The following is a 72089-nucleotide window of genomic DNA, read 5'->3' as shown; positions in this document are numbered from 1 at the left end:
CATTCACATGACCTTCATCTTTAAGCTCTCTAAGCTGTCTCTGAAAGTCACTCATCTCTGATGTTGCGACAATAGGATCACCACCACCACCACAACAAGGCGTCGGGATTCCATCATCAGCTACTCTCGGCTCCGGAGGTGAGTACTTAAACGGCTCTGCCGCATTGTAGCTACTCTCGCCTTCATCCGCGTACATTGCAGCTTCTGCTTCAAGCAGGGAAGTTATGTCGAACTCGTCAGATGAAGACGGCTGGCTGTACGAATAATCTTGTCCCATGCTTGGTTAACCTGAACAAACAAGAACAAAACGAGAACAAATGAGAAAATGAGAAAATGAGAACAAAACATCAACGAGAACAAATGAGAAAATGAGAACAAAACATCAACGAGAACAAACGATCGAGTTACCAAAGATTAAGAAGAAACCACAAGCTCCCCAAATCGTTTCAGTCGATTGTAACAAAGTTCTATAAACCCTAACTACACACGAAAAGATCCCCAAATAAATTCGAAACCCAAAACTTTTGATACCCTAACTTCATCCGAAAAATCCCCAAATCGATTGAAAACACAAATGTTTTGAAACCCTAACCGAGAACCCAACCCTAAATCGAGAGAAAAATAACATCAAACCTAATCTATATCCCAAAAACTCGAAGAGAGGGCTTCGATTTACCTTCGTTCTGAAACCGATCGAATCGCCTGGAGGAGAGAGCTCTATTTTTTCTTGCGCTTCTTCCGTCGAAAATGTTTTTTTTTTTTGACAAAACCAAACACAAAAACTCGAGCAACGAATCACAGCACGCCACGTCTCTAAGGATCAACCACGATAAATCCTTATTTACGTATTGATCCTTAGCTTATTTACCCTAAATAATATTATTCTACTCTAATTCCTCTAGGTTTCACCGCTAAGGACTTGCAACGTTTTCCCGTTGCAGATGCTCTTAGAAACAAGATAAACTCTCAAGAAATAAGATTAGAGACAGAACAGAGTGAGCAGAGTGAGCACAACCAAGAAATTTGAAGAAAATACTCAAGAACACTCAAGAACTCACATTTATTATCCACTGGATAAAAGAAATTTGTGAAATAAAACCAGAGAATCAAGAGACAGAGAGAAATAGAGTAAGCTTGCGGAAGTAATTGAGGTAACGATACCATGAAAGTTAATGAAGAACAAAGTGAAGAACAAGAGAGAGAGTGAGAAGAGAAATCAAGAGTAAGAGAGATAGAGTAAAGAAGAATTTATTTCCTTAACCATGATGTGCAACATGTTACAGAGATTTAAAGGCAAGATGGCTTGGTACAACAATGAATAAAATATGAAACTCATAAACTAAGAAAAGAATAAAGAATGAAAATCTGATCGATGGATAGTGACAGGTCCTCAACGGTCTTGGAGCCTTCCTTGTCTTCTTCCATCCTTAAGTAGATCATGTGACTAATACTATAAATAATTCACCCAACTTATCTCCTTGCTCTCCAACTGTTAGGTGCTTCTTGTGAGTTTAAATTCGACCAGCTCCACTATGTTCCTGAAAGTCCAGCTCCTTAGCCTTGTTTCTCAAGTCCAGCCTTGTTTCTCAAGTCCAACCTTGTTTCTCAAGTCTAGCTTCTTATCTCTTTCATATCTTTTGTCAATAATGCAGCTGCAGCGTGGTTCTAACAATTATAAAAACGTATAGATATATGGTATATGTAAAAAAAATTATACTGTTAACTGCGGTGCAATGCATGATGGATTAAAACATTCGAAACCTATATATAGAGAACGATACTTATCTATATCTCACTCAAACATCCATTGATACGAAAGCGGTTTAAATTCTCCCGTCGAATATGTCGTCAAGCCATAAAAAAAATCTTGGGTTAGTAGAAAACTACAACAAAAGTGGACTAATCGGAATTGCTATCCAAAGATACCAAACTATCATATACTGACGAACATTGTGGTCTACCAAGTTGTCCAGATTATGGTTTGTATGTAAGCTCTTTCTTGTTCAATAAATAAACGTATTCTATAGAAGTGGCGGTCTCTGGACCGTCTTTCGTTTTTTTCTTTATAATAATAACAGATAAAAGACACGACAGGATATGTGAATCTATATATATAACATAAGCATAGGCTACGTATATAATATTAGTTTATAATGTGTATATAATATACTTTTGCCCACCTCAACGGGTTAGTTAGTAGTCGAACACTTCAAGTGGAATCATAGTCATGGAAAAGGATATTACTTGGCCCATTCTACCCGGCGGCAGTGACTCTGGCGATAGCAAGCGGGTAAGAATGGCTGATCCGGGATCTACCGTTAGAGGCGAGAGCAGACCTGTGAAACTACCAAAAATCGAAGAGAACGGTATTGAGTACTCCACAATAGAAGTCACTCTAATTATGCTCTTTTCTTTCTCTTTTTAATTTCATTTTTTTTCGAATTTTCATGAGTGTATTTGAATTTCATTTTTAGTACAAAACTACCAGATTTTATATCAAAAGTTTTGAGATACGAATTAAATTAACTCTTTTAGAAGGGAACGCACTTATATTAAGAGGAGGGGGTGTCATTTTTAAACCCTCCTAAGAGTTACTCTAGAGCAGTTGGTTATCAATCAAGGTCAATCTTAAGCACTGCCCATGCGTCTGAAACTAAAGCATTCCTGGTGAATATGTAAAGGTGGTACGTGTTAGTTTCCATGGTTACCATTGACATAAAATTTTAAATGTCTTTCATTCAATTCTTATCAAAACCTGTTTTCAAAGAAAATATATTTAATGATTATTTGTTAAAGTTCTTTTATTATACAAAACATACAAAAATTATACCAAAAGTTTTTTTTCCGCTGGCTACTAATACTTTTGTTCCTCTATATAATCAGGAGATGTAGGGTCGACATCGGACGCAACAAAGGTCCCTGTCGATTCACAAATGGCTGACGTGACAATTAACGATCTAGACAGAAAAACAAACGCCTGCCACGGAGTAGTGTCGGTCATGGGACGGCTGAGAGCTATGACAACCGCCGTTTCTACCGTCGTTAACGAGATCCCGTCTTATGATATTTTCGGAATTTTCGACGGTCTTAGACTAGCTAAATTCTTTGAGGAGAGGCTGCGTCGGCTTGTGAAGGAAGAGGTAGCGTCATGCCATAGTCGTGGAGTGGCGGCTGACTGGAATAAGGTGATGAGCTCATGCTTTTCTGAAGCGGTGGGGACGGTGAGGTCTGCGGCTGCCAAAGCTGTGGTTACGATTATAGGAAAAGAGGAGGTGGTTTCGCTTTGTCGTGGCGGCGCAAGGGCGGTTCTTTACTCTAACGGCGGAATCGCTTTGCCTCTTTGCCATATCCATATTCACCAGGTAATAGCTTTGCCGCATGCATTATATTACTAAGGATCCGAATATTGGCTCCGACACAAGTCTCGCAACCCATGTTACAGGAGTTCCGCCACTAATCGGTGATGATTGGTTCGACTGTGGCTTTAAAAATTTAGCTGTAGATGATTAGCTGTAGACTTAGACTTTTTCTGCAGAGACTTTTGCTGTAGTTAAATTTGTTGTAGCTGTAAGCTGTAGATATTTTAAAATAAAATATATGAAATATGTGTTGTATATATAAAATTATTATTTTATATCAGTTAAAATAATTTATATTAATATTTTTTAATAAATTATCAAAATTTATTGCAATTTAAAATGTGATATGTAAATAATATTTATATTATTTAAATATCTTAATAATTTAAAAACACTCAAATTCAAAATTAAAATATTTATAAAAGTTTTGATTATGATTATATAATTTATTTGATATTATAGATATTTTTTTTTCATTTACAGATTTTACAGCCTATAAAAAGAAGATGTAGAGTTTTTGCCTAAAATACATAAGAAAAAGTTTTGCTTTATTTTTTTTGCTGTAACTTTAAAAATAAAGTTAAAGCATGAGTGGTAAAACTAAATAAAAACTTGATGTATACTTTAATTTTTAAAAGTAAAGCTACAACATGATTGATAAAATTTGGTGATTTAAAAATAAACAAAGTTAAAGTAGAGAGATAAAGCCCAACCAATCAACCCTTTATTAGTTTTTTTTTCTGTACTATCAAAGGAAAAATATCTCAGTCAAACAAAGTATGTTTGTTTTTAAAAAGAAGAAGTATAATGTTCAATATACTATTAATTGCATAATAAAATTAAAAAAAAAATTCTAAATACTAGCGTTAAGAAGTCACTAGTTGTCATAAACGTTTTTAATTAACCTTTTTTTATTCTACAATTATTGATTTTATATCCACAAATCTTTTAATTTTATTAAAGAAAATAATCTTTTTTATTTTTATCTGAATTAAGATGAAATACAAAAGGATATATTCCATATATAAAGCTATTTTCTAATTTGGATCTAACCGATTTTTTTTTTTTTGCAGAGTGGTGTGGATCAGAAACTGAAGATCCATAAGCGAACAATGATAGATGGTTTCATAGTACTTGCATGTGAAGGTCTATGGAATGTCGTCTCCGACGACGACACATATCAGCTTGTCAAACGTTGTCTCTACGATAAATTTCCAGCCGGGTTAGAATTCTTTACTATATTAATTAAATTTTTTCACAATATTTTTATTCCTTAATACGCAAAAAATATTAAGTTCGTTTTTCTTGTAAACTAGTGTTGGCGACTTACGGAGTTTTAAGATTAAATTGAATTTTGTGTTAACTTTAAGTGTCAAAATACGTAGATTATATAAATTTTACGATGAGACTAATTAATGAACTCAAAATAATTTGACAGAGGTACGAGGGAATCGAGTTCCACAAAGGCTGCCGTAATTTTAGCAGAGCTTGCAATTGCTAGAGGAAGCAAAGAAAATATAAATGTCATCGTTATTGATCTCAGGAGTTCTACTGTTTCTTAGCCTTGTGATGATTCTCAATTATTATTCGTTTTATTTCCCTTTTTATATAGTAAGCATTTTTTTTTCCTTCTCATCTGTTTTTTGGGATATAATTTTCCATCTTACGTCCTTTTTTAGATTTTCCTTTTCTTTGTGTTTGTTTCCTTTGGTTTTTAGATCTTCGTGTTTGTTAGAGTAGTTTGTTCTTTGATTTTCATTTATATTTGATATATATATAATTTATTTGGGAGTTTGCTTTTCTCAACACCCCTGATTTTTATCAAAACAAGTCGGTAAATTGATGTATCTCATACAAAGCCGTAATTGTTATAAACCAAGTGGTGATCGATCCATATCAGGTCCAAACCGTTCGGTCCATCAGCTATTCATCCGGTCCATTCGCTAATGATTTAGGCGAATGAGAGTTTACATTTATCTATACTTAATGTTTATCATTTTCCATATGTATTTAGGATAAATACTATTTCTTATTCCTATTATGAATAGGATTTCTTTTTCTCTTATGCCGGTATAAATAAGACGGTCTAATACTTGTACAAATATAGACCTCTGGTCATGAGTAATAAGAAGCTTTCACTGCATCTCTTTTATAACACGTTATCAGAACGATAGCCTCCAACCTTAAGCCCCCACGAAATTCCTTAAACTCAGCCGAATATCACAAAACCCTAATTCCGGCGGAACTTCAAAGAGATCGTTCTCCCAAACCGTGAGGACCCAGACGACGAGCAATATATCAAATTGAAGCTCTCGTCGAGACGAATCAGACACTGCAAACCGCTTGTCGATCCGATCACTGACGCGCCGTCACGCTCTGCTACAGTACGCGTCGCCGATTTGCTTTGGAACCCTAATCGTTTTCCTAACCCAAATCCGAGCTCTCTCTCTCTCTTGAAGTTAGCTCTTTCTAGACGTGATCAAGTAAACCAGACGTTCTCCTTCTTCCCTGTTCGTGATCCGACCAAGCAAGCAGCCCGTCCGCGACCCGACTCGAAGAACGATCAGCTCGTGGCCTCCTTCTCTCTTTGGTGGTCCAAATCTACACTCCATAAGTTTCTAAAGGTAAAACTCGAAACTTAAAAGAACCTACACTGAATTTGGTTGATTGATAAAGATCTGAACCATTAAAATTTGAAGAACCCTAATCTAGGATAATAGAAACCCTAACATATAAACCCTAACATATGGAACTAAGTTTTGGTTAGATTGTTTTCCTGTTAAGTTGATAGATCAATGGCTGTTAGGGTTGTTAGAACATTGATTGATCAGTAAGGGCATTGAAACCCTACATCTAAATTATATGATCCGTTTCCTTTATGATGTTTTGAAAATCTGAAATATCAAAAACCTAAATTGATCCGACTGTTTTGATTGATTGATTTTGATGTATCTGAGGTTTAGGTTGCTAGATTAAAACCTTGAATTATCTTTGATGATTGTTTGAGTAAATAGAACTGTTTAGAATCGAATTTGATCTTAAAATTGTTAAATTGCTGAAAACCCTAATTTTCCTTTTTGCATAAATCGATTGATAAACAAGTTTCCATATTGTGATTAATTGTCTGAATATCGAATGAACTGATTAGGAAAATTGCTAGTTTTGATTAAAACCATAATCTGTCCAGAATTGTGAATTTTTTTTTTGCTAAAAGTAGAAAAATTTCTTTTTCCTGAAATTTCTTTTTCTACTTGCTGGAAAATTTCCTTTTACTGTTAGGATTGCTAGAGAATTGCTAAAATTTACTGATTGATCTGATTTAATTCTTTTGTAAAACTTGATATTGATAAAATCAAACCGAAAAAATGGGCCTTGAAACCCTAATATGATCTGATGATACTTGCATTATTATTCTGATTGCTTGATCATACTAAATGTTTTAAGAAAAGTAAAACATAAGAATTATTGACCTGGTCTCACATTGATTAAAAATCGGTCTGAATATGATTGTTGTTATGATTGATGCTTTGATTGCATTCAGATATAAAAACCGACCTCTAGGGTTGTTGCATCACAATTTTATAAGGCTGTGTGGCCTAGAGCATCATATAGACCTCGCATACTTGTTTTTCTCGCACCATGGTCGAGTAGTTAATTGTTTGGTTGAGAGACTTGTGAAACCGTATGCATTGATTTTATTGACTCGGTTGCATCTTGAACTGATTAATAATATGTTTCAGATGTCGAAATTTGAGCCTTCGGATTATGCTGCCCTAAATCTCACTGGAGATAATTATCTAGAATGGGTAATGAACACTTTAGTTGCCCTGAAGTCTAGAAGACTCGGGAAATGTATCATTGATGGCAATAATGCAATTGAAAGTGAAAAGCATAGAGCCATAACAATTATGCGCTATCATCTCACTGAGGATCTGAGAGATCAGTACTTAAATATTGAGGATCCTTGTGACCTTTGGACAAAACTAAATTCCAGATACTCAATGGCATTATGGCGAAAAGCCATGAATGAATGGAAGATTCTCAGGTTCCAGGATTTTGAATTCGTGGACGAAGATAATTCTGCTCTGATGAAAATCGCCTATAGTCTTGAACTATGTGGTGAAGTGGTAACAAATGAGGATTTACTATATAAAACCTATTCCACATTCCATCCAAAGGAACTGTTTACCACATAAGGCTAAGGGTTTCACCACCTATAATGACCTATTTTCATGCCTATTGGCAACTGAGAAAAGAGAGCAGAAAGTTATATATACCATTAGCAGATTTGAAAAACTTCAGAAAAGATACATTGAGCAACGAAACAGTGAGATGAGACCTCCTGAAGCCAATGAGGCTAAAATTGATAAGGAGGAATCCAAGGAAGTCGTGTGGAAATATATGGATTGTGAGGCCGGCTTATACATTGACTAAAGAAACGAGATTTCGACATTCTGATTTTATGTTTTTATGTTTTTCTTTGATTTGCTTGTCATTTACAATTTTATAGCAATAATAAGAGTTGTTTTTAGTTATCATGTCTGCTTTGCTTGATGATTTCTTGATTGATAAATGACAATGAAAACTTAATAAAAGGATAGTCAGTCTATTATAGACCACGGCATTGCCTAAAGGGGCACAAATTTATTCACCCAATAAAAGACCCATTGAGTTATAAAGACTTGAGCATGAATGGTTTCCAATTGAACCAATGGGCAAAGGAAAAAAAAGTTCCTTTCAGATTATAAGAAAATCGCCTAAGGCCTTATAAGAAAGTGGTCAAGACTATACCTACATACTCTACTGATCTAGACTATGCCAAAGATCAGTATGATAAAGGCAAAAGTCATGGTAACCTGTATACCCACAAAATTTTATACACTTTATGGCATGACTGGATTAGCCATCCAGGTCTTTAAAAATTGATGCACATATTGCAAAAGGCACAAAGAGTTATCCCATAAAATCTTACATTTTGTAACATGTACACAAGGGAAACTCATTAGGCTCTATTGTCCCAAGTACCACGTGATTATAGTATGTCCATGAGGGGGAGTGAGGACAAACTGTGATCCATGAACATACTACAAATCCGTGTGACATGGTCTATGACCATAGTAAGACTTGGCCGAATTCTTTATACTACAAAGGCCACTACCTAATGCTTGGGGACACAAGGATTTACATGTGTAAGGTTAATATGCATCAGGCCATATAAGTGAGCATAGATAATCCCATCTCAGAATGAATACGGGTCATAAACCAGACATATACCATCCTAAGAGATTTTGAATAAACCACCACATACATATGTTCCGTCTAGGATGAAACCTCAGAAGAGGATGAGAAAAATATTGGGAATATATGTTGGATAGGAACATGTCTTTCTCCCACGTTTTTTTTTAAGAGACCTTGTGCCAAATATGGGTGATCAAATAATGGCCAGGTACACGGATCGCATGACTGATGAATCCGACTATCCAACATCAGGGGGAGAAAGAAATAAGCTGGTAAAAGAGAATAAGAGAAATATAATGGTATTTACCATCATTGTCTTGGCAAGATCCTCGGACTAGAAAATATGATTTAAGACGTCCAAAGAATGTGATCAAATGATACAAAAGCTAGCAGAACTAGATGCCAGACACATTAACCCGAAAAGAAAAGAATGACTAAGTCATACCAGCTTAGCACCACGAATTTGATGTCCTAAGAGACACAATCAAGTTGCTACAATGTCTATACAAGATAGACCAATAAGTTCCAAAAGATAAGAAACCTCGGAAAGAAATGAAAGGTGCATAGAATGATACAAATCCGAGTTCAAAGGAAACCAGTCCAGATAGAGAGATAAGGCTGGCCAGCTAAACATCTAAGGTACCAAACCATGTAGTTTGGGACGCCAAACTGCAAGGTAGTAAAGGTCCTGGATAATAAGATCTCAAATCTATTAGATCATGTCTGGAACACTATGGAACTACATAAGAGTGTTAACACCAATGATGTATTTACATATAAGAGAGCTCATAAAAGAAAGCAGCACTTGAGTTTAAAGATATAAAGCGAGGATCATGAACCCACGTAAGAGTACTCATAAAGAATAAAGATCAGATTAAAAGAAAACGTGAGGTTTAAAGAGTTTAAAGAAGAGATGGACGTATTGGCCAAATATATAGAAACGCCATCTGATGATATAGACCAGTGGATAAATGGGTCTTGTGAGGAAAAAAAAATCGTGAGATGTGGAACGTGACCAAGTAGTCAAGAGGTCGTTCACATTACTACTTACAGCATTCAAAGAATGGCTTGTTACACAAGGATACTCATAGAGACCAAAGGAACAGATTATAAGGAAATATGCTCCTATGTGGTGGATGCTACTACACAAACTCGAAATTGATGAAGTCTGGAAACAAAAGAAATAATGATGTAGTAAGCAGTATATTGATCACTGGATAAAGAAAATAAAGGTACCAGAAAGATGAGAAAAGAAGTTCTCAAAGAACAGCATTGTTCCTAAGCTGTTCATGGACTGAAGCAAAAGCAGCTGCATTGAATATGATAAGACTAAGTAAAACTTAGTGAAGGAGTTCGATAAAGAACAATCCAAATCAGTCTATATATTCTTATAAAAGAAATCCCTTGTGTTTATAATAAATCAGCACTGCAAGTAGGTCATGAGATGCCATCAAAGAAAGTGTGAACTGTGATGTTTTTCAAGTAATAAGATTATAGTATGGGACTGCAATGTAAGCACAAGCCATTATGTTTATATCAGTGGATAAAAGGAAACCATAATGGTCCAAGAGAGTGACCAGAAGTATGTCTGGTCGAGGTCAAATGGATATGGCATTGCTGAAGGCAAGAAAGATCGATAACCATGTATAAAGGTCCTTGAGTGTATTTGACTGCAGATCAATAGTTTGATGAGATTATAAAACTCATTGCAGCAATGATTATTAATGATATGACCTTAGACACTCATGGGGTATGAACGAGTATAGACAAGGTCTATAACTCAACATGGATCGACCAATGAAGAAAGATCGGCTATAATGGATAAGCCATTAGCATATACGGGTGATGTATGTCTGAATGGACGAAGGCATGTCTGTGAGAAGCCAAGTGATTCGTATGTGTTTGGGTCGATGACTCAATATATATTAAAGTGTCCACGGTGTGAAAAAGCCATGTGACTAGAGGATCCGTGGGACATGAGAGGACTTGCGAGTAAAGTTTGATCGCAGATTAGAGGTCCATCCGAGTACTGGTCGAGTGCCATCCTTCCGACCAGGACATAGAGTGGTCAGCTGCAAAGATGCACGTCTTGACCATGTCTTAATGAAGTTCCAGAAGATATGAGAGTTACAAGATAACTCAAGTTACAATTCGGCAAGAGCTATTCCTATATCAACGTTCAAGAAGCTCAAAGGACTACAAGTTCAGTCATATGATATGTCAGCCGACTTCTTCACCATGTCTACACCAACCACACGTCCATGAAATTTATCTATCAGTTTGGGACGTGCCAATTAAAGGACCAGTTCAATACTTGGCGCCCATGAAGCTAAACTATCAAATTGTCCATGCGCCAACTTGAAGAACATACACGGGGGTACAAGTCAGGGGGAGTTCATGTGTTGTACTCTTTTTCCTTATTCATGGCTTTGTCCCACTGGGTTTTTCTGGAAAGGTTTTAATGAGGCAACATTAAGCATGTTACAAGCCCTGAACCGGATGTGTCGATCAAGATGGAGTGTTATAAACCAAGTGGTGATCGACCCATATCAGGCCCAAACCGTCCAACCCATCAGCTATCCATCCGGCCCATTCGCTAATGACTTAGGCGAATGAGAGTTTACATTTATCTATACTTGATGTTTATCCTTTTCCATATGTATTTAGGATAAGTATTATTTCCTATTCCTATTAGGAATATGATTTTCTTTTCTCTTATGACGGTCTAAATAAGACGGTCTAATACTTGTATAAATATAGACCTCTGGTCATGAGTAATTAGAAACTTTCACAGCATCTCTTTTATAACAGTAATGAATATTGAATACAGCATATAGTTGATGTTAGTGGAAGTACTGTGGTGGCTCTGGTGGGCAAAAAACTTTGGTCCATCGAATTTTTAACTTTACCGTGAAACTGGACCGGAGCAACTTGATTCAACGTGCTTTGCAATGCTTTGCAAAGACCACAAACAAAATCAACCGGCAACATAGGACCGGATAAACAAATGCATGGTTGGAGGAACGAACAGTCTGAAAGTAAAGCTCACAAAATGGTGTCAAAACAACAAATTGTTGTATTGGTTTAGAGAACATAAACGAGCCGACGGACCAAACAACAAATTAAATTCTTAAGAAAAACATGAAAAATGGGATTCCATATCCGATCAATAATATAATGTGATAGTAAATGTAAGGGGATTGGAGAATTTCGTATTAATAGAAATTACAAAAACTTAAAGAGGTCGTCTAAACGAAATCGTCTGATGCGCCCCAGTACATGGATCAGTACATGGAACCAGACCAGGATGGAGCTCAGGACGATCAGATCATTCCAACTGAGGTTCAATCAGCCGACCGTTCCAGACAGATAGACCGAGCCGTGTACCGGATCAACCCGCAAGCATCCGGAAAGGAGCTACGGCTGGAACCACGTCCAGATGACCGAACCGACCGTACCGGAGCTCGTCTTCCCCGACCAACTCGCCAAGCCAAGACTGATGGTCAAGCCAGAAATCAGTTTGATCGAGTGGAAACCGAGACAGACCATAGTCTTTCCCTTTTGGTCCGTCTTATCCGAGCCGAGTGTTCCGACGAACGTACTGATGGATCAGCCGGCCAGTATGATCAGTTCTTGAACTTTGATGATCAAAATTTCTCTAAGGCAAGGATTCTACAACTATCCAAGGACTTGGGACGTGCTGGAACCAGAATGATGCATGAGCCTTACCCGGCCGACTGTCCAGAATGCGCCCCGTCCATCCTGCTCCTTATCGCGAAGGAACCACTTGGTTCAGACGAACCTGGACGTTAGCCGAAGAGTCATTTATGATCAGATCTGGAACTCAAGAGTTTTCTACTTTGTTTTTAATTTCAGCCAGATCCGATCTCTAGATCTATCATTAATACTTTCTTATGTCTCTTTCTAGTATAAATATGAAAACACTTCTCATAATAAAATGATTCCATTTTTCTTTCAACTTTTTGAGTCTTTACTCTTTGTTCTTCGATTAAAACTTCTCTTGTTTTCTTGGTGTGGTTAGCTCCAAGAAAACTCTTCTTGTCTGTTGGTCTTGTGAGTCATATCAAGCAATTGTTCGAGATCGCCACTTTGTTGGACCGGTGCGTCACATCCGGCAATGATCTGGTTCGGGAATATCAAAGGCCAATCCGCAACCTTTGTGCGACCCATCGATCCATCAGATCTCCTTCGGAGTTCATATCTTTTCCAATCCGGTTGAGTGATCCTTTCTAAGGCGTATCAAAGTGGTATCAGAGCCACTCTTCCGGTATCTCTTTTCATTCCATCTTTCTCATCTACCATTTTCTTCATAAAAAAAAAATTCTTCTATCTTTCTCGAATCCGGTCCCCTCTTTACCATCCATATAAATAAAAAAAAGAGAGAAAGATCCATATATAAAAAAAATTCAAAAGTTTTCGATTGTGGATTGGTGGTGGAAGAGTAAGCCTGCTGGCTGAGGAGAAATCCAGCCTTAGAGATGGTTAAAGCAGATTCCAAAAGCTAAATCTCTTATCTTCCTCTCTTTACAAAAAAAAAAAAAAAAAAAAACCATTTGTTTGCTTGGATCTACCCCATTGGGATTCCTTGATCTGTTCTCTTAGAACATTGAGAAGAAGCTTGTGTGATTACCATAAAATTTGAGAGAAACACTTGAGTGGGTGAAATTAAACACTTGAGAGTGTGATGTTTTATTTCCTAACTTTTGTGTTGAGATTTTCAGGTTATGATGTTTGGTCTTCAAAGGAAAAGTAGCAAGGAGAAGCCCCCACGACAAACTGTCTCTCAATTTCCATTTAAATATTCTTTGAATAATTTTGATGAGTTTGTTAGTGTGCAGGAACGGCTAGACCTAAGGTGCAAGGATCATATCAAAACGACCAGATATGTTTCTGATCCAAAAAGGCGATTACTTTAGATTGATGTCCAAGAAATATGTGACAACTTTGAGAAGGGAATGATGAAAGCCCTCAAAGACATCAGCAAGAGCCATAATAAGAGCACATCCACACGTGCACCTGTAGCTGAGCCATCATTGTTCATCAGTGAAAAACCTAAAGGTAAATCTGAAACCCATGTTGAAGAGTTTAAAGATTTTTCAGATTCTTTACCAATCTTTGATGAATCTGATGAAGAGCCAATTGAAAGCCTGTTTTCTTGTGAGAAAAATTGTGATCTTCCTTTTCTTGAATCTGAGTTTATGAATGATAATGAACATACTATTGTAGAACTAACCGTTTTTCAACCGGAGCATCCGAGTAATCTTGTTTTGTCTCAACAGGTTTTTGAGGAAGAGCCACTGGACTATCCACATCAAGGACCACGTCTTGACGCTAGGAACCCCTTAGATGAGGATCTAGGTCCTATCTTTGATGAGGAGGACGAACCTGACCCAGTCTTTGATGAAGAAGCAACAAGCATCACCTCCATCGTCATGGATTGCCATCTATGCTTTGATCCCGACACAACTTCTGCCTCTTTGTCTCCTGATCTTGAAGAGTACTGTGAGAAATCTGATTTGATTAATTTTCTGCCTAATATGTTTGTAAAGATCAGTTCTCATGATGTGATTCGTTTTGGTCTTGACAAGATGAAAGATTTTTGTGTTTTAAAATCTGTTTTTGAAAACATGATTAATTCTTTTAAATTGTTTAAACCTGAGAAACTTCTTGATCAAAAATGATTTCAAAAAGGCAATGGCATCAGTTCTGAATTTATTTTGAGTTTTGATCAGTTCTTAAAGCATAGCAAAGGCTTTGATCATTTTGAAAAATCTCTTGAGCTTGATTTGAAACAAACTGATTTTTGTGATCTTGATTTTTGCGATTCTGTTTTGCAGCCTGATCTCGTATGTTCTGAAACTAATAGAACTTGGCATCTTCTGAGATCATTTCATGATAATTGTGTTGTTTTGAGTTTTAATGACATCTTGGTCTACAACACCTTCTTTGAAAATCGTCTAGATCATTTGATAGATGTTGTTCAAACTGAACTTACTCTTTTGTGTTCAGATGTTGAGAAGGATAGGCATGTTCTGAAAATGAGTAATATTGTAGCATGCCTTGACATCATTCTAGTCTACAATGTTTACTTTGATATGCATCTTGAAAGGCTGAAATGTGTGCTACTTGTTTTTGGAAAAGAGATCTTGATTTTTGAATTGAACAAGTACTTGTCTTGCACATATGATCCTGGTCTTTTAGTGTTTGTTTTGAGTATCCAAGAAAGACAGGTTCAGCCTCTGAGAAATGAAAGCATTGACCGTGGCCAACAGCCTGAGATTTGGAGAAGCTTTGTTGTCCAAACCGGCTACCTTAGAGATGCCAGCGATTTTTGCTGAGCGGAGAGGTCGTCCTGGACTTTTGCAGTCATCCGGAGTGGAGAGGTCGTCTTGGACTTTTGCAGTCATCAATTTGTTTAATGGACCGAGCCTAATTTTGGACCTAGCATTTAATGTGCTCTTGTGGTCCATCTCCAACAACAACAAAAAACAAGCATGCAAAGATGTTTCCAGCAATTTGGAAGCTTAACACCCATCTAAGTTGAAAACATTTTGGCCGAGAGTAGCTCATAACAGTCTTTTCAACAGCATATGCATCTAGTAGAAGATTTTGTAAGGACCCGACGTTGTCATATATATTCATATCATCGAAACCAATTACGAATTCATGTTTAATACGTCACTTGGAAAGAAATACGACTCCTTTACCCTTTCAATGGTTATAATTATGGAAAATGCGGAATAGTCTTTTTGTATGAGAACAAAAAAAGAGTCTTCATCAAATTTGTAATTTAGCAGGCTAAATTACTGATCGGCAGTAGTACAGCTATGATAAAAACCATCCCGACAAAATGTGTTTGGTGACGAGCAGCTTATACTAAGGAACAGACGCAGAACTAGCTTAGTTTTGATCGACAATTACATAAATGGCCTTAATATTCATAAGAAAAAACTCAGTGCTCTCTCACAATGGACAACCAAAACGTTGAATCAGTGTGTCCTCCGGCCACAGGGATATTCTTGCTCCGACTAAATCAATCCTTCTTCTGCCAAATGGAGTAGGGATATTTAACAAGAAGAACACATGTTTCTTTCATTTTTAATTGGAATATTTTAGCAGAACAAAATATGATAAACTTACTTAGCTCATCGAAAGAGATCTTGCTAACGCTTTCCCCGTATTTGATCAGCCGAATCTTGCCTACAAAAGAAATCGCAAGTCAGTCAGCGAGAAACCGATAAAAGAATCGATAATGATCAGGATCAACAACATGAACATGAACATGAACATGAACATGAACATAAACATACATACCATCACGACGAATGCAAATCTCAGGGATACTCTTCACTTCACTGCTGATGCTGTCATTATACACTCTAGTCTCAATATCACCTTCGACATAAACCGACGAGCTGTAACAAAGCACACCAGCAAGCAAGTTTCAGTTTGCAGTTCATAAACTGATAACATAATATAAATGGAGGGAATAGAGAAGACAGAGAAAGAGATTGTGAATGTGAAACATGTTATTAACTGGCCTTGTACCTAGCTAGCAAACTTATCAATTAGAAGTGGTAATTGTTGTTGTTAATACAAATCCTAGTTTGAACAAACATAGCTTACTTTTTAGCGAGCTTTTGGACAGCGTAAGAGCCAAGCACTTCGTTGTGGACAGCGATTCTATGCCACTGAGCAGGTTTAGGCTGGTTAGTTGCTCCCATAAGCCTCTGATCAAACATGCCGCCTGTTCCAACAGTGAAGATGGTCACTGTCCGCCCGTTCCTCAAGATCTTCTGTAATGGTGCTTGCCCTACCTTCCCACAAATGATGGCCTGTGCGAGCAAATCAAAAGACATCAACAACAAGATAACTCAGGTCATGAATGAATGAAGATTTGATAGAACACAGTTGGATTCTTCAAGACTCTTTCCTTTTCAATAGGGTTGAAGACTAAGGTTTGATTGTAACAACAATCTTCAGCAAAGAAAACAATAATAGATTAAAGATCAAGTTTACCCTGTGGACACCGCGAAAGCCCCAACCTTTACGGGGATCAACACCATGAGGCTGAAGCTCGGCGGGTCTTTCTGAGATGGTTTCTTCAAAATCTTCTTCCAACCCTTCCTCGTCGATGGGACCAGTCGAGAACCAAGACCTCCAAGCAGTGACTGCTACACTCCCAGATGATTTAGGTGAAAGAAGAGGGGATTGATTGCCTAGAGGAGGAGATATCGGAGAGGATCTCAGAAGCTTGGAAACTCGGATAGCGAGTGAGTTCATCTTCTGAGAAATAACGACAAAATGGTCCCTTCCTTTAAACCCGCTTTTTAGGGTTTGGATGAATCACACAAATATTGGTATCCATTTCGGAGGTAGGCTAGACGACGACGACAACCTAATTTTCTGTGACGTTACCAAAATACCCTCAATATCTAATTGTTTCCGCCCGTCGGTAATTCCATTTTTTCTTTTAATCCAGCCTCGGTTTAACTTATTCAGTAATTCCAATTTCTGGTTTAAAGTAAAAAGTAAATTGGGATTTTGGTACAGGTGAGAGAGTTAATGAGGTCAAACACAATTGAGAGAGAATGAAAATTTTAAATATATGAGAGAAGAATCAACCGATAAAGAAAATCTTGACAATATAAGCAAACTTGAACATTTTTCCCATTTCTCTACTACTGAGTTAGTACTAGTATTCATCTACTACGCAGCAGCCTTGGTCTTGTTGTACTCTTCCACTTCTTTCTTGTACGCTTCCATTAACTCTGCAGCTTTTCCGTTATACATTTGCCTTTCTTCTTCACCCAGTTCCTAAGTCACAATTAACAATTAATTATCATAAAAATTACTCTAGACTCATCAGGTTTAGTATTATATACCTTCCATTTCAATGAAATGTGGGCAGTAAGAGTTGAATTGTTAATCCCAGGATGCTCCTCTGCCAAACTCTTTCTTGCATCTTTGCTGTATAACACATTGTTTTAAAAACAGTTAGAAAATAACATCTTGGGTTCTGACTGTTTGTGGTGTTGTAGTACCAGAAGAGAAAGAATGAAGAAGCAGGCTTCTTTGGTTTGTTAGGATTAACATCCTCGTTCTTCTTCTTCTTCTTCGTTGTTTCTTTCTTCTTCTGCAATCGACATGGGTTAGTGACTGACTTAATACATAATCTCTTTTCTTACTTACAGCTAAAGGGTAGGGCATGCGAGTTGAAGTTAGTAGTCACCTTTATGATGTGGTCAGCTTTCTCCTTCTTCTTGAGAAGTTGGAGAGCTTCTTGTTTGTGGAGTTTCATGAGTTCCTCTTCTTCTTTCTTCTGGCTCATCGCTTCTTCTTCCTTTGTCCTCTTATATCCTTCCATCTCTTCCAGGTATATCTCCTTGTTCTTCTTTGCCATCTGTTACAGAATCCGTTAGAATCTTTTACTTCTTGACACAACAATGGCTACTGATGTGGTTCCAGACCTTGTCGTAGGGAGCCTTTTGTTCCTCAGACAAGTTCTTCCACTCCTCTCCCGTTAACTTTGCAACCTATCCATTCACAGTTACACACAACTAAGCTCAACAGTGTCAAATGACAAAGAGGATTGTGAATTTATTTACTTACCTCTATAACGCTCTTGTTATCTTCTCGTAAAGCAGGCCTCCTCTCATTTGCATAGATCAAGTAAGCAGAGATGGGTTGCTTAGGCTTCAGAGGATCCTTTATCTTCCTACAAAAACGAGAAAAAAAAATCATTCAATTTTGCTTGCCTTCATTATCATCAAATCAGTTAAATTTCTTACTTTGTCTTCTTATTGTTATCCTCCTGTTCAGCTTCTTGAACAAAGTGGAGATACTGATCAAGCAGCTCCAAAGCAGTCTTCTGCTTTTGCTCATCTTCCAGAAGCTTCATGGCTTCTCTCTCTCGCTTCTCCTTTGTGATAACCTGGAGATAAGCTTCCTTTTCAGCCTTATACTTCTCCTCGTAAGGCTTCTTCTCTTCTGCACTCAGAGTCTTCCACTTAGCACCGAGAATGTTGGAAGTCTCCTTGAAGTACGAATCTGGGTTCTCCTTCTTGACTTCGTTCCAATTATCCTTGCACCACAAGATGTATGGCGTGGAAGGTCTCTTTGTTTCAGCACCATCCTTCTTCTTCTTCTTCCCCTTCTTGTCGTCTTCAGTTTGTGCCAAAGATTGACAGAAAGCTAAAGTCTGTAACAGAGACAGAGTCGCAAAGTCATTAAACAGAATTAAGCATATGATTTAAGTAACCAAATATCAATCTAGACTTGCTAAATCGTTACCATGTTAGGCTTGAACTCCTTCATCTTTTGAAGCTTCTTCAGCTCCACCTTCAGCTTCTCTTGCTCCACGTCTCTCGTTTCGAGTTCTTCCTCCTTCTTCCTCAGGATCTCGTCCTTCTCCTTCAGCAGATCCTCTGTTTTCTCCTTCTCGATCTTCATCTTCTCCAACATCGCCTGCATCTCCATCAGGTCTTTCTCGTATGACTTCGTTTCTTTCCCCTTCGCTGGGGATAACAACGGTGACTCCACGATCTCATTCTTCTGCTTCAACGCTTTTCTGCTGTTTCTCGATTTCTTAGCCGGAGCAGGATTTGCGACTGTAGCCATTGAGAAAAGTGATTAAGAAAGAGCGAGTAAGAGAGAAATGGAGGCTTTGAGATTTAGGGTTTAGCGAGTCAAGAGTAGTCTATGTTGGGCGTTATATAGGAGGATAAGCAACGGTCAAATTTTCGAAATTCAAATTGATTTTTACTTTCCTCGATTTAAATATACTCTCGTGGTTGATGCAGATTTTATTTCTTACCTTTATGACTTTTGACCGTTTTGACTTTCCCTCTAAACCAACTTACTTAACCGGTTTAAAACACTTTTTGTTTTGTTTGAACTTTGAACAACGGTTTTAAACACACCCAAGATTGTATTAATTTTCATATTCACTCGAAATCTCTTACTTTTGCATATATAACAGAAAACCCACGAAAAAATATCACTTTACAAAAATCGATCCATAATAATAGCTATCATGAACCAAACTGGGTTTTATAATTCTTCAATGAGCTCTATCCAACTTCTTCAACTTTATCAATTTACACGAAAGACCAAACCGGTGTTTTTGATTCAGCTATTCACTATGATCTCCAATATAACATCGTTCAAGTAATCAATCGGACCAGGCAAGCACCAATGCAGACAATCGTTCTGTACCTTTGCGTTCTTGTCCTTATCAAACGGCCTGAACTCTCGATACGGACCCGGGTGCCCATCGGGTCGGGTCAGCAACATTCCAGCAAAGTCCAGAAGCTTAAAATGCCCAGCCTCCTGACCCATCTCTGTAACCACCCTCTGAAACTGACTAATCTCTACATCTCTCAATATCTTGTTCAAAACTTTCATCTCGACCTCATCCTCGTTCACAGGTTCTGTTTTCTTACAGGTCCCTCCGTTATGCCATTCACCGTTTTCAAAGTGATCAGGTATCGACGTCCGGAAAAAGAACGTGCCTTTAGTGTTGGATCTTGCGATGAAGTCCATCACATGGCGCAGAGATGTGTTGTAAGCATAGTCGAATCCTAAGTCCGTTATGTTGGAACTTTGCGGGCAGCCATGGCAGCCAACAATATTAGCATTCTCGTGGTAGATTGCGGTTTTCAAGAACCATTCCCCGGAAGAGATGATGGCATAGTCAATGCTGGGAAACAGATCAGTCCATGTGTTGTCGAGTATATCAAGGTGAAGCTGGACTGCAGCTGATGAGACACCTCTTGAGTCTTCAAAAATGGCGGCTTGAACAAGAAACGGTGACCAAATGTTGGAGATTGTCAGATTGTGAGAAGGAAAAAGCCAACGCTTTGATCTGTACTCGTCGTCGTGGTACACTTCAACCGGTTTTTCAACCTGAAAAAACAAAAACACTTATCACTTCAAAAGTCTACAAAGAGAAAGGATTTAAAAGCTGCAGTGCTTACAGTGGAGAGCATGCAAAGCAAAGACTCGACATGGTTACGCGAAATGGAGTCACCAATGAAAGCCCAAGACTTGTTCCTCATAAGCTGCAGAAACCTAAGAGGGTCAAAGCGGGGCAGGGAGCAGTCGTTAGGCTTCCATTTCCAGTAGAGAAAACCGGAGTCAGGACGGCCATTGGTGATGCAATTCTGGTGACTATCAACGACGACACCACATGAGCCATTGGTATAGATTGGTCCCAAGGGGTCTCTGATCCATTTCCCGGTGAAGAGATCACACTTCTCCACCTCAATATCTAATACAAACAAAAACAGATTCTTATCATCACCGCAAGTATTCAAACACTTTTACATAACCCTTAACTATGTTAGCTGCAGAAACAACCATAAACACACACCTGAGGAGATGAAATTCTGGGAATAGATTCAAACAAACGAATTAAGAACCATAACAACTGAACAAGCTTGAGCTAAATGATCGAATACTAATGGAACTAATCTCTCTAAATCCCTAGATCTCAGAAACAAAGAAGCTTAACGAATGTGACTGCTACGAGATTGTAGTGTGGTTGACAAATGAAGATGATCATACCGATGGGGAGGAGATCCTCATTCTCCGAGATGATAACCGAAGGAGGCGAGATCTGAGGATCGGAGATTTCGTTCACCGACACTTGGCCGAAGCGGACGGCGTAGAAGCGGAAGGCGAGACCGGTTATAAAAACGGCAGCGAGGACCTTGACGAGGAAGACGTTTTGGTGAAGAGTAGAGATTGATTCCCATTTTAGCTTCATCTTCTTCCTCCTTTCGTTTGGAAGGTAAAAGAAGCTGTGATATATGGTAAATGTTGTTGACTCCGTGGATAAATAATAAAATCCAAAATAAAGAATAATGAGAATTTAATGCCTGTGGGGTAGTGCAATTAATTTTTGAATATGATAATTAAGGAAAAATAATACTTATATGGAATAGTATCATTAGCTGATTGTCGAAGTGTCGGCTCGACGTTACAAACTCCATGATCGGGGAACACTACCAGGGCCGGCTCAATATAATTAGGGGGTCCTTGGGCAATTTTTTTTTTTTAAGCTACAATTATCAATTTTATTTTTTCTATAAATATTATTTTGAAAACAAACATTTAAAATTATGATTAAACTAACCAACTGTGTTGTTTCAAAAATATTTTATATCACTATGTTTTATAATACGTCTAAATTTAAACATATATTATTATTATTTTTTTTTTTTGTACTTAGCTTAACATATATTATTTAGTTGGACAAATATCTTAAATAGCTTTTTTTTTTAGTTTTTATTCTCCAAAATAGTCTCCGAAAATCAAAGTGTTCATATTAGATTTTATTAAAGAAATAAATGATAATTATATTTTATTTGTAATTTACTTAATTAATTAATAAATATAAAAAGGAATAATTATTAAAAATTTGGGAAAAAAACGAAAAAAATTCAATTTTTTTTCCAAAAAACATTTCCTTTTCAAAAAACTGAGAAGCAAATTTTTTTTTGAAAAATAAGAATACCGTGAATGTATCTGATATAGTCCTAAATTTGTAATTTTTTTGTAGCGACCATAACCAAAGCCCATTATTTTCATGTTTAATAAAACCCAAATTTTTAAAAAAAAAATTTTTATCTCACATTGGAATTTTTGAATTTTACTTTCCTCCACTTCCCCTATATAAGAAACTTTTGTTAACTTAAGCTCGAAGATAACTTAATTATCCTAATGAATTTAGGATTAAGAATAATTGTTTTAGAGTTATCAAGTTATGTGTTTCTTAATGAGTTCAGGAATTATGATTTATATACAAAGATATATCATGATGTGGTATAACTTACGAGATTTGTGAGAAAGCTATAGTTTTGAATTAGTTTCTAAAGCAATAAGAAAAAGTGTTTTTGATATTGAGATTAAGAGTTTGGTTTTAATAATTGGTGTCAGAGCTTTATGGAAACCGAAACAAAAATACCTATGATATTAGAGAAGACAACGGCATTGGAGATCTAGCTGTAGTTGCTAATAGAACGAACGAGAGTGGCCCCTCAATTCAGTGTCCAATGCTCAATACCAACTATACGGTATGGAGCATGCGCATGAAAGTGATGCTCAAGGTGCATAAGGTTTGGGAGACTATAGAATCTGGAGCAGCCGATGGAGATAGAAGTGATATGGCTCATGCGCTCTTGTTCCAGTCGATACTAGAAGCCATGATTCAACTATTGTTATACTGAATGACGTTAAAGTTTTACTATAAATATAATATGTGTATATATAAATGTAAGTCGAGAATGAGATTTCGAGGCACACATGTTTGTACTTATCACCCATTTGTGGAGATTGCAAGGTACAAGGACGTTTGTACTGGTTGTCTGTTTGTAGAGATTGTGAAGTACATAAGCGTTATACTGGTTGTCTTTTTGTGGAGATTGTGTTGGGGGGGGGGGGGGGGGGGGTGTACAAAGGCATTTGTACTTGTCCCTCAATTGTAGAGTTTGTAGGGTACATGGATGGACTCATGTACTAACGGCGCCTATTAAGTATATATCCATATCCTTATGAGAAGAATGTGGGGTGGATATACTAGCTATGTACTATCAACACATTTGTTTTTTGTATGGTTTTATTAGACATCGTGTTTGTTTCATGCTAAAGCTAAACTCCCATTGTTGGAGTTCTATATCTGAGCTAGAGGTTTGTGTATCTAGAGCATCACGTACTTCACTGAGTGATTCCCCTTTTACTTATTCATTTTTCTTTCTCTTGCAGATGAGCATGACGAGTAGTTGAATATCTGGACGGTTTGGTGTCTTGTGATGATCAATTTTCTTTTGGTTGAATTTTGATGTGGTTTATTTCGTTTAGTAATTTTTAAAAGTTTTTTCTTCAGATTTTTTTTTATTAAACATATCAATAATTTATTCGGATTTTAGTATTTGATTTAATTCAATACAAAATTTAGGAATCATACAATCTATACTATATAAAAGTTGAGGCTATAAGCCATCGAGAGCGTCCACATAGGATTTAAACGACCAATCGTAGTATGACAAATTATTATTTAAGTTTACTATTTTTAAAAATGTTAATATTACCAAAAAAAATGTTTATTTCAAACTAAAATATAAATTAATATCGAATAAGGTAAATTTACAAAAATATAAATACTATATTAAGTTAACATAATGTTTAATATTTTTCGAAAATTAAAAAATAAATAACGAAATGAATAATTAATTTAAAAATACAAGACTTTCAAACAAGTATAACTATATAAATCTAAATTTAAACTCATGATTTTCAAAGTTTAGGTTATATATACTATTGAAAATATTCAAACTAACATATACTATATATAAGTTGATATTATAAATCATTGAGAATATTCACATATTATTTTAAAGCACCAAAAATATACCAAATCGTTTTTCAATTTGGTATTTCTAAAATATAAATAATTATCAAATAAGTTAAACTTACAAAGTTAAAAACATCATGTACAAATCTATACTATATAAAATAAAGTTTCGAAAATTAACATAAAAATAACAAACAAATATAATAGTTAATTTAAAAATGCAATACTTTCAAACAATTATAACTATATAAATCTAAAACACATGATTTACAAAAGTTAGGTTATATACTGCTGAAAATATTCAACAAAAATATGTATTATATGTAATTTTATGCAATAAATCATTGAAAATATCCACATATTATTTAAAAGCACTAAAATATGTCAAATTACCATTTTAATTATTATTTTAAAAATTTCAAGATTTTCAAAAAATGTTTATTTCAAAATAAAAAGGAAACTACTATTCAATTTAGTGAAAATGCAAAATTATTAAAGGAATCAATTTGATATATAAAGTAAACCTTTGAAAGACCAACATAAAATCAACTAACAAAAAAAATCTTAAAGAATACAAGATTTTAAAATAATAAAAACAATATGAATCTAAAGCACTTTTCATTATATATGAATCTAACAAAATATGATTTCAAAATGGAAGCTATTTCTTTCAAAAAAATATCAATAATAAATTTTGTAAGCAAAATTGCCAAATAACTAAAAGAATCAGTTTATTATAAGAAATAAATGTTTGGAAGATCAACATAAAATTAAGTAACAAAAATAATCATAAAAATATAATGATTTCAAATAATAAAGACAATGTAAATCTAAATCACTTTTTCATTACATATGAATCTAAATAACATATGATTTCAAAATTGAGGATATATATTATTTAACTGTTCACATAGAATTTAAAAATATCATTATAATAATATAAAAGTCAGCATCTTAATTTGATAAAGTAAATAAAAATATTATGAAAGATAATTAACTTGATATATAAAATAATTATATATTTGAAATTAAACAAAAAATTAACAAAAATAAAAATATTCAAAAAGAAACAAAGTTTAAAAAAACATATTATAAATAATCACGTATGTAAAAATAAATAAAAATCAGCACAAAACTATAAAAAGATAAATTAAAATTTGTAAAACTTATCTTTAAAGTTAGATTGATATTTGTAGCTAATTATTGAAAACTTAATATAATAAGAGATTGTTCACGTACCTTATAGGAATTGGTATTGATCGCATATTATTACTAAAAATATAATTATGTATGTAACCTTTAATATGATATGGACTATATGCTTTAAAAAACAGAAATAACTGAAAATATTCATAAATAACATATACTATATATAATTTGATGCCGTAAATTATTGAGAATATCCATATATTATCTTGAAGCACCAAGAAAAATATGTCAATCACCATTTTATATATTACTTATAGAACTTTCAAAAATTGTTTCTTTCATAATCAATGTAAAATTTAGAAAAAGCCAAAATCATTAAAGGAATCATATTGATATATAAACTAAATATTTGGAAGAATAACATAAATTTTACGTACAAAATATAATATTAAAAAATAAAAGAATTTGAAATAATAAAGAAAATATGAATCTAAAGCACATATAATTTTAAAATTGAGGCTATATGTTATTTAAAGTGGTCACATAGAAGCTAAAATTATTATTAATAATATGTATTCTCAAAATGTTAATTTGATATTTTTAAATATAAAATTTCAGATATTTTATTTCTCTCAAAATAAAATTAAATAAGTTTAAATTTTTTTGCCAGAAATAATTAACTTTATTTTTAAACTAAATATTTGAAAATTAAAAATAAAATTTTATCGAACAAAAATAACATTTTAAAAAAGAAATCAACATAAAAAAATGTTCTAATAATCATGTATGTGAAAGTAAAATAAAAATAAATACAAAATTACAAAAATGATAAATTAACTAATGTATTAATTATCTTAAAAATTAGATTGGTATTTATACTAAATTCTTGAAAACTTAACATAAAAAGAGTTTAACAAGAAAAAAACAAATTATGTCCACAACCAATATTACGATAAGGGCTATATACTATTAAAAAATATTCATATATAAATAAAAATACGAAAAATATTCCAAATCAGTATCATTGTTTAATATTTTTATAAATCTTAATATTTCTAAAGTAAATCTATAAATTAATTTCAAAATATGAACTAAAATTAACTAATTTGATATATATGCTAACTATCTTAAACCATAACACTAAAATTTATTTAAAAAATTCATAAAGTATGTCAAAACATAAAATAGCATATACATAAAAATAAAATATATAATTAATATTAAAATAATTAACCTAATCAAATAAGTAAAATATGAAATTTTAGTATTTTTATATTGGTGTTGGCTACAAAATCATCTAATTTTATAATAGATTATAAAAAGTTCTTAAAAACATTGGTCAATTTTCATTTCTTTCTTACCGGGCCAATTCAGTTTTGGTTTATAATAAGCTTACAAAGTTCTATTAAAAATAAAATGTGGTAAGAATAATCCACAATTAATACACATATTGTTGATTAAACAGTTTGTTTATATGCTTTTGAATTGCCTTTTATCAATTAAATAAATTAACATAGTTATTTACTCATCAACAATTAGATTTTAATAAACTTTGAGACAATTGTTTTTAAGAAGTCATAATCCAAATATTCATTTAACTAACCAAACATGTGTTTACGAAACATATCTAAATTTTTTTATTATCTAAAATATTTTTTTTTAAAATTAGGTCACTAATAATAATAAATCGAAGTACATGGTAACCCTTTTCCGAGAAAAGTAACTTCTCAATCGGGAAAAACATTTTGTGAACCGCTAAAACATCATAATCCCACCACTAATTTATATTGTAACTAATCAAGTAGGAGATATATTTAATTTTTTAGATTTTTATTTTTTATTTTAATAAATAAAATATTACTTAATATTAGCATAAATTTTATATATATATATATATATATATTTTTTTTCTTCTTTTCTTATATCTAACAAACAGATAGTTACGATTATTTAAATTTCATCAAAATATTTATTATGATTTAGACCTAAATATACATATAAAACTATTAGATATGCATTTAAAAGAATTAAATAAAAGTATTTTAAATACAAATATGCATAAAATAAGTATATAATAATACATTCATTCTAAAAATTTGGTAAATACAAAAAAGTTAGATGTATTGCATAAGGATTAATCTTTTATGTCATTCAAATAGAAATACATATAAAATTATAATAAAATATTTATAACAGTGTTGTATTAGTTAATAAGCATGAAACAATCTATATGACGCTTTTAATTTTTTTATTAAGAAACAATATACACATGTTTATAAATACATTTATACATTTACGTATACAAACAAACTGATATCTAAATATTAGTTATTTAAATGGTAAAATTGTATAAAAACTTAACTATGAAAAATAATAAAGCACACTTTAAATAAATTTCATAGAAAAATGTATATAAAACAATTTTCTATTATATTATCTTAATATTATTAAAAAATAAAACTAATTATTAATAAAGTATTCATAGTAGTATATAGCATAGTATAGTAGTGTATATGTACTGAGAAATCTATGTGATATTAAAATTATGTATTTATAAAAAACTATAAATACTTTAGTAACAGTAATTTTACTTTTATAATACAAACAAATAAATAGCTAAGTTCAAAAATAACAAATTTATAAAAACAATGTAAATAGGAAATCAAATAATATTTTAATAATATTAATAAAAATATTTTTTACGAAATTCATTTTTTTCTTAAAAAATATTACAAAATTAAATTAAATTATTAAAGTAGACTTACGCGCGAGTAAAAAATCTAGTACAATAAGTAAAAGGGAATATACTCATTGGGGTGTCCACATCGGCAATTAAAATGGTTGGTTCTTTCCTCCACGTCAACACTAGCTTGGGCTGATCTTGGGCTGTTACTTTTTTTGAACCTAAAAAGGAAAAAAACATATGGGTCATTAGCCCAAGTCTGGCAAAATCGGATAGTAATATAGTGAGTGTTTAGCCTAACAAAATTACACGGATTTCTCATGTGGCCTGTTAATATTTCGTATTAACGCATTCAGCCCAACTCTATTTTCTCCATCGTCGTTGTCGAATGACGATTGATATTTATGGCTTACTCGGCAAACTCTTGCCCTTCCTCTTCCAAACCAGACAATTACAGGCTTTAAAACTAATGCTTCTTCGTCTCTTTCCATATTCTTCCGTTTAGTTTGCCCTCTCTCTCCATAAATTTCGTGTTTCCAATTATCGAACTCCTAAAAACGCGATGACGACGACTTTTACAAGGCCAGAGCAATTATCTCGCAAGCGAGGTAGGAGGAGTATTGTCTGATCTATTCACTTAATTTTCTATTTAATATATATATCTCTGTTTGTGGCTGATTCTGTGACTTGATTTATCGTCTACAGTCAGCTTCATCTATCAATCTACTTCGTCAGCGTAGGGGATGATGAAGAAAATTTCTTCTGTAGTGGATTCTTGCTGTGTTTTAAATCTTGAATCTTAATTTCATGTCTAACCTATGTTGTTCGTCGTTGTAGGAAGAGCATGATTGTTGCAATGCATGTGAAGATGTTTGTAAAGCATATATAAAGACAGTTTGAGGAGTAATGAATCCATATTTCATTGACCAGGTGAATTGCTGATAAAAAGGTTTCATTGTTGTTGTAGTATCACTGATTGCTTCATTTTTTTTTTTTATATATATTATGACACTTGCCTGTTTGAGGTTTTTTTGCAACGAGTAGAGGATGAAGTAGGTGAAGGGTGTAAAATATATGTGTTCTTGGAGGTGAAAAAAGTTGCGTAAAAGTTCCACTGGTGTAGTTAACCCTCTTGAGAGACAGGTAATTACAATTCTGGTATTAACCACTCACACTCCCGTTTATTTTATCATGCTCTCTAAGGGACTTACATTTTTCAGAGTCCAGTGGAGTGTGAGAAGACTCCCTTGGCGAAGAAGTCGTTAAAGATTCCTTTGGTGTTGGCTTATGGACACCATTCTTACAAGGAAGGTCCAGTTCCAAGAAGTTGAGCTGGAAAGAGCAACCAGGCAGCTCAAAGAGGCGTTTCCAATCGCTAGCCAACAAACGACAAGATGCGCGGCAGCCCAACGAGTGATCCAATCACTCACCACTCAAGTAATTTCATAGCTAAATAAATAGTAATATGGTTTATGTGATTACAAGTTTTTCTTATGTTATAAACATCAACAAAATTATGGAGCTGGAAGACATGGCTGAAAGATTACCATTTGGATCATCTCGAAATATAAAGTCTCCTCCGCCTCTTACTATTTTCTTCCTGCCCTGGTCGTGTTGACCCTTTTAATATCTTACACCGACCAAATGTTCAAGCACCCGAGCAAAATTGTGCAAATTCCTGATGTTTTCTAATGGGACCATTACACATGTATTTGGAAATGGTAAAGCATCGGTTAAAGCACAGAACGACAAGGGATGGTTGAACAGGATGAGCTTGGTGTCTACATCAGTCAAACGTGTCCGTTTCAGGTACAATCATATTTTATTTTCACTACAAAGAACAATTAGTAGTAATTGGCTAATTTCTGCTTTATAACAGCCGCAAAAATTTAAGAGCGAAACGGGAGGAACATGGTGGCCAGACAACACAGGAAGAGTACACGACCAATACAATTTATGAATTGTTGACAAAGCCAATGTGGAAATGCCTCTCTGAAACTCTTTTAACACCAACCACTTCTCTTATTCTTCCACGCAGGTTCAGGTGAGTGCAGAATCTTGGGGTATAAGAAATATGTATAGAGGAAATTAGATGTTATAAAATATTATACGTGCTTCTTTCATTGCAGTTTGGGGGCTGAGAATGGTGTTTGTTGTGAAAAAAGGTTGTAAATTCTTTGTGATGTTCACACTGTAAATTCTATAAGCCAATTCTTTTTATCTCTGGAAACAATACCGAGTAATGGGTCTTACAACTTCGGGAAGCAAAGAATCACTTAGATTACCACTCAGGCTGTGTCCTCGCTCTTTTCTTCTCTGAGCTTGAATTCACAATTTAAAAAAACCATTGCAAAAGAGATGAAATAAGAATGGTAATGAATGGGCGAATCTGGTGGAGAGGGCCACTGAGTTGAGCACTCCAACAAATCGGAAAACTTCTCCATTGGTATCTATTTTATTTCATCTCAAGTGGTGCTGTTTTTGTCATCCAGCTTAAGGGAAAGGCAGAGTGAAAAGAGTAATAAACAATTTTCAAACCTAGAGCTCGACTAGGAGGGCACTGATGCATATAAAATGTGGTCATGCTGAACAGATATATAAAGGCAAAGAAGGAAAAGCTAATAGTACCTCTTCTCTAATATGAATTACTTTATGTTGGTATTGTATTTGTAATGAACCTTTGAACAGTTGCCATAATTTGAGTAAATAAAATATTTTAAAAGAATTTACAGATTAAATACTCAAAATATTTATACATACAGATTAATTACTCAAAATATTTATAAAAAAATTATGTATATGTGATAAAGGCTACCTGCTCTGCAAATGAATAATTATAAAGTTAAATCATATGTTGTAAAACCAAATATTTAATATACATATTGAATAGTGGGAAAATTTTAAAATTTATTAAATACAAATTTTTGAATTCTCTTAATGAAAATTGAAATATGACTAATACAAACACTTCCAGGATTTACTTGCACTAAATGAGATTAACTTAATTGTTTATAAGAAAATTATCTAAAATACCATATTTTTAGTACCACTTTCCATGTTTAATTTAACCACTTTTATCATCACATTTAAAGAGGTAAAAAAACACTTATAACTTTAGCGTTAATTAATCTAGACTTAAGTTTTAAAATTGAAGGGTGGGATATGATTTTGGAATGTGTAGTTTAAGATTCTAATAAATATATAAATAAATACTTAATTTTTTTTAAAAAAAAATTAGAAAAATAGTTTCAAAAAGACTTTTTGAATTTCAAAAAGAAAATTTGAAAAAAATAAAAAAATCCGAAAAGAATTTTTTTTATAAAAAAAAATCGAATTTGAAACTTATAATTCAAAAACTATAAAAAGTAAAATTTCTTTTATTTTTTTTTTATTTATTTCAATAATTATTTATTATATATATAAAGCAAGTGTACAAGAGTCTTTTGTTTTTTTAATGAAAATGTATTTTGAAAATATCTCTTTAATGAATATCAACATGAATAATAGTATCAACAATGTGGCAAACACTAAAATTTTCCATGTTTATATTTAATATTAGTCTTCAAGATAGATGACACTAGAACTTTATAAATTATGATAAACAAACCGCGATAGTATATTGTGGTTGAAGCTTTATCTCACCAGTCGGAAGTCATTGCATAATGTAAACTCAAAAATCTTCTTAAGATACTTGATTAATGAAATTTATACGGACTCATTAAGAATTTCCATATCTACGAAAATCATACATCAAAAGAAGGAATGTGGAATAATTATTTAAACCAGCATACAATCTTCGAGTATCTCTTCAAACCCTCACCGAACACACATCATTCTCTTTGATATACTGAAGAAACATAAGTCGGCCATCTTTACAAGCCTATCCTCCATAAACTGGGTAAGATTAATACATTCATTACTCAACTTTTATACAAGTTATTACATCTAACAAAGTGATAGTTTGTAGATTGCAAGGATTAGATTATCACCGGAATGGATTCCTCCCCCTCTAACCAACCCATAGAAGTCGCAGGTAAGTAAATAATCTCCTGCATCATTCTCTTTAAAAAGAATAATATATATGATGCGTCCAAATTTATATTCATTTCCTTTGATTGGTTGCCGATTCTTATTGTGTAAGATATTGGAATATACATTCAAGAATATATCATAATTAACTTTGTTAGTGTTCGTTTCGTGCCTACCACTGGCAGCTTCATTTAACAACAATCTACTTTGGTTTTGATAAACTACTAAGCAAATATATGTTCGATTTAGACTTCTCCGTCACCATGTCAACTATAATGAAAGAGTATAAACGAATGTGGTTGCTCTGTTTTATATGAATTACATGGGCATAAAGATGTTTATATAGAAATTATATTATTTCTATTTGACAAAAAAATGAATTATCACTTAAAATAAAAAAGTTAAATTACTAAAACAAACATTTACATATGAGGATAAGAACAAAAAAAAATTCAGGTATATATTAATAGTTATAGTATATAGTTTACATATAAATATAATATTATATATTACTTGATCGTTTGTTATTAATAGTCTTAAGTAATAAAAATAAGGAATATTAATAATCTGTAATAGTGTTTACCAAAAAAGATATTGTTTATTTAGATTTTATAAAACAAAAAATTAAAATTAAGTAATAGATTACTAATATAAACATTTTGATATGAGGAGCGTATAAAAAATTAGATCAGGTATGCACTAATAATTATATTACATAGTTTACATATACTTATATTAATATAATTTTTTTTATGATTTTATTGTTTAAAGTTTCAAATAAGAGGCTGCGGTGGTAATATTTTTTATACGTATTTAAAAACAGCCAATGTAGGCAATCACGTTAAAGAGTAAAAATAATAATCAGAAGAAAGCAACCGGTTATCACTATTTGCATGTACACTTTATAATTTTCATTTATTCGTTTAGTTTAAGTTTGGTGTTCATTATATTTGAACAAATTAATTTGATTATTTTACTATTCATTTTTAATTGGTATATATGTAGATTTATTTTTTCTTTTTATAGCACATAGTTATGTTATTTTATGTATGAATACTTAATAGTTTTATATCGATATTGATACAAAACTTGAAACTGAAACATATTTTATAACTATGACCAATTTATTAAGGTTAAGACCAATTTATGCTAATTAATTCGTAACTTCTTTACTATTCAACATATATTAATGTTGTAACCTTTTTTTTTTGATCAACCTTAATGTTGTAACCTATGGTGTATTAAAAAGCCTTTTAGAATTTGCCACTTATATAAACTCCTATACCTCCTCTATACATTTAAACAATCCTCCAAAGCTCAAACATGAGCCAGGTATATTGGGTTATATGCCACAAAACTGAACCATCTATATCATCTCCAAAAAGAATCATTACCATGAAGATAAAGAGGCCATGGACACAACAAACAAAAATTGTGATATTCGTCGCTCTGAAGACAGCGAGCAATGGCCACATAATCCACAATATGGTTGCTGAAATGGAATACATGCTTGAATACCACGAAATTGATTTTGATTCAGTGATGGAGATTATCGAGCAGACTTCTGAGTTTGTCGCACGCACTATTCCGAAGCTCGATAATCCCACAGATACAGATCTTAATATAATTGTTAAGATATCTGATCACAACCTAGACGCTTTCCGTAGAATTGACCTAGACGTCTATACCATCGAGCTTCGTGCAAACCAAATAGAACCTATCCCTAGCGAGAAAGATGATTTATGTCCAATTTGCTTAAAGAGTTTGGCACAGAGGGAGATATCAACTCTTTAAATTGTGAACATTCCTATCATCATCACTGCATCTTGGACTGGGTTAAAAAATCCTTAACATGCCCATATTGTAGGGCAAAACTTGCTTAATGTATATGAGATCCACTTTCTTACATTATTTATGTTGGCTTACGCTGCTTTTTTTTACTATTACATGAACTTCATATTTACCGACTTTCCCATCATTTTAAAGAATACAATGCCCTTATTCCAAACCAAAACATTCAAAACTTCTTATTAGAAAATAAACTGTAAACCACTTTTCCGCGGAGAGAGACTCTAGTATCTTCATAAATGTTTAACTAGACTTCTTGAATACAATTATTGTGTATTTTGGAAGGTTTTCCTAAATTTGTATGACATCTTCATGAATTTGACCTGTATATTGAGGAAAATATTACTGAATATATAATATATCCCAAAATTTAGGAAGATATAATCATATATGCTTAATATTTTTATAAAAATTTAGATATCAAATTCACGAAAGCCTTCCTAAAAGTTTAGGAAAAATGTTACACATATTCAAAAATATCTTACTAAATATACATATAATTAAAATTCAGTAAGGATTCATAAATACATATTTATAAGGTTTTCCTAAATATACTTTTAAGAATGTGTTTTTAAATATTTTTTTTTATTTTTTTCTAAATTTCATGAAGATATTGTACATATTTATCAATACCCTTCCTAAATTTAGAAATATATTATATTTATTGAGTAATGTTTTCCTAGTTATACATATAAATAAAATTCATGATGATATCATATACATTTAGGAATGTATTCCTAATTTTTTTAGGAAAAATCATTTCCTAAAAATTCAATTAAAAATAAAATTTGAAAACATAAAATTTTGAAAAACTAAAAACTGATGTGGTCACTTTAACCATTCTGGACTAGTTTGGAAACAAAACATATTTTAGGACTATTTGAGACTATTTCTCTATTTAATGTTTCCTATATCTTTACAATGCTTTAATTTAAGTTCGGTTTTATTAAATTCATTTTATGGTATATAACCAAATTTAGTTATAGTTTATTTAGAAATATCACTACAAGAAAACAGGGGGATTCTGATGGCCGAAATCGTCAGAAATTCGTCGGAATAGACCGATTCCGACGAATTTCTGACGAACCTGTCTGTCGGTATAGTTTTTCGGAAAAAAAAATTCGCCGGAATTTCGTCAGAACTTCCGACGACTTTCTGACGAATACCAAGAAACGTCATTCTGACGAACTTCCGACGATATTACGATGCGGACACACGAGACCAGAGTTCATCGGAAAAACTATGTACCGACGGAGAACGTTCCTCGGACAATTCTGACGTAGTGGATTCCTCGGACAATTCCGACGGACGTTGGTCGTCGGAATACACCGACGGATATTTGTTCGTCGGTATATTCCGACGGATATTGGTTCGTCGGTAAATTCCGACGGATGTAGGTTCGTCGGTATATTCCGAGGAACCGTTGTCCGTCGGTATATTCCGACGCCCAGAGTTCGTCGGAATATACCAATTTTAAAAACGAATTAATTTTGCATTTTTATATATTTTTTATATTAAAAATTAATTAATAAATTAAAAAAATCAGAAATTTAAAACTAATAATATTATATAATTTAAATTCATACAAACCGAAATAGAAAAAAAAACATTCAGAAAGTTTAAAATTCATACAAACCGAAATAGAAAAAAAAAACATTCAGAAAGTTTTAAAAAGCCGAAAAAACTAAGATGAACTCGAAGACATCAAACGATCTAGCTTCTACATTATCTCGGTGTTGAACTTCTTCTGGGATGCCAACTCAGCAAGGATAGTGACATTCTCCGAACGGATAGTGCCATTCTCAGAACGGATAGTGCCATTCTCAGAAAGGATAGTGGTGTTCTGCTCCTCCAATGCCCCAATCCGTTCATCTTTGTCATGTAGCTCCTCGAGAATCATGGGATCGGCATACGGAGCTTGCGAAGAAGATGCCGGATACGAAGAAGCACGGCGGGCCAACCCAACTAAACGGCCTCCTTTCCTTTTAGGAACCGCCTACAAAAATATTTAAAGTTAGTAAATAGAGACAAGTTAGTAATCGACATTATAAAAAAAAATATATTAATAAAAAATTACCTTTTCAACCATCTCATTTATTTGCAATAGAGACAAGTTGGTTGAAGCTCCCGTAGAATCGCCGTCATCAGAGAGAGACTGAGATTGAGATACTATTTCAGCTTCCACCAAATCAACGACACCTTTGATCACGGGGTTCTGAATTTGACCCTTCGTCTTGTTAGTGTGAGCCATCTTAATGAGTTGGAGACGATCAACGGGATTACCGTCATTTGCTTCGATCTAAAAAAACCGCCATAATTAGCCAAAGAATATATAAAATATTTATTTCTGAAATATAAAGATAAATAATAATAAAAAACTTACAAGTTCATCCTCCTTAGTAGACATAGAGCAAGCGCCGAGGTTGTGTACATACATACCTTTCCCGCCACGATCGCTCTTCCGGTTCTTGGAGTTCCTAGAAGACGTCTCTGCAGTTTCTTCCTTCTCCCAGTGAGCTATCAACTGCTCCCACATCGCCCCGTTGATGAACCGTGGCCTCTTGTTCTTCTGCCAAACTGTCTTCCACGCGTTTATCTGCTTCGTATAAGAGTCCATGGCCTTTTCGTTGAATTTCTTACGGACTGTTTCCGTAAGATCGGAGTGCCAGTTGAACTCTTGCTACAAAACAAACATAATTTAAAAAGTAAATATATTTAAAAAAATGTAAAAACTTAAAAAAAATGAAGAGTTACTATACTGCAAACTGATGAAACCACAATTTTCGTTCGTCGGAAGGGATCACACTCCACTTTGGATATCCAAAACGGAGCATGAAGTACATCATCTGGTTGATGCTCCGGCTAATGCCATTTTTCGACTTGGTGAACCTTTAAAAAAAATACAAGTTAGCAAGTTAATTAAAGGAAAAAAACATAATGGTACAAATAAAAAAAAAATACAAACCAAGTGCTATGTCCTCGTCGTGGGTTGGGTTGGAGAATCGGGAGATACTCTCGACCTGGTTGTTGAACCAATAGATGAACTGGCATGACCCCCAGATCCTGTTGAGCAGCAGCGCGAGGGGCAGCGGGAGCTGGAGCGGGAATATATGCGGGAACCGAGTCATGAGACGATCCCGATGCGCGGGAACTGCTCACCGAACTACGTCAAAGACGGGCTGCGAGGCGGGGTTCATCCTCGGCCCTAAAAAAAAAAATTAATACATCAAAAATATTTTCAAATCATTTCTATTTTTAATGTTTTCATTTATATATTTACAAAAGGTTTTATAAACGTTTTTTAAAAAACTATTAAACCTTTTATTATACATAGTTTATTACTAGAAACTTATAAAAAATAATAAAAAATTTAAATTTTTTTATTATACATGATTTTTATATATATATATATATATATATATATGTATACACAATTATAAAAAAATTATAAATGAATAAAAATGTTTTTAAATATTTATAATTTTTTTTAAAAAACGTTTTATCATACATAGTTTATTAGTGGAAACTTATAAAAAATTATAAAAAATTTTAAAATTTTTATTATACATGATTTATATATATATATATATATATATATATGTATACAAAATTATAAAAAATTTATAAATATAGAAAAATGTTGTTAAATATTTTAAAAAAAATTTTAAAAACGTTTTATTATATATATTTCATTACTGGAAACTTGAAAAACGTTTTTAAAAATCAAAAAACGTTTTAAAAAATCAAAAAACGTTTTTAAAAATCAAAAAACGTTCCAAAAAAAACTAAAACAACAATCCAAAATTATATATCCTAAACTATCCATTCAATCCTAAAATTTTTAATCAGAAAACCTAAAATCCGTGATCTAACTTCCAAAACCCTAAACAATTGAGATTAAAGAAGGTTTGAGATGAATCTTACATGATTTGGGGTTTGGGGAAGAGATATGAGGGTGAGAAGAGGATTCGCCGGTGAAGGGAGGTGGATAATGGCCGGAATTGCCGGTGTAGAGGGAGGAATCGCCGTGAGAGAGAGGATTTTGGAGAGAGAGAGGCGGAAATAACGAAGAAGGAAGAAAAAGGGTTATTATATCTAAAGTTTCCGACGGACACGGGTTCGTCAGTATTCCGTCGGTATAATTAAAATATACCAAATGGCGATTCGCAAAAATTTTCACGCGGTTTGGTTCTCCCGGGCAAATTGGATTTCCGACGGAATGTGTCCGTCAGTATATTCCGACGGAATGTGTCCGTCAGTATATTCCGACGGAATGTGTCCGTCAGTATAATCCGACGAAATTCCGACGACTTAGTGTTTAGGGTGTTGATTACAAGTTTTTAAATGCAAAATCCATATCTTTGATAAGATATATAGTATTTGCATAAAGATTTAACAATAAAAATGTTTTTATAACACGATTTTACACAACATCATTTTTTGTAATGTAAGATTATATGAATACGATTGTATAAGTATATGAGTGTTAAGATGAGATGTTATGAAAACAATGATATGCATACATAAATATTTTAATGAGTTGTTATATTTGAACGGTTGCGATCTAATATTATACTAAACACTTATTATGTGTTATTTTCATAGTTTTGGCATCTAAATTTATAGATTTTTATGATTGAAATTTTTTAGAAACACATGTCGTCGGTAATTCGTCGGAATATACCGACGACATTCCGACGAACTAGACAAGTTCGTCGGAATGTCGTCGGTATATTCCGACGAATTACCGACGACCTTTCCAAATTTCAATGAAATCCAATGTCGTCGCTATGTCGTCGGTATATTGCGAGGGATTTCCGACGGACCAATAAAAAAAAAAAAAAACTAATCAGAATCTTCTGAATCTTCATCAAACTCCCCAACCTCGGCTTCTGGCTCCGAATGTACAACATCATCATGTCCAAACACAGTCAAATTCTCAACAAGTTGAACATTTTCCAAATCTTCAACTGCCTGGGCGTTGCTGGTAGACTCTGGTTGCAATGGTTCATCATCATCAGAAGTTCCATCCACTCGTCCTTTTGGGTTGATTTGCGTTACAGTAACCCATAGATCGTCTCTGTACGTCACCCGAGGGTAACTGATGTAGCACACCTATACATATCAATTATACAAGTATTAGTAAAATATATAACATTAATTAATTATATTGGTAAAAAATTATGAATAGATTGACATACCTGATCAGCTTGCGAACCAAGAATGAAGGGATCATAATATTGAAGTTTCCGCCGCGAATGAACTGATGCAACACCAAACGCATCAATCTTCACTCCTCTATATGGGGTGGTGTCATACCAATCACAATAGAATACTACACAACACAATCCAACCATTCCAGGAAATTGGATTTCCAATATTTCTTTTATGTTGCCGTAGTAGACATCGTCACCGGAAGAAGATGAAACACCAGCATCATATGTTGTCTTAGAATGACATTTCCTTGTGAATGCATATCCTCGCGTACAAAATTTAAGATATGATTTGACCACATAGTTTGGTTCCTGCACAAATTCGCGTATCCAATCATCGAACACAAGACCTCTGGCCAAACCATCATTCACCTATAAATTAAAAACATATATGATTGAAAAGTTAATTAGTTTCACTATAAGAATTCATTGAAATAGCTACGGAATAGCGAAGACATTTCCGTAGCCAATATTGTTAGCTACAAATATAGCGATAGAACACAAAACTTTAACTTTGTATCTAAATTTGTAGCTAAATGTTGCAATCCGTAGCTATATAGCTAGAGAAGGATTCCGTTGGCGGTCCGTAGCTAAATAGCTACACTTTGGCTAGAGATAAGTGGTTGCTACAATTATTCTATTTAGCAACAACTAACTACAATCATTTCTATTGTTAAATAGCACCAATATCTATATCTTTGTCATTTTGACACAGTACTATAATCATCAAAATAGTAAAAATTATAATATTTCGTATATATATATATATATAAAATAATGTTAGATTAACGATTAATTTTTAACGTAGATACAATTTAATGTTTTAAGATAAAATTTTTTTAATCCACATATATTAAAAGCACTAATAGTATAGTAAAAATAATGGGTATACACAATCTCAAAACCATAAATCCTAAACATAAATCATAAAACTCTAATATTTTCATACTACAATCTCAAATCTTAAACTTAAAGTTTAATATTTTTAATCCTAATCTATAACTTCCAAATACAAATTTTAAATCTTCTATCAAACTCTATACCCTAACCATAAATTTAAACCCTAAACTCTAAATACAAAATTTTAAAACTAAATTTTTTCTTACTTTTACTTTAAATTATTAAAATAACACAAGAAAATTATTCTTTTCAAAATTTAATATCAAATTTACAATTTAAACCTCAACACTATATTTCAACCCCACATTATAGACATTAAGCCAAAATCTTAATCTTGAACCATACTTCAAACCTTATGTAGTAAATATTTACACTAAGCATAAGCTTTAAATTCAAATATTAAGCTTAAACTCAAAATCTAATTTTCTTTAAACGTCATTCTAAATCTTAAATTTAAACCCTAAACTATGTATATCTCAATCTATATCCTAAATATAAACTCCAACTTTAATATTTTCAAATTTAACTTCCACGTCTTAAACAAAAAACTTTTAACTTAATCTTCTTAAAAACTTAGTCTCAACCCACTCTTAATTCCAAATCATAAACCTAAACCCTAAACCATATAACTGAAACCCTATATCATAAACATGAAACCTTTAATTCTAAATAAAATTCAATTCCTATAATATTTTTTTTTAATTCCTATAATATTTTATATCCTAAAACATCAAAAATTAAACTTCATAGTTTATTCCTATAATCTAATTCCCATAATATACCATAAAGTTAAACTTTATAGTTCATTCCTATAATCTAATTCCATATACACTAACACTAGAGTAAAACTAAACATAATTTATAATCAATTTTAATTTTCTATCCAATAAGAGACAAGTGTGCGGATTGTCAATGTGAGCCCTTGATAACTTTTAATCTAATGGTCACATTTAGTCCACATATGTGTTTCTTCCTCTGTCCAATCCCACTTTTCTCTCCTCTGTCCCACCACGTTTCTTCTCTGCTCTCTTCACCTTCTTCCATGCGAATCTTCTTTCTCTCTACACCATTCCTATTTCCTACAGTCTAAAACATAAATCTTTGGGACTTCGTTGTTCCAAAGCAGTTCTTTTGTTTCTTTAAAGTTTGTCTTCTTTGTAAAAAAATGGATCTCTCTCTTATCAACCTTCCTAATCTTCCACCTATTGAATCCAGCTGTGCATCTCCTTGCCATCGTCTCTAGATCCAGTTTAACGAAGAACCCGAGCGACTTCGCGTTGAGAAGGAGCTTGGTAACCACCTAATCTATCACCCCAACCCCACAAAGATACTTCTCCATCTGCATCTCCTAGGCTCCTAGAAGCAACGAGGAAATAAACTAGATGATTTTCACGATCTTTTGTCTGTGTTAGTTTGAAATTTTATGTCATTAGCTTTCATTTATCAGGTTTAATTTTTTTTTTTGCTAAGAAATGACTTTCTAGCATTTCTATGATGTTATGAGAATGTAAGATTTCTTTATGAGATAAATCAAATGTTTTTAATTAATTTATATAGTTTTGAATTCAAAACAAAATAAATCACTTTGACGATAGCAACAACAAATTTGTTGCTAAATGTGATACAATATTACCCACAAAACGTGTTGTTGCTAACTGGAGACCAAAGTTTAGATGCAAAATTTTGTAGCCAAATTCCGCAGCTCTATTCGATACGACTTGGCGAAGAAATGTCGTAGCTAAATTCGGTAGCTATTTAGCAATAGAACGTTCCATAGCCATGCCGTCGCTACTGAGCAACGGAATACTTTGTAGCCATGTGGTCGCCAACAGCTACAACTAGTTCTCGCGCGGAATCCATCGCTAGCAAGCTACGGAATAGCGACGGATCGGGTTTAGCGTCGACGCTGATGCCACGGTTCCAATCCGTAGCCATCCGTTGCCTTCTTCATTGTAGCTACAGATTTTCCTCTCTAGCTACGAAATAATCGATAGCTATATGACTGATTTCTTGTAGTGTTTATATTAAATTTAAACTAATCATTTGCATAAGGTAATCTGATATATGACTCACATAACTACGAAGCCACGCAGCAAATCCGTTATCTCTAAGTTGTCGAAGCTCATCTTCTGTTGCTAGACATGTCAATTAGGGCCGAAGCCCGTAGCCCGAGCCCGCCCAGCCCTAAAAATTACCGGGCTTGGGCTTCGCTTTATAAGCCCAAAAAAAATTGGGCCTTTCGGGCTAAGCCCATTTGGGCTTTGGGTATTTTGGCCTTAAGCCCGTTTGGGCTAGGACCGGCCCGAAAACCCAAAATTTATATTTTAGCGTAAATATTATCCTTTTTTCTTGTAATTGAAACTATTATTAGTATTGATATATTATTTTAATATTTTTATCCAAACTCTAATAAAACAAATATAAAAGTTGTTAATGCACTTTATTGTTTCATCATTACAAGTGTTACATTTTAAATTTTACAAAAGTACCTTCTTCATTCATGTACAACATGTTTTTATTTTCAAAATACAAAGTATGAAACGTTTGACCATGTTTATCATAAATTTTGTTCTCTTATATTTTTTGTTTTAATTGATAATTGATTATTTAAATCTTATTAAATTTGGTTTGTGTATAAAATGTTTTTAAAGCATACGAAAAAATAAAAAAATTGTGATAGAGAAGAAATTTTAAACTCACTTTATAAATTTTTTATTTTTTAAAAATGAAACTCTTTTTTTTAATGAAAATTCACATGTATTAAAACGATGGAAGTGGCAATGACAAATTATTTTTTGAAAAGCCCACAAAAGCCCGAAAAGCCCTATAGCCCTATAAGGGCCGGGCCGGGCTTTGAATTCTAGGCCCAAATAATTTTCAGGCCGGGCCGGGCCGGGCTCAAATATTTACGGGCTTAGCGGGTTTGGGCCGGGCCGGGCCGGGCCAGCCCGAATTGACACCCCTATCTGTTGCATGCCTGTGAGTCATACGCAACTCCGCCATATATACACTATATACAAAAATATTATCAATATGAAATAAATTTATTGAATATTAATCTAACAATAAATGAATAAATATTTTTACCTCTCATATTGTAGAACATCTTCACAGTTGGTGAGCAAATATGTTTGCAAATGAGCGTGCTCAGTGTCCGTAAGTCTCCGCTTCGTGAATTTTCCACTAAGTCGTCCTATTTCCTTGAACATGGTTGGGACAGTAACATGATATGTTGCTCTCTCCCCTCTATCATCATTCCGAGCAGGTCTTCGGTGTTTTGTATGCACTTCTGGTGGAAAATAATTTTCAGCAAAGATTGTAGTTTCTTCATTGATCACCTGTGCCACTATAGATCCTTCCACCCTGCTTTGATTTTTGACCATCTTCTTCAGATGATGCATATAACGCTCAAAAATATACATCCATCTGTACTGCACAAGACTACCAAGTTCCAATCTCTTGCGAGATGAATAGCAAGATGTTCCATTACATCAAAAAATGATGGAGGAAATATCTTCTCAAGGTTGCACATGCTGACTGGTGCGTTTGTCTTCAAATTATTAATACCCTCTTCAGTCACTACTCTGCTGCATAAGTCGCGGAAGAAAACACTAATCCCTACATAGATAAAAGACATAATTTTCGTAAGTATTAAGTTTTTATAAGCATAATTGTTAAATATAAAAATAAATAAAATTGTAAAAATATAAGATACCTGCAATTGCTTCATGAACATTACGTGGCAATAATGCTGAAAAAGCAAACGGAAGGAGGCGCTGCATAATTACATGACAATCATGACTCTTCAAGCCAGTAAACTTTCCTTCGCTTCTATCAACGCAGTTCTCCAAATTTGATGCATATCCGTCAGGAAATTTCACTTTATCTGTAATCCAATCAAAGAACTCTTCTTTTCTAGCACCATCCAGCCAATAAATGGGAAAAGGGGCCGTACCGTTCTCATCAACGTGAAGTTCAGAACGATCACAGATATCGACTAAATCCAACCTTGACTTCAAATTATCCTTCGTTTTACCTTGGATGTTAAGAACTGTGTTCATCAGATTGTCGAAGAAGTTCTTCTCAATATGCATGACATCTATATTATGCCGCAATAGATGACTCTCCCAATATGGCAGATCCCATAAAATACTCTTTTTGTGCCAGTTATGTAGCTCTCCAACCGCACTGACTCGAATGTTTTCATGTCCACCTACATCTGGCGTCCTTTCTGCATCAAAATACCTAAACTGCTTCAACAAATCTTTCCCACTAACTTCCTCAGGTGGACCATCAAACACCTGCATGTTCTTCGTAAACGAAGTCTTACTCCTGCGGTATGGATGATCAGGTGGTAGAAATCGTCTGTGACAGTCAAACCAACACGTTTTCCTTCCGTTCTTTAGTTGGAAAGCATCTGTGTCATCTTGACAATATGGACATGATAGCCTCCCATGTGTTGTCCATCCAAATAACATACCATATGCTGGAAAGTCACTTATTGTCCACATAAGTACTGCCCGCATCTGAAAGTTTTCTTTGCACGAAACATCGTATGTCTCAAAACCATGCGCCCATAGTTGTTGCAACACATATATCAGTGGTTGAAGAAACACATCTAGAGATCTTTTAGGATGATCTGGCCCGGGGACGAGAATTGAGAGAAACAAAAACTCTCGTCGCATGCACAAGCTCGGCCGTAAGTTGTACAGTGTCACAATAACTGGTCATAGAGAATATTGTCTTCCATGCTTTCCAAATGGGCTGAAACCATCAGTAGATAATCCAAGATAAACATTTCTTCTCTCTTCCGCAAATTCTGGATATGTTGACTGGAAATGTTTCCAAGCCTTCGCATCTGAAGGATGTCTAATCTCACCATTTGTGGAATGCTCTGCATGCCATCTCATTGCTTTTGCTGTGCGCTCACACTGATACAACCTCTTCAATCTTTCAGTCAAAGGCAAATACCACATTCTTTTGAATGGGATCGGAACTCTTCCCCTCGTCTCCTGATAACGAGGTTTCCCACAAAATTTGCATACATTCCGTGTCTCATCCGCTCTCCAGTAGATCATGCAGTTGTCAATACATATATCTATCACTTCATATGGTAGTTGAAGACCGGCAACAAGTTTCTGAACCTCGTAGTATGAACCCGGTGCAAGTTTATCCTCAGGTAGAATACCTTTGACAAAATCAGTAATCGCATCCATACATTCTTCAGCCAAATTATAGTCTGTCTTAATACTCATTAATCTAGTTGCAGATGATAAGACTGAATGGCCATCTCTACAATTTTGATACAAAGGTTGTTTTCCTGCATCCAACATGTCAAAAAATCTCTTAGATTCGGGATTTGGTTCTTCCCCTCTATAATGATCATGTACCATCTGCTCAGTACCTACACCATAATCTATATCCGTTCTAACCTAATATCAGGCTGAAGTTCACTAACAGGCTGAGGTTCGCTAGTACTACCATATTCATAACCAGTTTCCACATGAAGGTACCAAACTTTATAATTACGTGAAAACCCTTTCATATACAAATGAGTCCAAACATCAAATTCTTTTATAACCTTATTATTATTGCAAGTAGAGCAGGGACATCTTAACATACCACTTTTTGCATCCGGTTGCTGTTGAACAAGCCTCATGAATTCTCCAATCCCTTGAACGTATTCTTCCGTAAGCTTCGGATCCAAATGAGGTTTATCCATCCACGAACGATAATAAACTTCTGAAGACATGATTTTCACGGAATTGTTATGACTAAAGAGAATGAGGAGAGAATGAAGTGTGAATGAGTTGAATGAGGAGGGGTTGTATTTATAGGAAATTACTTACGGCCCTCCGACGACTTTCCGACGAAATTCCGACGGATGTAAAGCAGTCCATCGGAATTCCGTCGGTATTGTCCAATCTCAAACGGTTATACAACGGTCATATATATTTGTCGGCAACGGTCACATGGTTCGTCGGAAATTCGTCGGAAAAATCCGACGGAATACCGACGACTGTACTGTTAATCGGAATGTCGTCGGAAGTTCGTCGGTATATTCCGACGAATTTCCGACGACTACAGCGGTTACATTTTTTATCGGAATGTCGTCGGAAAATTCCGACGACCCATGTTTCGTCGGAATTCCGTAGGAAATGGCCGACGGAATTCCGACGACTTCAAATTTTTGGATTTCGTCGGAAATTGGTCAGTAATCCGTCCCAAACGTCCGACGACATTGATGTCCGTCGGAACCTCCGTCGGAATTCGGCGTGTTTTCTTGTAGTGTATTGCAATAATTTTAAATTTTGATCATTAATTTATTTTTGTTTTTAAATAAATTTGATTTAATAGCTAGAATTAATTTCATTTTATTTAGGAATCTTATCACAATTTAAAATTTTAATGTGATCTTTATTTAGGAATAATTTTCATTATTAAAATTGTACATGGAAGGAAGACATGTCACTTTTTTTAATAAGCTATATCTTTTTTTTTCCTGATGTCAAATGTAGTGATATACATACGCAATTATTTTTTTAAATAATATTTAAGGGATTACATGATTTTCTAAACCGAAACACTCATAAAATAAAACTATACTTTTCATTCTTTTTTTTTAATTTGTTGTTATATTAACTCAACGAAGCCTTTTTTTGTTTTGAGCTTTTAATTTAATATATTTGATTACAAGTTTGTTATCGAAAAACACAAACATCAGGTTAAGAGATATCATGAAACATCCCAGCCCAGATATTTTAGAAAACAACTTTAATTCTAGTAGAAAATCTATGAATTTTCATTGTAGGGGAATTAACAGAACTTTATTAATGACTAGGAGCTCGTACGAAGCGCAGAATATTTTTTTATTGTTGTTAAATATTATTTTTAAGATAATGTAATTATGTGATCGTCTTTATTTGTTAAGATCATTATTTAGGGTTTTAACTATGTTATGTAGTATTAGGTGATATGTTAATACATTTTGTGTTAATTTTTCAATAATGTGTTGTTGTGTGTATAGTATTACTTATTAGTGGTGAAGCGAACCTCAGATGTAAAGCATATTGAATGTCAATAACTTTGCATTTAGGCATTTGTTTGAATATTTACAAACCACACCGCAATTATAATAACAAAAATCTCTACGTACCTATATATTTATATGTTTTTGTTACTATTAGATTTAAACTACAGTTGTTATGCATGTTGTAATTTGGACGTTATAACATGACCAATTGCTAAAACCTTGGTTTTTGTTTGCTATTTGTAATGTAAAATAACATTTTTCTTCACCAAAAAATTAGTCTCTTTCTAAAATATTATTTTCTCTACCTATAGAGTTGTGGGATTTTATATGAATTCGATGAAAATTAAATTTGAAGACATTAATCATATAGAAAAATAGAGACACATATATTTAGATAATTTCTAGACTTTTTTTCTCTTGAAAAAAAATTGGTGATCATCTAGATCTATGAAATGATTGTAACTTCTAATCCAGAGATAGAGAAAGATGGGAGGTTGCATGTGACACCATATATTTGTTCATTTTAGTGATATGAGTTGTATTTAATAGTCATTTGTGTGCATTAGGGGTTAGGATCACGATTAGAAATTTTGAGACTAATCCAAAAAAATTTATAATCAAAAAGTGTTGAGCCAAATTGCATTAATCTAAAAAATAAAGACCTAAAATACAAAAAGAAAGATTACATGAGGACACATGTCGAAAAATCTCCCTTCCACATGTCATAAGAAGAGGAAAAAGTCTATTTTCTTATATACTAGGGGCGTGTCCGCGCTACGCGCGAAATATTGTTTCATTGTTGTTAAGCATGATTTTTTGGATGACGTAATTATGTGGTATTTTTTATTTGTCAAGAGCATTATTTGGTGTTTCTATTGTGTTATTTAGTAGTAGTAGTAGGTGATAGGTTAATATATTATGTGTTTTTTTTCAGTAACGTGTTGTTGTGTCTATAGTAGTATTTGTTAGTGGTGAAGTGAGTCTCTGATGTAAGCATATTGAATTTCAGTAACTCTGCATTTAGAATTTTTTGATTCTAAAATTAACGGTTTCAACTTCAAAATTGTATTTTTTCATATTTTGGAATATTATTCTTTTAAGATGTTTTGTGCCCTCTCTCCATATTTTGATCTTGAGCCGTCACAATCTATGTATTTCGTTTACCTTTCTGGTGGACGGTGTTTCTCACCATCACGGAAAAAGACTCACATCCGTTATGTTCTTCGTCTCCGCCTTCTTCTCAAGTGAAATTATCTAGTATTTGTTGTAGATCGGGTTTATGAGTTCTCAGTTGTGCGATTGTTTCTCACAGTGTTGTAGGCTGTTCCAGTCAATATTGGTGCTCCTCTTCTTCCTTAGATTTTGGCTTATGTTATGAGCTGCATCTCCTTGGATTAGGACATAGTTTAGTCGTCTTTGATGTAGTCTTCCTTTTCGTTGGTTCGCCGTCGATAGTACATGTTCGTCTTGCTTTTCAAGATCTAGTTTTTAGTGATCTAACTTCTATGCTCTCTTTCATAGCTTGAGTATGGTTCCATGGTTTGCTAATTTTGTTTTGTCTCCCCTTTCCTCTCTGTTCTCTCATCTCGTTTCAGCTTTCATCACTGATCGCATCTCTGGTGGCTATCTCTTTCGACATGTTTGACACTCCAGGTTTGGATAGTGATTTCCTCGTGTATGTTATGTGTGTTTAGAAGGTTGTTTCTGGTCTTAAGCTTAGGCTCTGGTTTCTCAGTTCTTACCTTCCATTCTACCTCCCTCAGGTTGTTTTTCTTCTTCTCCTCCTTCCCTTGGTATAGGTGTGCGGAGTTAGTCTTCTAGAGCTTTAGTCTCTTATATCCAGAGCTTTGTGGTTCTTTGTTGGCATGAGAACCATGTCTATGCTTGTTCAGTTTGTGAGGTGCTTCTTACCTCTTAGCTGGTGGTTGTGCTTCCGGTGATTTAGGCATGTGTCTTTCTGTTTTGTGGTGACTTTGGCTTTCTGGTGATTATTCTTCCTCTGGCATGTTTTGTTGGTCCTTTGAGGTTGTGCTTGATCGCGCTCCTTTGTGTTCGGGGATTGCTTTGTTTTTATTTTTTACCATTTTCTAACTTCTGCTTATACTAGCCAAAATACTCTATTGGAATGTGAAGTAAGTTAGTCTTCGTTCTTGATCTTCTTTCATCGCCAAACATTTATTGAGTTAGTGTTGCTATGACATTTCAGTTTTCTTTGTGATTGTGGAGGTTTTAGGTTTAGATTATGTGTTTTGTTCTAGCTTCTTCTTAGTTTGGTTATTTTATATTTTTTAATAGTAAAATAAATATATAATTTATAATTGAAATATTAGAAAATAGTAAAAATAAATAAAAAAAATGAAAAATTATGTTATTTTTAGGTGTGGATATATTATTTTACTTATTTCTTTATCCATATTGAATTTTAATGACCAATAAAATAGATCATTAGACTTTATGTGATAGTGGTTAGTTGAAGAAGTATTAGATAGTACACAATTAGAAAATAATGGGCTAAATTGCAGTAATTTAAAATAAGAAAAACCTAAAAAGAAAAAAAGCATGAGGACACATGTCATCAAATCTTTCTCCAAATGTCAAAAAAGAGAAAAAATCTATTTTATAAAAATTGAAAATTTATGTTATTTTTAGCTGTAGATATATTATTTTACTTATTTATTTATCCATCTTTAATTTTAATGACTAATAAAATTTATTATTAGACTTTATGTGATAGTGGTTAATTGAAAAAGTATTAGATAGTACCCAATTAAAAAATGATGGGCTAAATTGCAATAATATAAAAGAAGATTGACAAAAAAAAAAGTATGAAGACACATGTCATAAGTGTTTCTTCCACATGTCAAAATAAGAGAAAAAATTTACTTTATATATACACATAGATATAGATGTTACATCATCTCCATCGTTGGTTTATAAGGGGTTTATAAGCAAGCCTCTTACCCGTTTTTGATTTAATAAGTAATATAATTAAGTGGGATGGTTAGAGGTGCCTTTTAATTAACAATTTTAAGGGGTGAGCTCTAAAGTACGTGACAAGTGGAAATAGTCGTGCATTTCCCCTAGTTTCGTTTAGTGAAAAAAAGAGTCATTCGACGCGAGAGAATTAAAAAAAAAAACCGCTGACGGTGATTATTTGGCGACTCGGGATCGTCTTTGTTCTTAGGTAAATCAAAACGAAAATCGATTCTCCGAGTTGTTTAGCCGTCGATAAACATAACTTTTTTTTTCATAAATTAAATAATATTAGTTTATTCCTAAGAACCCCACTTTGGAGTTCACCAATGGACATCCAAAAAATTGAAAATCCTTAACTTTACAAATTAATTAAAAAAAAATACTTTTTTGCTGAGAGGTTCACCAATGGAGTTGCTCTTACTTCTTTAATGAATACGGCTTATCCCAGTGTCATAAAAGACCAAGCTATTTGAACTTGTCATATAAACTTTAAAATATGATGATTCAATCAAACTCATAAACGGTGTTTTTTTTTTTTTTTTTTAACCTGGGGGTATCCCAGGCCTATGGAAGGGCCCAGACTAATCCCCAAGGAGAGGTGCAGGCCACGGATAGACCCTCTCTCCGGGTATGCAAATGGGCCCTAAAGCATGGATCCATATCCGTGTGGGGTGTCCAGAGACATCATGAGGTAATTCCATCCGGCAGGATTCGAACTCGCAACCTGGGTGCAGGAAGGAGCCCGTCCTTACCATTGGGTCATGATGATCCAGACAAATCATAAACGGTGTTAGTTTATCGTTAATGACTGATTGATGATGTAGATAACATGTGGAATATTGAGCAGCCTTAAGAAAGCTGTGAAGCAATGGCATAGAATTTAAGTCAATGTGTTTAGTTTTCAAGCTATACATACGCATACACACTTGATAGAATCAGCCCTTGAGTCAGATTTTGAGCTGGTTGGTTAAGAGTTCACGACTGCCATATTCAACCAGCAAAAGAGCTCTTGGCGAGACAAAGGTGAAACACTTTTGAACAAAAGTTCTAGATTGCAGTGTTGGAACTCTGAGACAGTTCATTGATTTGGCGTATTTTTTTCTTTTTGTTATTGAAAATGGTGGTACCTATAGAAGCTACAGAAGAGATTCAGATTCCTACAAAGATGGTTTCGTCTTTGACGATTGTCTACAAAAATTACAGGCTGGACAACGCCAGGGTACATATACGGTAAATTAGTGTATAATTGCCAAATAAACATCTGCACTGGTGACAGTTCTGTCTCTGGACTATATAACTGCACTAAGTGCAGGTGACATGTACATCTAATTCTATGCTTTTGTAAGATGGTTGTTTGATTCATCTGATTCTTTTTTGGTTCCTGCAATCAGCGGACAGAAGAAGAGATAGAAATCCACTGGAAAATGTTGCATTGTTTTGCAAAGTAAATATATTGGCAATTATCAAATGTTCTTATTGAGTTTAATGCTTTTATAATAATATCGTTCTGATTCATTTGAGATTTTATACTTAGTCTACTACAGAAGATGATATCACTGGACCAAAACAGGAAAAAAACAAACATCTTTATTATCAAGAGAAAAAAAAAACTGCACTGCAAAATTATCTTATCTGAAAAGATAAATGCTTCTAACGTGAGACCATAGGCTATGAAATAAACAGAGTACTGTGTCAAGCATCACCAAGAAGAGAGGCAGGAACTAGAGCCGCCGTGACCATCACCAGAATCGCTGGAGTTTCTAGGAGGGACGAGGGCAAAGCAGGAAAGACCAGACATGATAGACGTCGCCGACCTTAAACGTGTTGGTGGAGACAACTTGGTTCCAACCATCAACGAAGACGTAGTTCCATCTTCTACCCATCTTCCACTTCCTTAGATCAACCACATGCTTCTTTAAGAGAGGATCCACCAGAACAACACTGAGTCCTTCCGTACGATCCTTGAGTACCGACTGTTCGTATATGACTCTACTCTCCTCCTCCGACAGAAAGTCTGAAGTAACCACTTGGTTCGAAGGCAACGAGAGACGTGACTGGACTTTGTCGATATCACTCTTGTACAGCTTCTTCACTAAGATCAGCTTTGGATCGTATCCGTTGATCTCTCCTCTCATCATCATCACATTCACGAGCCGCTCCGGGATCGTCGTCTTTTGGACGATTCTGCGTTTCTTGAGGCTTCTTTCTTGCGAGAAGTTAATGGGACGACGTTTCTTGCACTCGTTGACGCCGGAAGAAAGAGGAGTCAATCTAGGGTTTTGAATTAGTTGTATGGATTTTGAACACGAACCCACCTCAAAACGACCAAAGATTTCTCGTTTCTTCTCTTCTTTGTTACCCTCCGCGCAAGTAACTGGACTTTGTTTATCGATCGTACATTGTGTTGCCATCAAAGAAGATGATCCACGAAAGAGACAAGGACTTCTCTTCTTTCTTGGGAAATTCGCAAAGATTCTCGCTTTTTCTTCTCCGCCAGTTTGTGCCTCTGTTTTTTGGTACTCCGACACGGCGGCGGCGACCTCTGCCAACAAATGCAACTTCCACCATTTACTCGGCGGTGATGAAACCCTAGGGGGACTAACAGGCTTATTCTTCTTCGTCGATGGTTCTTCGTTAACCGAGACCATAACTAGATTCGTATCAAGAGAGGATGAAATTGCGTTGTGCGCAAGAAATCGGAAAAGAAAGCGAGAGCGAAATAGAATGATGGTGTGAAGTAATTAAGTAATTTTTATTGTATCTGATAGATATATGACGTCACTTTCAGGTTCCTCTCTCTTTCTTAAGTGACCGTTGACTATCTAGATTTTCCCTTTTCAGAAGATTTTAGTATTAATAATAAAAACTTATTTTGAAATTGTTACGAAAACAGTTTAAATAATTTCGATTTAAAATAAAGGAAAATTTGGATAAATGCACTTCAATAAGAATATAATTTGAAAAATACACCATTGTTTAAGCTTTTTGAAAAATACACTAATTTATATATACATTTATCAAATTGTCCAATCTTAATATTTCTCAGTTTCTATTAAATCATTAAAAAAAAATTTAAAAAAAAAACTCGTTAGAGAATATTTTGTTTAAAATACTACACAATATCTTTCTTATATCTTCTTAATATATCTTAAATGTATTTTTTATTATTTTGAAAAAAAACGCAAAATGCGTCTCGTCTTCTTGAACCCTGGGTTATTTGTTATCAGTACTACTCAAAGTCACACTTGTGTGCGGCATATTCAGAGAGTTTGCTCAAGATGTGAATGTTTTAGAAAACAATCAATAGCTCGAAAAAAGCACGGAAACAAGCTTGGTCAAGATGTCATTGTACAGGACACAATCGTGCTCGTACATTGGGACTTTGGAATTTGATGTTTTTATGTTCTAAACGTTTTTCTGTTCTAAACGTTTTTTCTGCAAAATTTGGTTTTGGTTATTCTAGGTTTTGATAACTGTTTTAGTTTTTATTTTGCAATAAGGTTGAATATTTTGAACTAATCCCGTCTGTTCGCATTGAGAAGCCACTTGAACTACACAATGTTTTGGGTAGACAATCTTGTTTCTTCGGAAGTATTGTTTAATTTTTGGAAGAAAGAACAACACAGTTGGTTTGTTTCAAATGATAACGCCATTGTGTTTGTTTGTGAAACTAAGAATGTGAAACCAATGATAATTAGTGTTCTTCTTTTTTCATATTTAAAGTAAAACAAAACAAACACATATGTGAATATCATATTAGAAGAACTTATTTGGCCTCGGCTTCAAGAAAGAATGAAAAGTTTGTATAGAACGAGACATGACTTGTGTTTATATAAAGTTAACAAAATAAATTAAAATCTATATAAACCGTGTTTTCGTACTTTTCTTATTAATTTCAAATTTATATATTAATTATTGAAATATCAAATTGAGGTAAAAAGGTAAATTTACGTTAAAGAAAGTGTAGTTTTCAAAAAAACATAAAGACAGTGTATTTTTCAAATTTCAAATCCTAAATAGGGTATTTTGCAAATTATCCCTTAAAATAAACATATTACTGATTTCTCAATTATTATTTTTCAAAATTTGGTCGGAAACGACCTCATTGAAAATTATACTGTTTATAGCGTTTCCTTTTTAAAAAATCAAACACGATTATTCATTCTTTTTTTTTTCAAAATAAAAAAGAATGAATAATCGTGTTTGAATTTTTAAAAACAAATATTTATTTCTTTTCTGTCACGTATTTGATTCATAATCCTGTAGTGTCAGAGTTAGAGAGACTGAGAATCTCATGGGTCATGGAGGGAACGAGATGAACAACAATGTTACAGGTATACGTATTTATTTATGTGTATATATTGTGCCAAATCAAGTGTTTTTTGGTTAGGGCTCTGAAAAATCGGTGTAGAGTCAAAGAAGACATTTTCTTTCACCTTCTGACTCTCTCTTTGTCTGCAGACTCGATAATGATAAGTGATGAGAGCGATGATAAAAAATGATATCCTTTGAGAGAGAGTAACATAACACTCCAGGGTCTGTTGATAGAAGAAGCCAAGAAGAACAATGCAAGATATAAGCAAACTCAACTAATGGGAACCAAGAAATTGTTAAGCTTCCAGCTAATTTGTCAGAGTGGGCAGTTCCGGCGATGATACCAACAAGTCTTCGAACATTTCAGACACCGAGGATATTTAATAGACCATGGATTTTACCCACTTTTACCCATGGTTTATAAGTGTTTTAATATATATTTACTACTATATAGAATCTATTTAGAATTTTTACAGGTTCATGTACGTTCTGGAGAAATATGGTGATTTTGGAGTCTTTTAAGTGCAGATCTGCACAGACGCATCAGATTTTTAGCTATGGATGAGACCTTTCCACTGTTAGATTGCCCATCTTTTGACACCATATAGAGCTTTGAGTTAGCTTTCCAATGCCATTGGTTTGAGGTCAATCAGCATCATGTAACAGAGGTTATGCCCGTTTTACTGAATAGTGGTCAGTCTGCCTCGCGAGAAGAAGCTGTCGAGGAGATGAAAGACTGTCGTCGATCGATGAAACATCATTGGTGTCGGTCGACAGTGATCCCAGAAAACAGGCCAAGGCTGTTTCGTGACCAATTTAGGCCCAGAAGTCACCACATATTACCAATATACCCCTGGACGACCTGAAATCCTATTTTACTGTTTCTAAGCCATTGTTGACGGCTATGCTTCATACTATTACAGAGAGAGAGAGCTTAGGATTGGAGAGAGAGATCTGTACACCTTGAGAGAGAGAAGATCTTGAACTCCCTTTGTTTCTTTACTCTGTTCTCTTTATTTATCAATTGCAATATTATTCAGACCATCATAACCATGTCTTTTATGAATATGTCTGAGTAATCTCACTGTTAGATTTAGGATTCTCATAAGGTTGATATATGTATTGCTAGCTTAAATTGTTGTTAGGATGATTTAATTAGTTATTCATCTAGTTGCTCTTACTACTAAGCTTAGGGTTGATAAACCCTGAATCTTAGATCTTAGGATTAATTGAGATCAAGTCATTGCTTGACTCAATACCTGAAAATAAACTAGTATGATCTAACTGACTAGATACAGACGAGAGTTAATCTAGTGAGTTAGAGAATATAAATCAAACCTGTCCGTAAAGCTTTCTGGAAGAAGTATCGATCGACGCAGCGACAACCTTGTCGATCGATATTTTGAAAGGTGTATCGATCGATATTCGTAACGAATAATCGATCAACACTTTCTCGTGATTAACATACGAAAGTTGAAATTCGAGATCCAGATTAGATAATCTAATTGATTATATCTGAGTTTGAATTCAAGAACAATTAATATCAATAAACCCCTAAACACCCAAATTAAGTTATTTACTTATCATACCTAAGAATATACCTAAATCTAGCTATTCTCCCAACTGTTAAGAACCTCAAATCAAACTAATCGAGCAATAACCTTACTCACCAATTCATTTACTGCTTTAAAACCTATAAACCAATTAATCTAGCCTATTTCAAAGACCATAATCTATTGTGTAATCCTAGACTCTCTGTTGATTTGATCCCTAAGTACTACATCTGAACCTCTTATTTGAGAGAGTAATTCACTCCTTAGGGCAATTTGAGTGATATCAAATTTGGCGCCGTTGCCGGGGACTCTTTCTTATTACCATTAGATTAAGTTTAGAATATAGTCTAGATTTTGTTACTGTATCTGCTTAAGTTTTTCCTCTTTCCCTGCTGACACATGTACTTAAGATGGAAGACATGAATTTCAGCCCAAAATCGATCGACGCTCAGACAACAACATCGAGCGATGGGTCGACCGAAAAGTCGATCGACACTATGCTACCAATATTGATCGACGCCATCCTGCCGGAAGCAAGTAAGTATGTTCTTACCTATTTCAATAATGAAAAAGTAGTTCTAGGAGATCAAAAAGGTTGAGTATGCAATGCATCAAACCAAATTAATTATAGACATATGGCTCCAATTCCTATTGGAGTAGCTGTTGTTTTGAATGCTGGACCGGGGCATCGCCAAACGCTTGGAGATTGCAACAGACCTGATCGGTTCTACACTAACAGGTCTGCAATCCGTCCTCCAGCAATTCAAAGAAAAGACTTTGAACTGAAACTCAAATATTTCTCTCTAGTAAGTCGGCACCCCTTTCATGGTCTTCCTCATGAAAACCCCATAGACCATATCGAAGCACTTGAGGACTTTGTGTCTAACATCAAGGTGCATGGAGTCTCTGAAGACTACCTATTTTGCAAACTCTTCCCAAACTCCCTTGCTGGAGATGCGAGGCACTGGCTGAAACAATTGCAGCCAGGATTTTTGACTTGCTGGAGTGATATCAAAAGCGTCTTCCTCAACAACTTCTTCGATGATGCATGAACCAAGGGATTTAGGAATAAGATCTATAATTTTTCTCAAGGCACCACTGAAGCTTTTAAGGCTTCTTGGTTGAGATTCAAAGCCTACCAGCGAGACTTCCCACAACATGGTTTTCCCGAAATCCAGCTATTTAATATTTTCTTCAGTGGTCTCGACTGGACATACCAAGCGACTTTGGACGGTGCGGGTCAAGGGAACTTCAAAACCAAGACCCCTGAAGAAGCTACGAGGCTCATTGAAAATGTGGCGTCTAGCACTAGTGCCAAGAACACTGATCTCGAGAGGAGGAAGATGGCCAAGAATTCGAATGAAGATCGGATATCTGAGGTGAAAGAAACGTCAAACTCAGTTCATGCTTGCTTTTGTGATTGGAGATAAGCAAGTTCGGTTTACCGATGAGAGTCAGACCTTTCTACGTGAAGGAGATAAAGAAGAGCATGTAGACCTCATCGATGAAACTGGCTTTCGCAAACAAAGACTTGCCGGTCAGCAGCAAAACATAAGCTTCACAAAGACCTACAAGGCAGAACAGACTCATAAGAGCAACCTCGAATCTTTGATGGAACAATTTCTAAAAGGCCAACAGAAAATGAGTGCGGTTCTCGATGAAAGATTGGATTCCGTATATTCTGATTTACATGATGAGTTTGAAACTTTGAGTGACCACGTCAAGAAATTGGATAGCCAAGTTGCGCATAACGATGGGTTTGTCAGAAGGGATGAAGGATTCCTTCCTGGAAAAACTGACACCAACCCGAGACGCCAAGTTTGTGATGTGTTACTAAGAAGCGGAAAATGCCTTTCCCCGAGCGCTATAGAAATCACTTCTGCAAAAAAAACCCCTGAAGCTGAAAAGGCAACGATTAACCTCGATGAAGAAGAGGAGGAGTTGGAAGAAGATGTGGAAATCGATCGACAAGAAGGGAATAATGTCGATCGACCGACTATGATAAATATCGATCGATAGAATGAAAACAATGTCGATCGACGCTCAACTCTTGCCACGCCGGCAGTAGAGAGAGTGTATAGGACTTTGCCACCTTTTCCTCCTAACAAGATGCAAACTAAGCGAGAATTAGATAAAGCGATCTGCAAGAAAGCATTCGATAAAATCATGTTGGAAATGCCACTAAGTGATGCCATAAAAGTAGCACCTTCGATTAAGAAATATGTAACATACATGGTATCCAACAGCTTCTCAGCTACTGAAAACAGCGTCATGATGGTTTCAGAGGAAGTAAGCGCAATAATCCAAGGCGAAACCCCGATCAAGAGACCTGATCCGGGCAGTTTTGTTCATAGATTGCAACATACGAGACAAGAGTTTTCCTCGATCCCTTTGTGACCTAGGATCTAGCGTGAATCTCATGCCACACTCTGTCGCGATATCCCTGGGATATGATGAGTTCAAACCCACCAAACTAACTTTGGTTCTTGCTGATAGATCCGTTAGAATACCTGAGGGAGTACTAGATGATGTGCCGGTAAGAATTAACGACTGTCACGTACCAACGGATTTCGTTGTGTTAAAATACCAGAATGAACCAAAAGATCCCCTCATCTTAGGTAGACCATTTCTAGCTAGCGGGTGCAATCATCGACGTCAAGGAAGGTCGGATATGTTTAAACATTGGAAACATTCCAATAACCTTCGATATGGAAAAACTGATAAAACGACCCTTAATCGATAAACAAGCCTCTTAAGTGGATGATATCTCTTTGCTGGCTGAAGAATCCTTCATAGACCAATGCTCAGATGATCCTCTGAAAAAAAGTGCTCACATCTACCGAAGAGGAAACATTTAGCATTGACATCAGAGTTGATAAATACGCGCGATTAATGGATGCAAGTGTAGGAATAGCAAATGTCGATGATGTGGAGGATGACGATTCAGAAATCAAAATCGATCAAAATTTAAAGGCCGCTGTCGATCGACAACCATCCCCTCTAGAGAATTGGAATCCCGAAAAAGCATCAAAAATTGAGTTAAAGCAATTGCCCGCCGGACTAAAGTATGCTTTTCTCTACAATAATTCTTATCTCGTGATCGTAAATGCCAACCAAACCGACGGAGAAATTTCGTTGTTATTAAATAAACTGCGCGAGTATAGGAAAGCCCTCGGATACTCTCTTGAGGATATTCTTGGTATCTCTCCAGATCTGTGCATGCACCGGATTCACTTAGAAGACGATTCCAAATCGTCAGTGGAACATCAAAGAAGGCTAAACCCGAACTTGAAAGAAGTTGTTAAGAAGGAAATCATTAAACTTCTAGATGTTAGAATCATCTACCCAATTTCGGATAGCAACTGGGTGAGCCCCGTGCATGTTGTACCTCAGAAAAGCGGACTTACAGTGGTTAAGAATGATAAAAACGAACTCATTCCCACGCGAACTATCACTGGACATCGAATGTGTATCGATTATAGGAAGCTAAACGCTGCCACCAGAAAAGATCACTTTCCCTTACCCTTCATTGATCAAATGTTGGAAAGATTGGCAAATCACCAATACTACTGTTTTCTTGACGGATACTCTGGATTTTTCCAAATCCCTATACATCCTGACGATCAAGAAAAGACCACCTTTACATGCCCTTACGGATCATTTGCATACCGCATAATGCCATTCGGTCTTTGTAATGCCTCTGCCACTTTCCAACGATGCATGATGTCAATCTTTACAGATATGATAGAAGATTTCATGGAAGTCTTTATGGACGATTTTCCCGTATATGGATCCAGTTTCAAAAACTGTCTCGATAACCTATGTTAAGTCTTGGCAAGATGTGAAGAAAAGAACCTCATTCTGAATTGGGAAAAATGCCACTTTATGGTTAACGATGGAATCGTCCTAGGACATAAAGTGTCCGCTGCTGGCATAGAAGTAGATCGGGTGAAGATTGAGGTAATGACCGGCCTGCCTGCACCCACAAACGTAAAAGACGTGAGAAGTTTTCTCGGGCATGCCGGATTTTACAGGAGGTTCATACTGGATTTTAGCAAAATCGCTAGACCTCTCACCTCCCTCCTCTGTAAAAAAGTTAAATTCGACTTCTCACCAGAATGCGTAAAGTCTTTTGAGGAAATAAAGAAAGCCTTGATAACTGCCCCCATCGTACAAGCACCTGACTGGAATCTTCCTTTCGAAATCATGTGCGATGCGAGCGATTTCGCTGTAGGAGCAGTTCTAGGCCAAAGAAAAGACAAAAAGCTACATGCAGTTTACAATGCCAGTAGAACACTCGACGAGGCACAAAGGAATTACTCAACAACAGAAAAAGAACTGTTTGCTGTTGTTTATGCATTTGAAAAGTTCCGCTAATACCTGGTTGGTTCGCGAGTCATCGTTCATACTGACTACGCTGTAATTAAATATTTAACGCAAAAGAAAGATGCGAAACCACGACTCCTGCGATGGATCCTTCTACTTCAAGAATTCGACATCGAGATTAAAGATAAAAGAGGAGTAGAAAACAGAGTTGCAGATCATCTTTCCCGAATATGAATAAAAGATGACGTTCCTATCGATGACTTCTTACCATATGAAAACGTTTACCAAATTGATTCATTCGTCGGAAATATTTGTCTGAGTTCCTAGGAACTGTCGATCGCCGACGAGAAATAAGGAAATAAATCCCATAACCCTCACCTTCGATATAAAAGTAAACGTCGCATACAACGAGCTGCACCCTGACCATGATTCCCCCGTAGATGAAAGTTTGCATCGGGAAGTGCACGCAGTCGGACAAGGTTCAAAGAGCAGACCTTGGCACGCTGATATAGTGAACTATTTAGCTGCTGACATAGAACCCGAAGAGTTGAGATGGTATACAAGGAAGAAGTTTTTAAGAGAAGTTAAGAGATATCACTGGGACGAGCCATATCTCTACAAACATTGCTCTGACGGGATATATAGACGTTGCGTCGCCGAAACTGAAATCCCTGATATTTTATTCCAATGCGATGGATCCGAATACGCTGGACATTTTGCAACCTTTAAAACGGTGTCAAAAATCCTTCAGGCTGGATTCTGGTGGCCGACCATGTTTCGCGATGCTCATGCAATCATTGCACAATGCGACAGATGCCAACGAAGGGGAAAAATCAGTAAAAGACATGAAATGGAACAAAAGTCTATTCTAGAGGTAGAAGTCTTTGATTGTTGGGGAATAGATTTCATGGGTCCTTTCCCTTCTTCGTACGGGAACAAATACATACTAGTCGCTGTTGATTATGTATCAAAATGGGTCGAACCAGTAGCTTTCCCAACAAATGACGCATCTGCAGTTATCAAGCTTTTCAAGAGCATTATTTTTCCAAGATTTGAAGTTCCTAGAATAGTCATAAGCGACGGTGGCTCCCATTTTATTAACAAAGTTTTTGACGGATTACTCCGGAAGAACGGAGTTCACCACAGAGTTGCTACACCCTACCATCCGCAAACAAGTGGACAAGTAGAAGTCTTAAATCGATAGATCAAAGAAATCTTAGAAAAGACCGTAGGAACTTCTGGGAAAGATTGGTCTAGAAAACTGGACAATGCACTTTGGGCCTACCGAACTGCATACAAAACCCCATTAGGAACAACCTCATTTCACCTACTCTATGGAAAATCATGTCACTTACCGGTTGAGCTAGAACATAAGGCAGCATGGGCTATGAAATTACTAAATTTCGACATCAAACCAGCTGCCGAAAGGAGACTAATGCAGCTTAACGAGTTGGATGAAATAAGACACTTAGCCTATGAGAGTTCAAAAATCTATAAAGAGAAAACGAAAGCATATCATGATAAAAAGATCATCTCTAGGCAATTCGAACCAAATGATCAAGTGCTGTTATATAACTCTCGGCTTAAGCTGTTTCCCGGAAAATTCCGATCTCGTTGGTCAGGTCCTTTCACTGTTGTGAATGTCAAATATTATGGAGCCATCACACTTATAAACGATAAAGGAGAAGAATTTACAGTGAATGGTCAACGAGTGAAATACTATTGGGCTAAATCGCCAATTGGCAGGCCTTTAAACTTAGGCCTTCTTCCTAATAATTAAACAGATCTGACCTCGAGTCGAGCTCAAGACTTAAAATAAGCGCTGAATGGGAGGCAACTCATTTCTAGTTTTAGAACATTTAGGATTTAGTTTAAAAAAAATCCGAGCAGACGATTATAAAATCGACTGATGAGAGCATGTCGATATCGATCGACAGTACATCACCTGCAGCGACCGATGGAAACTCCTTTCCATCGATCGACACTTAACCCGGTCAGGTATATCGTTCTAAATTGTTAAATTGTGTACTTATGATTAGTTCTCACCATAACTCCGACTGGATATACACTGGGGACATTGTAATTTAAGTCTGGGAGAATGTTTACTGATATCTTGTTTATTGTGAGTCTTATCAAATGTTTTCAAAAGAGTTTTATTGAGTCAAGAAGGGGATAATGAACTTATTAGATTTTTGCTTGTTATCTAACCACTCTTTAACACCATTCTATACTTACTGATTGCAGATAGTACTAAAGATACTAAAGTGGATCAACCTGTCAACTATTCATACTTGCTGAGATTGTTTGAAGGAACCAAAGCTGACCTCCAACACTAAACTTGACACAACTGCTTGTCTTGGGGCTTGGTGTACATGGGATCGGATTCTACAAACAAGTCTGGAAGGTAAAGCCTTGTGTAGATTTATCACATTTTCTCTCTCTATTTCGATCCTAGATTTATAGGTAGAGATATTTATTTTCAAAAAAAAAAAAAAACAAGAACGAAAGAAAACAGAAAAAAGAAAAAAAAAATATATATATATATATATAATAGGTGTTAGTTAGGTGGAATCCGAACAGGACTTTGTGGCTACAACCATTAAGTCTTGCTTCATAAGGATTCCAACAAAAAGAATTCGAACGGGACTTGGTGGCGGCAATCATCAAGGTTCGATTCACATGAATTCTTGGATATAAGTCAAAAAGAAGTAAACAGGACTTGGTGGCAACCACCATTAAGGCTTGATTCATGGAAGCCTATCCAATCTTGGTCAATGATCCTGCAATGGAAGCAGACTTTGACTAAAGAGAGAAATTAGTGGAGAGAAAAGATAGAAACTAACTCTTACTTCCAGATCCATATACTTTTTTGAAAATCCCTGCATCATGTGATCGATACTCCCAAGGTAAAGCCTGCACTTCTATTTATGCTAAGAAATGAGGTTGGTAGAGGGCAATGTCAGACATGATTTGCTAAGTTGTTGGCTAGGTCAATTTGGTTGCTAAGCTAGGATATGGTATAATGTGCTTTTGTGATTAGGAATTTTTAGATGTGGATTGGAATATTGCAGAGGTGATGATTCTAAGTTTTAAATCATGAGAATCCCTGTTGTTTTCAAACCTCTCTCAGAGAGACTGCTCTAGTATGTTTTGCTTGAGGATAAGCAAAAGAGTAAGTCTGGAGGAGTTGATAGACCATGAATTTTACCCACTTTTAGCCATGTTTAATACGTGTTTTAATATATATTTACTACTATATAGTGTCTATTTAGAGTGTTTACAGGTTCAGGTACGTTCTGGAGAAATATGGTGATTTTGGAGCTTTTTGAGTGCAGATCTGCACAGACGCATCATATGTTTAGCTATGGATGGAGACTTTCCCACTGTTGGATTGAGACCATATTTTGACACAAGATAGAGCTTTGAGTTAGCTTTCCAATGCCACCGGTTTGCGGTCAATCGGCATCCTGTAACAGAAGTTATGCTCGTTTTACTAAATAGTGGTCAGTCTGCCTCGCGAGAGGAAGCTGTCGAGGAGATGAATGACTGTCGATCGATGAAACATCATTGGTGTCGGTCGACAGTGATCCCAGAAAACAGGCCAAGGCTGTTTCGTGACCAATTTAGGCCCAAAAATCATCACATATTACCAATATACCCCTGGACGACCTGAAACCCTATTTTACTGTTTCTAAGCCGTTGTTGACGGCTATGCTTCATACTATTCTAAAGAGAGAGAGAGCTTATGATTGGAGAGAGAGAGATCTGTACACCTTGGGGGAGGGAAGATCTTGAACTCCCTTTGTTTCTTTATTCTGTTCTGTTTATTTATCTTTTGCAATATTATTCAGATCATCATAACTATGTCTTTTATGAATATGTTTGAGTAATCTCACTGTTAGATTTAGGATTCTCATAAGGTTGATATATGTATTGCTAGCTTAAATTGTTGTTAGGATGATTTAATTAGTTATTCATCTAGTTGTTCTTACTACTAAGCTTAGGGTTGATAAACCCTGAATCTTAGATCTTAGGATTAATTGAGATCAAGTCATTGCTTGACTCAATACCTGAAAATAAACTAGTATGATCTAACTGACTAGATACAGACGAGAATTAATCTAGTGAGTTACAGAATATAAATCAAACCTGTCCGTAAAGCTTTGTGGAAGAAGTATCGATCGACGCAGCGACAGCCCTGTCGATCGATATTCGTAACGAATAATCGATCGACACTTTCTCGTGATTAACATACGAAAGTTGAAATACGAGATCCAGATTAGATAATCTAATTGATTATATCTGAGTTTGAATTCAAGAACAATTAATATCAATAAACCCTTAAAGACCTAAATTAAGTTATTTACTTATCATACCTAAGAATATACCTAAATCTTGCTATTCTCCCAACTGTTAACAACCTCAAAACAAACCAATCGTGCAATAATCTTGCTCACCAATTCATTTACTGCTTTAAAACCTATAAACCAATTAATCTAGCCTATTTCAAAGACCATAATCTATTGTGTAATCCTAGAGTCTCTGTGGATTCGATCCTTAAGTACTACATCTCAACCTCTTATTTGAGAGAGTAATTCACTCTTTAGGATAATTTGAGTGATATCAATGTTAGATAGAACAAATCAAATTTGTACACTACCAAATCACTCCTTAATCAATTTTATCATTCGTTAGTTAAATCCTGCTGTCTTACGACGCACCATTAGCATTGTATTAAGTATTTTTTTTGTTTGTTTATGGATGAGTTTTTTTATCTACCGAATATTATATGTAAAGTATGTCTAATAAGAAGAATTTTTTGGGATCAGGTTAATTTTCGAGTTGCATATCATCTCTTTAGGCCTGGGCATTTTACCCGGATCTGAAGACCCGAACCAGAACCGACCCAAAAATACAGGTTCGGGTACGGATCAGGGTCCATGCTAAAGTACCTATTGAGTCTTTTTTCTTTGGAACCACGGGTCTCGGTTCGGGTCTGGATCCTACCCGAGACCCAATTGGATACCTGAAGTACCCAAAAATTATGGTCTATATTAGGCATATAAGGGTGAATGGGTATATTTTTGGTATTTTGGGTATTTTTTAAAGTTTCGGATTCGGGTTTTCGGGTATAATTTCAGCTTTTGGGTAAAATTTTAGATTTTTAGAAAATATAATTCGGGTATTCGGGTAAAATTTCAGGTATCTTTTGGGTTTTCAGGTCTGATTTGGGTAAATTTTCGGGTATTTTTCGAGTATTTTTGCGGTTCTTTAGGTATGTTTAGGGTTTTTGGGTATTTTTTGAGTTTTCGGGTCTAGTTCGAGTATTCTTAGTCCTTTTCGGATCCTAAATACTTGAACCGACCCAAATCCAAAATAGACCCGAAAATTACGTGTATTTTACGGGTATTAGAATTATGGACACGAACTGACCCGGACCCGACAAGACCCAACCCGGATCCGACCAAAAAAATTATAGGTACCCATATGTGTTCAAATTTTCAGGACCAGAAAGAACTGGATTCGATAAAACCCGACCCAAACCCGATCCAAGGACCCGGATGCCCATGCCTATTGTCAAGCATGCCGCTAAGGGGTGACTATTTCACAGAATAGAGATTCAAGCTCGTCATATATATAACTGATAACCAAGTCGTCTTGGCTTAGTGGCAAAATGGTTTCAGCTGGAACTTCTGCACTGGATTCGATTTGTCTTGGCCACCTAGCCATGTCATTTAAATGGATTAATTAAGTACCTGGATGCAAGACTTCATAGGATTAGTTTTTTGGCATAGAAAACTTTTAGGATCTCCACATTTATCAAAACAAAAAAAGATCAATATGACTGATTTTTCTTTGAAACGGGTAATAAAATAGGCTATACGAAAATACCACAAAGAAGCTCAACAGAGACTTTATGAACCTACCCACACAACATTTATAATATGATCACACATATATCTATATATATAAAGTAGATTTTTTTCTATTCTTATGACATATGAAATAGAGGTTTGTTGACATGTATCCCAATTTTTTTTTTACATTTTAGATCATTCTTCTTTTAGAATGCTGCAATTTGATCCAACAAACGTTATAAGATTAACGGTTACCCGCTCATTTCAAAACCTTTTTCTCTGCAGAAGAGAAGGCGGAATTGTAGCGGCGGGCTGAGCAACATACTTCCCAGCTTTTAGACGACCTTAACCCTTAGGATTTTTTTATTTCGGTTTGTAATTTGGATATTATAATATTTTATATGTTAGACTTTTATTTAAATTTTATAAATTAAAATTTAATAAATGAAATATTTAATTTATTAAATGGTGGTAAATTAAAATTTAATAAATTCAATATTTTCATTTTTCAATATTTTTTTCCAACTTTACAAGTAACAATGTAAATTGGTCGTAAGGTTTACGACCAATTTACATTGACTGTCGATGTTGAATGGTGGTAAATTTTACGACGACTTAACATCGACGGTCAATGTTAACTCTTTTAAATGTTACGAGCTTTTAACGTCATTATAACGACAAAAATATTACAACCAATGTACGACCAGACAATACGACGTAATATTACGTCTAGTTTACGACGAATTATGTTACAACAAAATAATGACGAGTTGTTTTAATCGTAAAATTTACGATGATATTACAAACAATTGTCCGTTTCGACAAGCAGGTAACGACGAATCTCGTCAAATGCAAAAATAATTTGACCCAAATTTTGAATTTGAAAACAAATTTAAGTCAAAAATTTAGTCAAATACAAAAATAATTTAAAAAGGTAGTTTAATTATAAATATCTTTTTACTAACCAAACAAAAAACCTTTTAACACTTTTACATTATGACCCATACTTAACGCGGATATTTTTAATATAATTTTTAAAAAATATGAATTAAATATTAATATTTTTAATTTTTCAACTGAACTAATTTAAAATTTGAAGTCTTACATAATAGAATTTTGTCTGTAACATAAGTTACAATTGATATTCTGTTTCAAAGTATGATAATATACTTTCACGAGTTATGTTAGTAAAAGATTTAACTAACTAATAACCTAAATTTATAATAATTATTATATTAAAATTAAATATAATTTTAATAATATCACTTTGCGATCCTTACTTTTTTCATTAAATCATTCATATGATATGTAAATGTATAAAATTATTTATATTTTGGAGCTATTGCTTAATCTACCACATTTCGTAATATAATATTTCATGTTTACCTTAAACACATTTACCATTAGTTTTAAAGAGGTGAATAGAAACTTATATCTCTAACGTTAACTAATATATATATAGGGTTTAAATTTGATTGATGGAGTTTTGGAGGGTGTAGTTTAGGATTTTAATAAATAAATACTTTAATAAATAAATCTCATAAACCATTATAGTTGTTTATGAATACTTTTTAATAGTTTCAAAAAGAATTTGAGAATTTTAAAAAAAAAATCATTTGAATTTTTTTTTGAAACAATTATTAAAAGTTTGAATTTAAAACGTATAGTTCGAAAACTAAATTTTTTTATTATTTATTTAAGTAATGATTTACATATCTATAAAGTTAGAGTAGAAAAGTGTTTTGTCTATTCAATGAAACTCCATACTTTAGGAATTTATGAAAATGTTCATCTATTGAAGGTAAACATGAAAAGTAATATAAAAATGAGGTAAAAGCATAATCCCCCTTATATTTTGGGGTAATTTTAATTTTACCCATGTTTGATACCACTTTTCAATTTTCTCTTCAAAGATAATCATTTTCATAGATATTTTAAATTTGTGATAAAACAGATTAAATTAAATCTCATAAACCATTATAGTTGTTTAAGAATACTTTATAAGAACACTAGGGGCGTGTCCGCGCTTCGCGCAAAAAATATATATATTTTTTTAATTATTATTTTTTGGATTATGTAATTATGTGATCGTTTTTGTTTTTTAAGAGCATCATTTCATGTTTTTAGTGTGTTATGTAGTAGTAGACGATAAGTTAATATATTATGTATTTGTTTTTTTCATTAATGTGGTGTTTTGTGTATAATAGTACTTATTAGTGGTAAAGTGAGCCTACTAAGATAATATATTCTCTATTTATTTTTTCAATAATGTGGTGTTGTGTGTATAATAGTACTTGTTAGTGGTGAAGTGAACCTCTAATGTAAAGCATATTAAATTCAATAATGTTGCATTTAGGCATTTGTTGATTATAATATTAACGGTTTTACTGTCAAAATTGTATTTTATTTTTACAAAATTTTGAATATTATTCTTTGAGGTTATTTTTTTGCCTTTTCCCCATATTTTGACCTTAAGCCGTCACCATTTATGTATTTCATTTACCTTTCTGTTGTGTTGTGCTTCTCACCATTACCGGAAAAAGATTCACATCCGTGCTCTTGTTCTTCTTCTTCTCCTGTGAGATTATATAGTATTTGTTGTAGATCGGGTTTATGAGTTCCCAGCCGTGGGTTGTTTCTCACGGCCTTGCATGATGTTCGATTAATATTGGATGCTCCTCTTCGTCTTTATATTTCGTCTGATGTTAGGGACTGCATCTCCTTGTGTTGGGTCAGAGTTTAATCATCCTTTATGTTGTGTTCCTCGTTGTTGGCTTACAGTGGGTAGTCCCTGCTCAACTTGGTTTTCAGGATCTGGTTTTTGGTGATCTGACTTCTATGCTCTCTTTCGTAGTTCGAGGATGGCTCTACGGTTTGTTGATTTCTTTTCATCTCTCATTCCCTCTCTGTTCTCTCATCTCATTTCAGTTTACATCGATGCTCATGTTTCTGGTTTTTCTTCCTTTCGCCATGTTTGTCACTCCAGGTTTGGATAGTGTTTTCCTTTGTGTATGTTTTTTTGTGCTTGGAAGGTTATTTCTGGTCTCAAGCTTGATCTCTGGTTTCTCAGTGGTTACCTTTCATTCTCCCTCCCTCAGGTTATTTATTTTCTTCCCATGCTTTCCTTGGTACAGGTGTGTGAGGTTAATCTCTTGGAAATTTGGTCTCTTCTTTCCAGAGCTTTGTGGTTCTTCCCTGGCATGGGCTTGATTGTTTAGTTTGTGAGATGTCTCTTACCTCTTGGATGGTGGTTGTGCTTCTGGTGCTTTAGGCATGTATTTTCTTGCTTTGTGGTGACTTTTGTCTTTCGGTGATTATTCTTTCTCTGACCCACTTTCTTGATTCTGTGTTAGTGCTTGATCACAAATTTTATGTTTCTACGATTTTCTAACCTCTGCTTGTTGTGGCGAAGACACTATATGGTAAGGTGATGTAAGTTAGTCTTCGTTCTTGATCTTCTTTAAGATCCTAACCTTTATTGAGTTAATGTTACTATGACATTTCTCTTTTCTTTGTGATTGTGGAGATTTTAGGTTAGATTTTGTGGTGTGCTCTTGTTTCTTCTTCTTAGTTTAGTTATATTATGATTTTTAATATTAAAATAAATATAATTTTTAAATAAAATAATAGAAAATAGTAAAAAAAATTAATAAAATGGTGAAATTTATGTTATATTTAGTTGGTAATATATTAAATATTTAAAATGTATTTTTTTTTTACTTATTTATTTATTCATCTTGAGTGTATAAGTTCTGTTGGGAATACGAGTGTATAAGTTCTGTTGTTTGTGGGTTTGTATAAGTTGTCATGTGTTCTTAATTCTGGTGTGTTTTTTATTGGAGATGTGGAAAAAGAACTGTTCTATTGTGTTCTTGTGTTTTCTATTAACCTTAACCTCTCGGATTTGCAGAAAAATGAGAAAGCACAATTACATAAATGATAGAAAGGTCGATGATATATTTTTGTTGTGCAGACAAAATATGATTTCGGGTGTCCAATAAAACTTCCCCAGATCTCAGGTGAAAATCTTGAAGTTAGATTTTTCAGCAAGTGTAATGTTTCATACCATTTTTCTGTTTTATTATAGCAACAATAACATGTATGACAATTTGATGTGGTTTGTTTTGTAGTGAATGTTGGAAAACTGTTAGATCATCTTTTTATCAAATCAATTTGATGTGGTTTGCTTTTTAAGCTATAAAAGTGATAGCAAATCTCACTATTGCAAGTTTCTTTTCGTAATCTTTATAGTCACTAATTTATTTTAATTGTTTTACTTGCTATTAATAATTAACATTTTATGTTTGTTGTAGAGAGGAATAATGCCACAATTTCGAAAGAAAATGGGGATAGAAGTGTTGTTGAAATTGTTTTGGAAAGAAAATCATTAGGAGGATATTCAAAAAATTGTTGTTGGTGCAACAGCCAACTTTGCAGTGACGGGTAAAACTTTGTTTCTCATGTGTTATGTTTATAAACAAATAATTGATATATTTACTATGTTTTCATTTTTTTTTACTTTTTCTTTTTCTTGTTTTGTTGTTGTTGAAGGTTAATTTTAGTTCATCAGTTATTTGTTTGTGGGTTCATCAGTTCTATTTTTGTGTGTTCATAAAAAATCGATTTTTAGAAAATATGTGTTTGTGTGGTCATTAATCTTTTGTTTTGATACGAGGTATTGTATTCTCTGTTCTTCTAACCCCGAAGCTTGATCGGAGTTCTATGGTTGCTTCAATGCTTACTGAATATTATTGGCTTCGTCTCGATAAGTTCGCATAATTTCTGATTTACTTATTTATGGTAATGTTTCTGTTAGGTTCCTTTGATTATTATAAGCTGTGAGTTTTGGTTATTTATAAGTTGTCGCAATTAAGTTTAGACATTTTAGAACTAGTTGATTCCCTTAATTGGCAATATGTAGTTGATACGAGTGTATAAGTTATGTTGTTCTTTTTGTGGGTTCCATAAGTTGTGTTGTGTTTTTACTTCTGGTGTGTTTTTTATTGGAGATGTGAAAAAAAATTGTCATGTTGTGTTCTCATGTTTTCTATTAACCTTGCCTCTCGGATTTGCAGAGAAATGAAGAAGCACAATTACATAAATGATAGAAATGTCGATGATGATGATGAAGAAATGAATCAACCATTTGAACAAGTACTTTCTTATTTCTTTTTTTATTCATTTTTCATTTTTTATTTTGGTTTGTTTGTACTATTTATTTTATAATTCAATATAATATTTTTTAAAATTTCAGGAGTTGTCAGAAAATTCATATATTATCATACTTCAGAAGGAGTTGAAAGATTTGATTCAGCAAAATGAAAAGTTAAAAGTGAAAAGATACACGCTTAGTGCTCAACAAATACTACAAATGAATTTTATTAATGAGGTAAACAACATAGATCTTCATCACCATATTTTTTTAGTTTGTTATGTATTATGAGATATTTTTGTTGTGCAGACAAAATATGATTTTGGGTGTCCAATAAAACTTCCCAAGATCCGAGATGGAAATCCTAAAGTTAGATTTTTCGGCAATGGTAATGTTTTATATTATTTTTTACTGTTTTATTGCAACAACAATAATATGTGTGACAATTTGATGTGGTTTGCTTTTGTAGTGAATGTTTGAAAATTGTTGGATCATCTTTCTAACACCAAAGATGTTATTTTTCTTTTTCAAGCAATAAAAGTGATAGCCAATCTCATTGTCGCATGTTTCATTATGTAATATGTGTCGTCACTAATTTATTTTAATTGTTTTACTTGCTATTAATAATTAATATTTTATGTTCGTTGTAGAGGAATCATGCCACAATTTCGGAAGAAAATGGAGTAGAAGGGTTGTTGAATTTTTTCCGGAATGGAGATCACTCGGAGAACATTCAAAAACTTGTTATTGGTGCAATATCCAACCTTGCAGTGATGGATAAAATTTTTTTCTCATGTGTTATGTTTATAAACAAATAATTGATATATTTATTTTGTTTTCATTTCTTTCGAACTTCTTCTTCTTCTTGTTTTGTTGTTGTTGAAGGTTTCTTTTAGTTCATCAGTTCTGTGTCTGTGGGTTCATTAGTTATGTTTTTGTGTGTTCATCAGAAATCGATTTTTAGGGAATATGTGCTCATTAGTCTGTGGGTTTGATTCGATGTTTTGTTCTATGTTCTTCTATCCCTAAAGCTTGATCGAAGTTCTATGGTTACGTTTCTGTTGGTTTTCTCTTCTTATTGA

At 34.3% G+C, this 72089-nt stretch overlaps 5 protein-coding genes and 1 long non-coding RNA gene across 9 annotated transcripts; 2 read left to right on the top strand and 4 right to left on the bottom strand.

Annotated features, from left to right (window-relative positions):
* The first annotated feature begins 1886 nt into the window (after positions 1–1886).
* On the top strand, positions 1887–5157 carry LOC106373968 (probable protein phosphatase 2C 54). The gene is made up of 4 exons (XM_013814080.3): positions 1887–2366; positions 2884–3362; positions 4433–4581; positions 4798–5157. Exons 1-4 carry the CDS (start codon positions 2228–2230, stop codon positions 4919–4921), a joined length of 891 nt encoding a protein of 296 aa, XP_013669534.1. The 5' UTR covers positions 1887–2227; the 3' UTR covers positions 4922–5157.
* A 10215-nt stretch (positions 5158–15372) lies between these two features.
* On the bottom strand, positions 15373–16981 carry LOC106439737 (single-stranded DNA-binding protein, mitochondrial). The gene is made up of 5 exons (XM_013881246.3): positions 16638–16981; positions 16245–16453; positions 15933–16033; positions 15759–15818; positions 15373–15663 (listed from the first exon to the last, which is right to left on the bottom strand). Exons 1-5 carry the CDS (start codon positions 16899–16901, stop codon positions 15647–15649), a joined length of 651 nt encoding a protein of 216 aa, XP_013736700.1. The 5' UTR covers positions 16902–16981; the 3' UTR covers positions 15373–15646.
* A 218-nt stretch (positions 16982–17199) lies between these two features.
* Positions 17200–19314, bottom strand: LOC106439728 (high mobility group B protein 13-like). The gene is made up of 8 exons (XM_013881235.3): positions 18912–19314; positions 18410–18819; positions 18231–18336; positions 18089–18154; positions 17851–18021; positions 17663–17754; positions 17504–17588; positions 17200–17435 (listed from the first exon to the last, which is right to left on the bottom strand). The coding sequence occupies exons 1-8, from the start codon at positions 19236–19238 to the stop codon at positions 17328–17330; spliced, it is 1365 nt and encodes a 454-aa protein (XP_013736689.1). The 5' UTR covers positions 19239–19314; the 3' UTR covers positions 17200–17327.
* A 249-nt stretch (positions 19315–19563) lies between these two features.
* Positions 19564–21446, bottom strand: LOC106439720 (protein trichome birefringence-like 23). Its single transcript, XM_013881225.3, has 3 exons — positions 21186–21446; positions 20597–20889; positions 19564–20525 (listed from the first exon to the last, which is right to left on the bottom strand). The coding sequence occupies exons 1-3, from the start codon at positions 21385–21387 to the stop codon at positions 19749–19751; spliced, it is 1272 nt and encodes a 423-aa protein (XP_013736679.1). The 5' UTR covers positions 21388–21446; the 3' UTR covers positions 19564–19748.
* Positions 21447–28119: 6673 nt separating this feature from the next.
* On the top strand, positions 28120–30035 carry LOC106439704. 4 transcript variants are annotated; one of them, XR_007328664.1, is made up of 6 exons: positions 28120–28413; positions 28511–28569; positions 28643–28948; positions 29026–29242; positions 29328–29614; positions 29685–30035. It is a non-coding gene; the product is annotated as an uncharacterized LOC106439704 (long non-coding RNA). The 4 variants fall into 4 exon arrangements; XR_001287583.3 differs by having other exon boundaries at positions 28133–28413; positions 28643–28735; positions 28831–28948; positions 29026–29614; XR_001287584.3 differs by having other exon boundaries at positions 28141–28413; positions 28643–28735; positions 28850–28948; positions 29026–29614.
* Positions 30036–50233: 20198 nt separating this feature from the next.
* Positions 50234–55367, bottom strand: LOC106358413 (putative B3 domain-containing protein At2g27410). The gene has a single exon (XM_048768592.1). It carries the CDS (start codon positions 52450–52452, stop codon positions 51565–51567), a length of 888 nt encoding a protein of 295 aa, XP_048624549.1. The 5' UTR covers positions 52453–55367; the 3' UTR covers positions 50234–51564.
* Positions 55368–72089: the final 16722 nt, after the last annotated feature.

This window comes from Brassica napus, chromosome C9, assembly GCF_020379485.1.
Source record: "Brassica napus cultivar Da-Ae chromosome C9, Da-Ae, whole genome shotgun sequence".
Taxonomy (NCBI): domain Eukaryota; kingdom Viridiplantae; phylum Streptophyta; class Magnoliopsida; order Brassicales; family Brassicaceae; genus Brassica; species Brassica napus.
This window is presented reverse-complemented; position numbering and strand designations above follow the sequence as displayed.

What these genes read in the sequence shown, in the direction of transcription:
- LOC106358413 (XM_048768592.1), bottom strand. Translation starts at nt 52,452, where the DNA reads ATGGTCTCGGTTAACGAAGAACCATCGACGAAGAAGAATAAGCCTGTT.
- LOC106439728 (XM_013881235.3), bottom strand. Translation starts at nt 19,238, where the DNA reads ATGGCTACAGTCGCAAATCCTGCTCCGGCTAAGAAATCGAGAAACAGC. An exon ending in AGGAGTTCAAGCCTAACATG is followed by an intron (nt 18,820 to 18,911) that starts GTAACGATTTAG and finishes TCTCTGTTACAG; the next exon opens with ACTTTAGCTTTCTGTCAATC. An exon ending in ACATTTCATTGAAATGGAAG is followed by an intron (nt 17,436 to 17,503) that starts GTATATAATACT and finishes ATTGTGACTTAG; the next exon opens with GAACTGGGTGAAGAAGAAAG.
- LOC106439720 (XM_013881225.3), bottom strand. Translation starts at nt 21,387, where the DNA reads ATGAAGCTAAAATGGGAATCAATCTCTACTCTTCACCAAAACGTCTTC. An exon ending in TGAGGATCTCCTCCCCATCG is followed by an intron (nt 20,890 to 21,185) that starts GTATGATCATCT and finishes TGTTTGTATTAG; the next exon opens with ATATTGAGGTGGAGAAGTGT. An exon ending in TGCTTTGCATGCTCTCCACT is followed by an intron (nt 20,526 to 20,596) that starts GTAAGCACTGCA and finishes TTGTTTTTTCAG; the next exon opens with GTTGAAAAACCGGTTGAAGT.
- LOC106439737 (XM_013881246.3), bottom strand. Translation starts at nt 16,901, where the DNA reads ATGAACTCACTCGCTATCCGAGTTTCCAAGCTTCTGAGATCCTCTCCG. An exon ending in GCTTTCGCGGTGTCCACAGG is followed by an intron (nt 16,454 to 16,637) that starts GTAAACTTGATC and finishes TTGCTCGCACAG; the next exon opens with GCCATCATTTGTGGGAAGGT. An exon ending in GTCCAAAAGCTCGCTAAAAA is followed by an intron (nt 16,034 to 16,244) that starts GTAAGCTATGTT and finishes GCTTTGTTACAG; the next exon opens with CTCGTCGGTTTATGTCGAAG.
- LOC106373968 (XM_013814080.3), top strand. Translation starts at nt 2,228, where the DNA reads ATGGAAAAGGATATTACTTGGCCCATTCTACCCGGCGGCAGTGACTCT. An exon ending in ACCAAAAATCGAAGAGAACG is followed by an intron (nt 2,367 to 2,883) that starts GTATTGAGTACT and finishes CTATATAATCAG; the next exon opens with GAGATGTAGGGTCGACATCG. An exon ending in GCCATATCCATATTCACCAG is followed by an intron (nt 3,363 to 4,432) that starts GTAATAGCTTTG and finishes TTTTTTTTGCAG; the next exon opens with AGTGGTGTGGATCAGAAACT.